General features: G+C 38.4%; 4 protein-coding genes across 11 annotated transcripts in view; 2 read left to right on the forward strand and 2 right to left on the reverse strand.

Annotated features, from left to right (window-relative positions):
* Positions 1 to 4,856: 4,856 nt before the first annotated feature.
* LOC127437776 (uncharacterized protein C11orf96 homolog) lies at positions 4,857 to 7,511 on the forward strand. The gene has a single exon (XM_051692946.1). The coding sequence runs from the start codon at positions 5,194 to 5,196 to the stop codon at positions 5,560 to 5,562; it is 369 nt and encodes a 122-aa protein (XP_051548906.1). The 5' UTR covers positions 4,857 to 5,193; the 3' UTR covers positions 5,563 to 7,511.
* Positions 7,512 to 14,610: 7,099 nt separating this feature from the next.
* LOC127437756 (treslin-like) lies at positions 14,611 to 33,290 on the forward strand. Of its 5 annotated transcripts, none has more exons than XM_051692899.1 (23): positions 14,611 to 15,719; positions 15,794 to 16,046; positions 16,138 to 16,367; positions 17,474 to 17,702; positions 17,849 to 17,993; positions 18,101 to 18,237; positions 18,404 to 18,595; positions 18,971 to 19,116; positions 19,768 to 19,868; positions 20,556 to 20,643; positions 20,806 to 20,888; positions 20,984 to 21,211; positions 21,297 to 21,384; positions 24,240 to 24,315; positions 24,417 to 24,554; positions 24,633 to 24,729; positions 24,889 to 24,947; positions 25,033 to 25,167; positions 27,689 to 27,820; positions 28,873 to 29,018; positions 29,138 to 31,175; positions 31,300 to 31,422; positions 31,923 to 33,290. In XM_051692899.1, the coding sequence occupies exons 1-23, from the start codon at positions 15,027 to 15,029 to the stop codon at positions 32,015 to 32,017; spliced, it is 5,652 nt and encodes a 1,883-aa protein (XP_051548859.1). In that variant the 5' UTR covers positions 14,611 to 15,026; the 3' UTR covers positions 32,018 to 33,290. The 5 variants fall into 5 exon arrangements, with proteins under 5 accessions (XP_051548859.1, XP_051548860.1, XP_051548861.1 ...); XM_051692900.1 differs by having other exon boundaries at positions 27,692 to 27,820; XM_051692901.1 differs by having other exon boundaries at positions 24,639 to 24,729.
* Positions 33,291 to 34,565: 1,275 nt separating this feature from the next.
* LOC127437765 (protein disulfide-isomerase A3-like) lies at positions 34,566 to 43,221 on the reverse strand. The gene is made up of 13 exons (XM_051692925.1): positions 42,901 to 43,221; positions 39,201 to 39,279; positions 38,966 to 39,083; positions 38,755 to 38,862; positions 38,474 to 38,603; positions 37,536 to 37,652; positions 37,188 to 37,313; positions 36,873 to 37,055; positions 35,741 to 35,849; positions 35,503 to 35,631; positions 35,343 to 35,422; positions 35,187 to 35,244; positions 34,566 to 35,047 (listed from the first exon to the last, which is right to left on the reverse strand). The coding sequence occupies exons 1-13, from the start codon at positions 43,032 to 43,034 to the stop codon at positions 34,943 to 34,945; spliced, it is 1,476 nt and encodes a 491-aa protein (XP_051548885.1). The 5' UTR covers positions 43,035 to 43,221; the 3' UTR covers positions 34,566 to 34,942.
* A 15,447-nt stretch (positions 43,222 to 58,668) lies between these two features.
* LOC127437767 (creatine kinase U-type, mitochondrial) overlaps positions 58,669 to 72,089 on the reverse strand; it is a 14,060-nt gene continuing 639 nt past the window's right edge. For 3 of the 4 annotated variants that reach the window (XM_051692927.1, XM_051692929.1, XM_051692928.1), the window contains 9 exons: positions 71,143 to 71,352; positions 67,614 to 67,812; positions 67,420 to 67,515; positions 65,910 to 66,131; positions 65,657 to 65,742; positions 61,848 to 61,971; positions 61,391 to 61,525; positions 59,632 to 59,757; positions 58,672 to 59,487 (listed from right to left, as the gene is read on the reverse strand). In XM_051692927.1, coding sequence (XP_051548887.1) covers positions 59,374 to 59,487; positions 59,632 to 59,757; positions 61,391 to 61,525; positions 61,848 to 61,971; positions 65,657 to 65,742; positions 65,910 to 66,131; positions 67,420 to 67,515; positions 67,614 to 67,812; positions 71,143 to 71,294 — 1,254 coding nt within the window. In that variant the 5' untranslated portion in view covers positions 71,295 to 71,352 and the 3' untranslated portion in view covers positions 58,672 to 59,373. Of the gene's footprint in view, positions 59,488 to 59,631; positions 59,758 to 61,390; positions 61,526 to 61,847; positions 61,972 to 65,656; positions 65,743 to 65,909; positions 66,132 to 67,419; positions 67,516 to 67,613; positions 67,813 to 71,142; positions 71,353 to 72,089 lie in introns of all 4 variants that reach the window. The other variant, XM_051692930.1, reaches the window with a different exon arrangement.

A 72,089-nucleotide genomic window follows, 5' to 3' on the forward strand; every position in this document is an offset into this window, starting at 1 on the left:
AGAACGGTTAAAATTTTTTTTATATGAGGCTGAAATATTAAAATTGTGTTTTCCAGGCCTGGACAAGTCATGGAAAATTTAATGTAGTGAATATACATACATTTTTCTAGTTATGCTCTGCTCTAAAATATTTCATTACCTAAATATTGCTCCTGGTTCGAGCTTGTGTAGAGTAGAACTTTCTCCCAAGCTGTGATGTCGGATTTGAGAGCGAATCCTTCTTTTGAGTCAGTTATTTTTAGTTAATTTGTCAAAATGGTTCACAAATCAGTCTCGATGATTATTAGTGAATCAGTCTGAAGTTATTTTAAAAATTGGTTTCAAAAAATCTCAAACGACTGGAAAAGTTATGGAAATTCATTGGTCGAAAAGGGCGAGAACCCTGAATACCATATGTCAGTCTTTCTTCATAGCTGTATTCCCGATGTGTCTCTTTATTGTTTGGACCTGCTATTGTTCACTTGAAGGTAATAGAATCTGAGGTTGATTAAGAGGGTAATTTTGTTATTTTTTCAAACGTGTCAAGTGACAGCAGCATATGTGGGGTACATGTGATTACACTTCCCTTCAGCACGTGGACATCCGTTCTGCATTTTGTTCTGCTTAGTCCAGAAACAAACCAATAATCAAATTGACAATGTGTCCCTGCAACACATGGTTCGCATAGCTGTCCTTGACGCCATCATACGATGTCACCTGACTGAGAATACCTTGCTAGTGGGTGGATAAACCTGCATGTCTGCAAGTGTCTGAGAGCAGGCCTCAATCTCCAAAAATAGATGAAAAGTTTCTTAGAGCACACCCCTCGTCGTTTGAAATATGGGAAGCAAGGACGAGTAGGAAGGTGACTTAAAGGGAGTTATGGCTTCCTCTTTGATTCCTCATGAGGGGTCATCCTCAGGGGCTTTAAAAAAAAACAGGAGCTGTCTTAGGGGCTTATGTCATAATGCCCATCCCTAGTTTCACACACTGTGCCAAAAATGACTCTTGGATGGCTCATTGGACATGCCTGACGTGGATCTTTGGAGGGTGACTCTAGATTTAATGACAAATCTGAATGACACAGGAAGAGAAAGAGAAAGAAAAAAAGTGAGAGTATGATGAAAACTACGCTCATTATAGTGATGGGATCATGTCATGGCACTTTGGGATGTGATTCTTGCAAAGTACATGTGACTACACCTCTAGTGGCCCACTTATGAAAGGCGTGTGTCATCATTAGAAGTGTCCCAATATACAGTATACTTACAGTAGGTTCCAAAAGTCTGAGACCACTTGTGAAAATGTTTTTCTAATTGAATACAAATTTTCAATACAAATTAACAGCATAATTATTGAAGTGAAATGTTGAATTGAAAAAATGAACATGAATGTAAGAACTACTTTTTTGTATGTCCTCCTTTTGCTTTAAGGACATGCACTTGAGCTGGCATGGACTTCACAAGTTTGTGTGAAAGCTGATGATCCATGTTATCCATGATTTGTGAATGTTCGAAAGAGCATCTTGTTTGCTTCAGTGGAAGCGAGGAAATCTGACCTTTTGATACAAAGGAGTTAACCTGGTCAGTGTCATGGATTTCTACTGTCTAGTATTAAATATGTTCAGGATTACCCAGCTGTCTACTAGGCCTTCAAATTCAAAATACCAGCAGCTGTTGCTGATCATGCAGGTATGGAAGATTAAGTCTGAAATCTCTTATATCTCTTTGACCAATATTATGTATCACTGTTTACTCAAAGTATATTACACTATTGTATATATGGTATTTAGTTATTGTTTCAAATGCATTATGTGACACTAGAGGATGTATTGTACATGCAAAGCTGTTTTGTCTCAGTTCTGTTAGGGTTAGAGTAAGTTTTAGGGTTTGAGTTAGGGTTAGGAGTATATTAATATAATCACTACTCAAAAGTTTCAGAAAATTGCCCAGACTGTTATTTGACATAACATAGATACTACATCTGCAAAGAAGTAAGTGACATAACGGTGTTTTGATCTCAGTACTCTTACAATTATGGTTAGGTTTAGGGCTTGGGTAAGGAATATATTGTATACTGTAAATGCAGTTACTACTCTGATGTATGTGAAAATTGGACGCACTGTGCCGTTCCTGTCACAGCCATTCAAAAAAGTTATTGCGTTTGCTCAGTGCATTACAATACCTCCACTGAAAGGAGCAGTTCAGACGTTCAGAAAGCATACACAGATTTTAGCTGAAAAAATATTTGATCTCCTGTGGCAGATTTTTCATGAGATCAGTCTGGACATTTGAAATAGTGGGCTAAAAATAGTCAGAAATGGTTTAGCTGAGACACTTGTATTAAAATGAATAGAAGAAATTGGAACGCCCAATATGACAAGTAGTCGTCTTGCCTTACAAGTAAGGAAAAAAAAAAAAAATCACTTTTTTGAAAGAGACATCACCTGTCAGTTAACTTGAGAATGTGCATGCACATTAGCTGGACCAGGCACTTTTTTCCTGCGTGATCTGAGCTAAAGAAGCACAATTTATGGTATAATTATTGTCTGATTTTACTGCTTATGTGAAATACTGTTATTTGATCATGATCTTGACGAACCGTTTTGGAGATTTCAATCTTTCCCCATTTGAGTAGATAGGAGCTATACTTTCATGCCGCTTGTATCCACAGAAAATAGCTGTCCAGCAGCATTCTCATATGGCCGCAGAGTGGACTGACTTGCCTTGAAAAGGACTTTGAAATGCAGAATCTTAAATATTCCTTTTTTATTTTATGTCCTAACTGTTGTTTGTAAAAATGTCCAGGATTAAATGGAAAAAGATTTTGAATGTGGTCTCTTAACCTTATCACATTTTATATACAGTTGTGCTCAAAAGTTTGCATACCCTGGCAGAAATTGTGAAAGTTTGGCATTGATTTTGAAAATATGACTGATCATGCAAAAAAAAACTGTCTTTTATTCAGTGATAGTGATCATATGAAGCCATTTATTATCACATAGTTGTTTGGCTCCTTTTTAAATCATAATGATAACAGAAATCACCCAAATGGCCCTGATCAAAAGTTTACATACCCTTGAATGTTTGGCCTTTTTACAGACATACAAGGTGACACACACAGGTTTAAATGGCAATTAAAAGCTAATATCCCACACCTGTGGCTTTTTAAATTGCAATTAGTGTCTGTGTATAAATAGTCAATGAGTTTTTTAGCTCTCATGTGGATGCACTGAGCAGGCTAGATACTGAGCCATGAGGAGCAGAAAAGAACTGTCAAAAGACCTGCGTAAGAAGGTAATGGAACTTTATGAAGATGGAAAAGGATATAAAAAGATATCCAAAGCCTTGAAAATGTCAGACAGTACTGTTCAATCACTTATTAAGAAGTGGAAAATTCAGGGATCTCTTGATACCAAGTCAAGGTCAATAGACCAAGAAAGATTTCAGCCACAACTGCCAGAAGAATTGTTCGAGATACAAAGAAAACCCCACAGGTAACCTCAGGAGAAATACAGGCTGCTCTGGAAAAAGACGCTGTGGTTGTTTCAAGAAGCACAATACGATGTTACTTGAACAAAAATGAGCTGCATGGTCGAGTTGCCAGAAAGAAGCCAATGCCACAAAAAAGCCCGGTTACAATATGCCCGACAACACCTTGACACGCCTCACAGCTTCTGGCACACTGTAATTTGGAGTGACGAGACCAAAATAGAGCTTTATGGTCACAACCATAAGCGCTATGTTTGGAGAGGGGTCAACAAGTATTGTGCTCCTTGAAACAACCACACCATCTTTTTCCAGTTTTTTTGCATGATCAGTCATATTTTCAAAATCAATGCCAAAATTTCACAATTTCTGCCAGGGTATGCAAACATTTGAGCACAACTGTGTACTATCATGACTATGTGTCTATTTAGTTTCTTTGGCCACAGATTTGTTCACACCTGATATATGTATATGTACATGGTGTACACCCCCTTACCCTTGGGTACAGGCATTCTTAATTTTAAGATGAACAATGTCACAAATATTGTACACCTGATTAATGACCTAGACATACAGTAGTGCAGAATCTTAAATATTTCTTAAATTGAACGTCTTTGTAAAGAGTTAGTGGGAAAGAAGGAGGCGAGAACCGGCTTGACAATATAAATAATAGTTTAATGATAAACTTAAAAACACACAAACATAACCACATACAGGGCAGCTGCCTGTAGTTCTGTCTCTCTCTCGAACTGCCGTCTCCGGTCGCCTTTATCCCTCACTCACCTCATCAGGCTGATTGGGGTCCGGGCGTGCATCATTCCGGCCCGGCCCCACCCTCCTCCGTGCTACAGTCTTTGTTTTAAATGTTGCAAAACCCAAAAACTTTGTTTCCAGGCCTGATTAAAAAATAATGATAATAACTAAAAATCTCAGATTTCAGTGTGATCTCAGACTTTTGAACCTTGCTCACGGTCCATAATAAATATATATATATATACTCTCATCACTATGTGTCTATTCGGCGTCTTTCACTGCACATTTGTTCACAGCTAATATGTGTTTATGTACATGGTTTACAATAGATGATCATCTAAGATCATCTTTTGTTTTTTTCTCTTGTTTATAACCTCTCACACTTGTTTATTTCTCCCTTGTAGATTTTTTTGATTCCCTCCCTTAATGCTGCATGTATCCCCTTCCCTCCAGCCCCTCCCACCTCTCTGTTTCCCAGCTCCCTCCCTGGCTGGCATTTATTTCAAGAATCTGATTTAGAGGGCCTGGTATGGCATCCGGAACCATGACCGTTCACAGTGGGTGGGTGGAGCCGGAGCGGCGTGGGGAGATGTTGAGGGAGTGAAGCACTATGTGAAGCACTATAAAAGCCTGAGCTGGTTTATCCCTGTCAGTGGCACACTGAGAAACAGCAGAGATACAAAGAGACAGCACAAACCATACTGCAATAAACAGGCGACGGAAGCAGTAAGTGGCACAAACAAAGTCTGAAGACGTCTTTTCGCCGCTGTTATCACCTGGACGTTGTCATCTGGAGCTGAATATAACATTTTCAGCTTTGCCATCAAATATTGACAAGAGGAAGCTCTTTTGAGCCAAGAACACAGAGAAAACTAGTTTAAAACCTTTTGTACAAAGTGATCTGGAGAATCGCAAGGCTCTCTTATCACAAACATCTCCGAAGACAAACGTCCTGCCCTTGCCATCCAGATCAATGGCTGCACGTCCAATGGAGACGGTGGGCTTCCCGGTTCTACCTGCACACATCCTGGCATCGGCTATGGAGGAGTTTCCCCAGCAGCTGCCTGTGCCCAAGTGTGTGGCCAGGGGCCGAAACCGTACACGGCGGCCCCGAGATGCCCGGTTCAAGACCCAGCCTGTGACTTTTGCAGAGATCGCAGAAGTGGAGGAGGAAGGGGCTTCACCTCTGGAGGAAGAAAGGGCAAGACGGTCCTTCCTGCAGTCGCTGGAGAGTCTAAGGAGAAGCACACAGACATTGCACAACGCGGGATCCACACAGAGCTGCCGTACCACGTCCACACAGGCTAGTCTGGACTCCAGTGACTCTGACTCGGCACAGTGAAAGACGACAGGAGGAGGGGGGACAAACTGACAGAGAGTGAGAATTTACATACGGAGGAAGGAAAGTCTAACAGCTGAAGAGACTGGAATGCAGTGTGTTCTTCATATATCTTCCTTGAAAAATTCCTGATTTACCTACCTGATTTATTTTTTAAAGAGATACTTCTCCTTAAAATTAAAATTGTTTAATCATTTACTTACACATTTACTCAGAAGTTGTTTCAAACTTGTATGTCTGTTTCAAAGAACACAAAAGGAGATGTTTGGTAGAATGTTAGGGACTGACGGACTCAGTCACCATTCACTTTTGGATCTCTTTTGAGACTGACTGAGGCAAATATTCTTCCAAACATCTCCTTTGTGTACCCCGGAAGAGAGAAACTCATATGGGTTTGGAACAGTAGTAGGGTGAGTATATAATGCCAGAAGTTTCATTATTGGATGGACTATCTCTTTAAACTAGTAATGTTATGCGTATAAATGCATTTTAAATGTGCAAATTCCAGTGACACTGCAGCTTTTGTTTAAGCTTCTTTTTAAAGGCAAAGCTTTAGTATGTTGGAAGATTTCAGAAACCACTTAAATTCCATGCAAATTCCTTGATTTATTTTTTTTTTTTTTCACATGAGGCTTGAGGACCTGATGTGAGGTTTAATAATGAACTTGTGAGACAGAAGAGGTACTATGTGCTATTCCATTGAGATCTTGTTTATATCCTTTGTGCCTGCTTAAAGATTGAACAGTCAAATGGGTTCTCCACTGCTGAGCAGGATGTAGACTGTCATACTTTGTTATAATTGATTTTTGAGCTGTTAAACAAACTGAAAGAGGCACAACAAGGGTACTGACAGAAAATGTATTGTATTATTACAGAAAATAATCAGTGTTCAGGCAATGGTGAACGTACTAATGAACTCAATGAGGAGCAAATTAAATAAATGTGTCTTATATTTATTCACAGATTATTTTGTTATAACATAGTGAAATTAGACATTTGTTCTGTTGATACTCTGGACTTGATAATGAAGTCACTGTCACTATAGAAGTCTTTATACTTATGAGAAAAGGAGCCTTTATACTTCAATTTGACTTTTATTATCTTTTATTAATTTGTTTCATACATTCTTTAATATACAAATAAACTTTATAGCGTTGCATTTGTCATTTAATTTGTTCCTTGACAAATTTATTGTGTTATTCAGAGGGTTAGGGGTCAGCAAACCAGTTTACCATTTATTATATAATGTGAAATGATACAAAAAGAATACAGCGATCAAAAGAGAGAGCTGTGTATGACTTTAAAATGAAATTGTGAAGTCACTATCAATGTATTAAACCAAAAGAAAATTAGTTTTTATAATTCGATTTGACTTTTATCTTTGTTAATTTGTTTCATTCTTTATTTATTGTACAAATAAACTTTATAGCATTGCGTTTGTCTCTTAATTTGCTCTTAATTTGACATACATCTCTTGTGTTGTTTAGATAGTGAGGCATTTACTGAAAACCAGTTTAATGAAACGTTTATTAAATAATGCAAAATTATAAAAAAAAATAATTGATTAAAGAGAGTTGTGTTGTGACTTTAAAATGAAATTGTAAAGTCACTATCACTGTATTTAAACTAATTAAATAAAATTAGCTTCGTTTCATTCTTTAATATACAAATAAACTTTATAGTGTTGAGTTTGTCCTTTAATTTGTTCCTTGATATAAATGTCTAGTTGCTTAGACAGTGAGCGGTCAGCAAACCAGTTCACAGAAACATTTATGAAATAATGCGAAATAATAAAAAAAAAAACAATTGCTAAAAGAGAGTTGTGTGTGACTTTAAAATTGAATTTTAAGGTAATTAACCCTAATTAAAAAAATTTGCATTTAAACTTTGATTTGACTCATTATTTTTGTTCATTTGTTTTCTTTAATTTACAAATAAACTTTATAGCTTTGCGTTTGTCCTTGAATTGTTTTCTTTGACAAATTTCTTGTGTTGTTTAGAGAGTTGAGGGGTCAGCAAACCAGTTTACTGAAATGTTTATGAAATAATATGAAATTATACAATAAATAATTGTTTAAAAAAAACTTTGTGTATGACTTTATACTGGAATTATAAAGTCACAATCACTTTAATTAAAAAAAATAAGCCTTTTTATTTCGTTTTATATATATATATATATATATATTTGTTTTTTTATTATTATTATTTTTTTTATTATTTTTTTTTTTTTTTCATTTTCTCCCCAATTTGGAATGCCCAATTCCCAATGCGCTCTAAGTTCTTGTGGTGGCGTAGCGACTCGCCTCAATCCAGGAGGCAGAGGACGAATCTCAGTTGCCTCCGCGTCTGAGACTGTCAATCCACGCATCTTATCACGTTGCTTGTTGAGCGCGTTACCGCGGAGACCTAGCGCGTGTGGAGGCTTCACGCTATACTCAGCGGCATCCACGCACAACTCACCACACACCCTACCGAGAGCGAGAACCACATTATAGTGACCACGAGGAGGTTAACCCAACGTGACTCTTCCTCCCTAGCAACCGGGCCAATTGGTTGCTTAGAAGACCTGACTGGAGTCACTCAGCACACCCTGGATTTGAACTTGTGACTCCAGGTGTGGCAGTCAGCGTCTTTGCTTGCTGAGCTACCCAGGCCCTCTCATTATATTATATTTAACCTTTATTATGTTTATTTGTTTCATACTTTCTTTAATAGGGATACCAATAAACTTCATAGCATTGCATACTTCCTTTAATTTGTTCTTAATTTGACAAATTGAATGTGTTTTTTAGGGTTCAACAAACCAGTTTAAGAAGCTTTTTTTAAATGGTTAAAAATAATATGAATGCTAAAAACAAAAGTATTTGTCAGTCAAATTATAGTAAAGTGAAAGCGCAAGGAGGTAAAACAAAAAACAACTGGCCTGTGACTTTCTTTACCTATTATAATAAACTCCAACTGTGACCCTTTAAAACAATGATTGTCCATATTCTCAGAAGATAGCATGCGTTTACAATGTGCTTTATCCACAACACAAAAACACATTTCCTAAGCTCCTATCTGGACGCCCACCTCAACATCTGATTTGTTTCCACTAGTAGACATCTAAAAATAGAAGCTCTCTAACTTGCCTTCTGATCTAGTTACATTAATGGAAAACATCTATCTCCAACTGACTGGGAATTCTGCATTGTTGTGAAAGATCAACACCAAAACCAAGTGTGTGAGAGTGTTTTAGGGAATACCCTTTGTTCCACTGAGTCTTTATAACCCTGAGTTAAAATAAGGATTCCTCATCCTTACATCTTTTTTATTATTTTTTTTATCCCCTTTCCTCCCCAATTTGGAATGCCCAATTCCCACTACTTAGTAGATCCTCATGGTGGTGCGGTTACTCACCTCAATCCGGGTGGCGGAGGACAATTCTCAGTTGCCTCCACGTCTGAGACCGTCAGACCGCACATCTTATCACGTGGCTCATTGTGCATGACACTGCGGAGACTCCCAGCATGTGGAGGCTCATGCTACTCTCCACGATCCACACACAAATTACCATGCGCCCCATTGAGAGCGAGAACCACTAATCGCAACCACAAGGAGGTTACCCCATGTAACTATACCCTCCCTAGCAACCGGGCCAATTTGGTTGTTTACGAGACCTGACTGGAGTCACTCAGCACACCCTGGATTTGAACTTGCCACTCCAGGGGTGGTAGTCAGCATCAATACTCGCTGAGCTACCCAGGCCCCCCCTCATCCTTACATCTTAAGCATCTTTATCAGTCACAGTTGCTGTTTTTCCTTTAGCTGATCATTAATTAAACTAACCATTTCTCACATTAAGGCAGTTGTTTACTGCTGGGCATGCAGTCCACTCATGTTTCCCAACACCTAAATGGATATATTCTTTCAAGAACCTTGAAATTTTCCTTGTTATCTCCCTTCTCTGCACCAAAGTCCTTCAGCAACCTACTTTGAATGTGGTTGCCGAGGCAATGGTGAGGTCAGTGAAGTATGATGTTTTGAACGATAACAAACTTTATGTTCCATTTTCACCAAACTGTCTTGTCTACAGCTCGTCCCATCCCCCAAAATTCATTTCAGAATGAATTTTATCTGTCTCCCTCCCTCACTCTCTTTCTGTCCCTATCTCTCTGTTTACATTTACATTTTGGCCTAGCTTTATCTAATCAATGCCAAAAACACAGCATCATAGATATGCATTCTTTCTGCGGCTTAAGGCACTAGCCCTTTTCAGACCTTTTTGCTACTTTATAAATGTAAAAGGATAAGTTTGATAGGGACACTGCAAATTTATCTGAATATATGGGAACATTGCCAAATGCATTTGTGTACCAAACGAAAACAGCCAATTAAAAACATAATGTTCCCAGCTGGCATTTGGACTGGTCCCACTGTTCTTGGTTATGCAACAAATTGTTCTTTAACTCTGATTGCTTGCCAAGAGACGATTTGATGAAAATCTTCCTAAAATGGCAATGTGTCATGGAAAAGGTACAGCTTTGTATTTACAGTGCATATTCTTTGTGTTTGTAACTGGCTATATTGTATATCCTCGCACATAATTTTTGAACTATAGTTCTATGAATCAAACACAAGGCTGTTTATTTCACTATTGACCTGGAAAAAAATAAATCAAGTGAGTGTGCTTGAAACGTGACTGAATCATTAGATGAAAACAGTGACTCATGTTTACAGGCCAGTGTTTATTAAATGGATCGGTAGTGACAGTTTACGCTGAGAAGCATGAAAGATTAAGTGCTCAGGAAAAAGAGGGATTTGTTGCTTTTCTTCAATTGGAAACGCGTAGATCCATTTTCATGACATGGCACTTCGACGACCACAAGCCAGATTTTAGGGAACGGTACAAATAAGTGGTCTTTTGTAACAACCCTGTGCACATTACAACATAAGAGGTAAAAAAAAAAATGTATAACGTTAATTAATACATATACAGTATATATATTATGTATAGCTTGTATACATGTACATATTAAATAGAAAAAAATCAGGCCATTGTTTTGCTCATTCACCTTACTATTGGTTTTCATTGTGCTACATTACTGATCTGAGAATGTTGCCTGTTCAGGGCTGTCTGGGTGCTGTCTGAAATGTCATTCATTTGCTGAATCCCTGACCTACATTCTCATATACGCCACAAAGCAGAACCCTCACAGGTTTGGGTCAGAACCAAGAGGCACATTGAAGCACCATGCTGCCCTCTTCCCCCAATTTCTACATCGCTCTGTCTTGATCTAATGAAATTAATCTTAAAATTTTCAAGAATATGCTGCAACTGTTTAATGAGCAGAGGGTTCTCCCACTCTCATTTCCTCAAAACATCGATGAGGGCAGTTGTCAAGGCATGATTGAGGAAAAGTTATTAATATATGTGTCAGGGGAAATCAAAAGATCAATACTGTTGCATTTCATTTTTACCATCTACATAAACAAAGCCATGCAAATTCTTTATTTAAAGTTGAAGTGTGGAATTTCACCATACTAGCATTGCCAAACGGACTTGAATAAATAATGGTTTTCAAATAAGTATCCCAAAAACTCCCCCAAATCTGCCATTGGTCGATAAACAGATAGTCCCGCTCCAAACTGAATCCATTGGTTAAGCCAACGCAGTCGGGTTTGTCATGATGCTCAAACAAACAAAGTGATGTTATGGTACCACAGAGCCACATTGTTTACATAGTTTACTTTGTCTCTGTATATTAAGTCTGGATAGGAAAATGTATTGAAAAAAAATTTTTTTTTAAATTACACACTTCAACTTTAAGATGGAGGATTTTGGGAGGGTTTCGATGCTGGGAATTTCTGACATCTGTGAGAAAACAAATTCAACTGAAAATGTTTATAAAAAAATGTATCTTTTGTCAGTGATTATGACTGAACTTATCTGAGCTAATGTAGTGCTGACATTTCTATTCTGTGTACTGACACAAGAAAGTATGTGTGTTCTCACTGGACGTCTTCATATGTACCAGAACGAACAGTCTATTCCTGCTAGGATATCAGATCTTTCCCTTTTTTCCTACCCTGTACCCTCTTAGTCATATACTTTTTGCAACAACATGGGGGAAATTTCGTGCAGTATGAAAATGATCAAATCTGGGGTGGCTGCATTTAAGGATAAACACAAAATAAAGGACCCTTAGAGAGCTGTTGATTGTTCTAACATGATGTAAAATAACTTCATAGGCATTCTGTATTTAAAGGAATATTCCGGGTTCAATAAAAGTTAAGTTCAATCGACAGCATTTGTGGCATAATGTTGATTACCACAAAAATGAATTTTGACTTGCCCCTCCTTTTCTTTAAAAAAAGCAAAAATCTGGGTTACAATGAGGCACTTACAATGGAAGTGAATGGGGGCCAATCCGTAAATGTTAAAATACTCACTGTTTCAAAAGTATAGCCACAAGACATAAACAGTATGCATGTAAACGTGATTTTAGTGTGATAAAATCACTTACTAACCTTTTCTGTGTAAAGTTATAGCCAATTTTACAAATTCATTGCCATGATGTTGTAATGTCATCAAACCCTAAAACCCTAAAATGACTTTAAAAATGACTAATTTAATTTTTTTTTACAGCTCATATAATACTTGAGTTTTTACAGAAGAATTAATGTAAGTGCTTTTATAAAATTGCCTTTGAACCCTCCAAAAATTGGCCCCATTCTCTTCCATTGTAAGTGCCTCACTGTAACCTTGATTTTTGCGTCTTTTTTTGTTTTTAATAAAATGGAGGGATGAGTCTAAATTAATTTTTGTGTTAATCAACATTATGCCACAAATGCTGTTGATTGAGCTTAACTTGTTTTGAACCTGGAATATTCCTTTAAGAATGGCTTACTAGCATGCTTCTTTTATTTCTGCCATGTCTATATGGCAAAAATAGTATTGTAGTCAAACTCAGTCAGGGTTCCCTAGGTGAAATTGCAAGGAATTTTAAAACTGTGATTTACAGGACTGGAAAAGTCATGTAAAAATACATTTTAAAAGGAATGGAAATTGGTAATCCTCTAGTGTTGCGGATGCAGTTGTAAAATATTTTACTGGCTAGAAATTGCTCATTGTGACTGCAATCTCTATAATACAATAATACAGTTATAATATGTTAAATAATAAAATTAATGAAGAAGAAGAAACGTAGCACCATCATTCCTTTGAATGTTGTGTTCTGAGCAACAACAACAAACATTTTTTTTTTTTTTTTTTTTTTTACTGGGCCAAAGAGATGGCACAACTTGTTCTGTTCTATGTTTTTCTACAACAGACCCAATGACTAATAGGCCTACCAGTCCATCTTTTGTGTTTTCCTAAATAAACACTTAAAATAATTATTAAAATAATTATAATTAAATAATTAAAATAAAATAATATATATATATAGCTATAAAGTCACTGTTAAAAAGAATATATATATATATATATATATATATATATATATATATATATATATATATATATATATATATATACAGAAGCCCTGAACCACACGTTGGAAAAAATTAATTACGGTGAAAAAAAAAAAATAAAAAAAAAATAAAAATTCTCTCTCCAAAAATTTTTTTTCTCTCTTTAAAATTTTTTTTTTCTCTCTTCAAAAAAATGCTTGCGGTACCAACCTTAGCCACCAGGTACCACTATCAGTAAACATGTAATGCTTATTACATGTAAACAAGTTGTCTATAGGTGATTCCTCACCCCTCAACAATTTGTTTGGGATGAGCATTTTACATCGGCGTAACTGTCTAGTTCATGTTTAGACCGACCAACAATATTTGGATATTTATTTGACATTCTTCATCTGGAACTCTTCACTTCTGCAGTAGACAGTGTGTTTCAAAAGCATAGACAACTTGTTATATTAAAATATATTAATATAATTAAATTCCACCATGAAAGTCTGCACATGACATCCCCGTTCAGTCGTGAGGATTTAATTTATAAATGTTCTTTTCGTTTAGAAATTAGATTACTTACAACAATATTAACATTACCAGATGTACCCCTAACACTTCAAAAGGACAGACATAATAATAATTTCCCCATGTTTCCCGTGTTCCTCAATACATTCCTTCGCTTCCACCATGTAACACTGAGCAAACGGCATAGACGTTTTAGAAAGACCAACACTTTCAAACAAAAAAAATAACTCCAGTTGTTACACGACAACGAATCCCATATCAAACATATGTAAACTGATTTTTGTCTTGATTAAGGTTTGCAAACCCTTAAATAAATAATGAATGTATTATATTAACAGAGAAAGCATTAAAAGCATAAGATTACATGTTTACTGATAGTGGCACCTGGTGGCCAAGTTTGGTACCGCATGCATTATTTTCAAGAGAGAAAAAAAAAAGTTTTTGAAAAGAGAGAAAAAAAAATGTTTTTGAAGAGAGAAAAAAAATGTTTTTGAAGAGAGAAAAAAAATTTTTTTGAAAAGAGAAAAAAAATTTTTTGAAGAGAGAAAAAATTTTTTTTTGTAATTTTTTTTTTTTTTTTTGTAATTTTTTTTTTTTTTTGAAGAGATAAAAAAAAAAAAAAATAAGACTGAGACACTATTTTTTTTTTTTTTACCGTAATTTGTTTTCTTCCACCTTGCGGTTCAGGGCTTCCATATATATATATATATATATATATATATATTCTTTTTAACAGTGACCTTAGTGAATTTCTATGCACTTTGCTACTCTCATTATAGCCTAAGCAACACAATTTTGTAGTACGCAGCAAACTGTTTATTTTAGCACTTTGACTCCTGTCCAGTAGATGCCAGTAACAAATAAACTACGCATGTAGTACGAGAAGAACTAAAGAGCAGCTCTTTTTATTGACATGACTGTGGGCCAATCACAGATCAAGATAGGAATTACGTATTTTTTATTTTTTTTTGCAACGACCTGTGGTCCTATCAAACGAAGAGAAACGAATGACGTTTTTAAAGTTCGTTTTCGGACGTTCGTTCGCTCCAGCCAATGGCATTTAACGAATTCTGAAGCGCGAAGACTTTAAGGCAGCGAGTGGAGCAATGGCTAACGGAAATGTTAACGTTTTAAAAAAAAAAAGAATAGCTTCAGTTTAAACATACATGTTGTTACAGTCCCACATCAAATGGCCTTTGGTCTTAACGGCATGTTTAAATGGATATAGTTCGTTTCGAACGGTTTAAGATTCAACAGCGAATGGAATCATGACTCGCACTGAGGAAAATAACGTAGGTCCGCACTGCGCGAGCTGCTCGTAAAATGGTGCGTAGCTAACGTTCGAATATGCTTTTATTGACATTTTAAACGATTTTAAAGGCATGGCGTCACGACTCTAATCTGTTTTCGCTCTCTACACGAGTTCTAAACGTCTTTACCTGTAACATTTGATCGCTGGTAACGATATTATTGTCTCTAACAGTCCTACAAGTGCAGTTATGGCCGCTCAGAATGTGTTTTTCGCCATCGATGTGGATTATCGACCTGCGGAAAACAGCAGCACGACCAGTGCCTTTCAAAGTCATCTTAAACATTGGGTACTAAGGATTTTGCTCCGTTTGGGAAATAAGTATGGTCTTGAAAAAGTCCGATGGGGATATACATGTTTCCATTCTAGGACCGTGAAAAGTGCCAATCTCGTTACCAGAGTCACTGATTTCAAGGAGCTCCACGAGAAGGCGTTCAGTGACTTTGAAGAAGAGCTTCTTGTCAAATTCAACCTGGAGGAAAAATCCCCCAGATGTCGCGAAAAGTCCTCCACGCAACACAAACTGAAACCCAGCCCAGCTAGTTGTGTCCAGAATGCTCTGAAAGAGATCCTCCTAGACTTCCAATGGGATAGACCTGATCTAACATCTCCTACCAAAGTGACTTTGAGACCCCGAAGGTCCAGTCGAAGTGGCAGAAATGTCCCCTTGCAGGACGATGACATACATTTTGACAAAAATATCCTTTTTGTTGTTTCTGAATGTCCATGCTCCAATAGAGACTTGGGGGACTATTTGTCTCTGCGGAGGGATGACCGTAGAAACCAAAGAGAAATACAGGAGCAGGTGCTGCCCAAAGGTCTCATAGATATGCTTATTCAACGAAAAGTTGTGCTGCATTGGGCTGATTCGGGCATATTGAAGGTAAGTGGTCGTCCTAGCACAAGAACTGATGCTTGTATTTGGGTGTTGTTCACTACAGTTTACTTTTTTAACAGGGTAACAGTGTGGTGGAGGACTACGCTGGCATGGATACAGTGGCAGAGCTTCTAGGGCAGGTTGGTGGACGGGTGGTGCCCATGCTGTCTCCTTGCTTGCCATTGAGGGACCAGCATCCTGGTGTAAACCCTGCACTGGCTTTTGGACTGGATGCTTTCCCTATAGACTCAGCCAATGGCTACATTCAGTCATCACAAAGGTTGCAACGACAAGCATTTCCTTCTTTGGATGGGTCTCTTTGCTGGATTGCAGGTAAATATTACGATTTAGTCAGTGGTGCATGCATATGTTTGTTTCTATGCTGGGTTAATGTTACGAGTGACTTCATGAATCCTTATTGTAGAAGGTGGAGACAAGCAGTCCTGTGGTGTGACGCTAGAGCCGGTCTCATTCAGGCAGAGATCCCTGCGTGCTCCTGTAGAAGTGACTCTGAGAGGTGTCCTGCAGGACTTGGACACCCTCTCCCTGTCACGTTCAGCCTCTGAGAGCTGGATTCTGCAGTGCCCAGATGCTGAGCTGGTTCAGGTGGCTTTTCAGCAGCTGAGGGAGCTGTCCACTGGTGGATCTTCCATGGTAAAGTTATTATAAGGAATTACTAGATTATTGATTCATTACACAAAAGAGACTAAATGTATTATGCTTTCAGAAAGGGATAGGGATTGCTCTAAAATCTGATTGAATAAGTCACATTTAAAGCTGTTGTAGAATAGGCCACTCATACTTAAGTCCATATTAAAGGGGTGGTCACACTACACTTTACACTCCATTCATTCCCATTCAATTGCATCCAAACGCAGGAGACCGGAAACGCAACATAATGCGAGAAATTTCGTACTACGCTGCGTATCGAAAGTTCAAGTTTTTGCGAAAGCAGTGCTTTCACAAAAAGCTTGCATTGTTGTTGTATTGTGCCAAGACTTTTTGCTTTATTTTCATTTTAAGTGCAAAGTTGTTGTTTTGTTTTCTTCCCTAAAGCCAGTCGCACACTGGACGGAAAGCGCCGCATCGCGGGTAAGACAAGGCACAGGTATCTCTCACAGGATGAGGTGGCAGTCAAAAGTTGTTAGTCTAGTTACCATACTCAGCAGTTACAAAGGTTTTGTCCTTCAAGAATGAACAAAGTAACTGCAGGTTAGTGTATGAAAGTGGTGCAACTGCGCAAACTGAACGATTAGAAATGGTGACGTTTATTATGCAATTTCTCTATATGTGGCCTTGAATAGGCTCCATTCAAGCTGTCAAACCTCAAAAAGATAACTGAATACTTGTAACTGAAAGTACATTGTGTTGGATAAATGAAAGATACAAACACAGTGTATCATCCAGTCTTGGCTAAAGTAAATAATCTATGTTGTCCGTTAATAATGATTTGTGTAGAATTGAATGAAAAACTATGTGAAAGGCGCTCCATGACGCTGCAGATTTTGAGCAGCCTCCAGTGGTGTTGCTGGGCCACTTGGCGTCTGTTGGCAGCGGTGTGTGTACATTCGTAGAAAACAATTGTTTCGAATTTTGGATCGCGCTTTGTCGTCCGCCAGACAAGTTTAGTGTGCGACCCCTTAAGATAGCAAGATGGTTTGTTACAGACAAACTAGTGAATGACAGGTAAATTGTGTTACTGTGAAGCACAAAAAAACTTGTAGTTTTAATACAGAATCTCTTGACTTGATTTTGCACAGCTTGCAGAAGTGAGTGAAGGAGGTGTGGTGTGTTCAGCGGTGCTGTCAGTGCTCTCCTCCTGCACAGCTCTAGTCACTGTCCTCCAGCCTCTGGTTACTCTGGGAGACGAGCACCTTCCTGCAAGCTTCATTTCCTCGGAAACCGCAGACATCTCCACTGACTTACCTGATGTCGTCAGCAGTGTTCTCAATGTCATGTATGACACCATGGAGAATGAGGATTGCTCAGGTGTTTATTTTATCTGAGATCTTGTGTGTTGTACAGTCTATGTATTATTTGGGACACTTGCTAGTGTTATCACAAATGATGTTATGTGCATTGTGCATAACAGAATTATTCCCCACTGTGAGTTAAAATATTCTTGTGGTTTCCAGAGGAAGTGATGCTGCCATTGGTTCCTGACTGGGCAAATCAAGAGCTTAAACAGGGGTCTTGTGCAAGAAGAAATGGGCTGGTAGAGGGGTGGTTCCCTCTGTCTGACCAATCAGGCATCAGCTGCCACTTAATGGAATCAATGAAGTATGTATTCATCTTAACTTCACTTTTTCACATCTATAATGGAATATATTGTTCTGTCTGGGCTGTTTCATCCCAATCTAAGACATATGTTTGTTTTACATGTACAGGTTGCTTAATGCAGCTCCTGAAGAAGAGGAACATGGAGAGGAATACTCAGACACTCAGCAGGAGCTGACCAGCTGTCTCTCAGAGCTCTATCAGAGCAGCGCAGCTGGCTCAAGTGGCAACCAGAGGTCCAAAAAACGTGAGTACAAATTCATATACAAAAGGGGTGGGACATGCATTGAATATTTATTCACAATTATTTTGTTGGTGATATCGTGAACAACAAAGTTATCTTAATGTGTGTTTTGTTTTATTTTATTTTTTTATTATTGGTATTTGTACTCTTATGTTGTCTTCGCTTTAAGGAGGAACCCAGCGCACACCAGTAAGACAGAAGATGAAGACCATGAGTCGCTCTCTACAGATGCTGAATTTTGCTCGCTTGAACGTGAAAGCTCAAAAGACTCAGGCAGATAGCAGCTCTGTGGGGTCTGCCAGAGGGGCTGATAAAGGGGACAAGAGATGCTCTGGGGATCGCACTAAGCCCGGTCTCATGCGTGAGTACTCTGTTTCTTCATACATTTCTTAATTACCTCAGACTTAGCCTAAAATTGTTCTATCAATGATCAGCAGTTTAATATAATTTCTAAAAAAAAAAAAAAAAATATGACTGCAGCTAACCATCATTTTGGTAATTGGGTATATTGATTATTGTGAGGATTATTCGAGAGATTTCATTTGAATATATGCAGAAGCTTTAAAAAAAATTATGATTACATTTTTGTTTTTAAATATGCACTTTTCACCTTTATTATATTTGAAAAGTATGATAATTGCAGAAAAAAGTTAAAACTGGACCCTAATCTGTTTAAAAAACTTTTGGTTGTATAAAGCATAATAATAGTAATAATGGATTCTTGGAATTTGAACAGATTTCAACAGTGAGGAGGAGCTGCTCTCCCATCTGGGACTCGCTTATCAGAAAGCTGTGGACAACAGATTAGTGTCCGTTCCCTCTCAGGTCCAGGATTTGGTCTATTTGGTGAAGGCATTCATCAAAACCAACACAGATGCTGAGGTAAGTAAAGGCCAAGTTATACTTCTGTTTTGAACCCTACGGCGTAGCCTGACATGCACTTCTTCAAAAATGTAACAAAGTTTGTGTCGACGTATGCCACAACAACTGTGATTGGTCCGCTTTGTTAGCAGAGACCATCCCCCAGCATGACAAAAAAATATCTGAGGTACGGTTGCATTTGCTCCAAGACTATTTTAAGATCTATGCATCGTATCCACTGATCAGTGATTGTGTTGCATTGTATTTGGACTCATTTCATTTTTTGGAGCATCTGCTGTTCTTATAGTCTGCTTAATTCACAAAGTTACAAGCGAAAACACGACAAAAGATATGTGTGTTTACAACTTAGCGTTATACTTTGATGAATAGTTATTTCAGAAATTAAGGCATTTTCTCTCAATACAATAGAATGTGGCTACTCGCAGAATGATGCAGACACAGCAACACAGAACTATAAATGCAAACCACCGCATTGGCCACAATGCTGAGCATACAGTGTAGGTTTGTCGCAGAAGTATGAGCTGGCATTAAGAGGAACATTTAATATTGTGTCAAATCCTAGTTGGGAAAAGGCTGAAATCATGTCATCATTTCAGAGAAGTGCAACTGAAAAATGTCCTTTTGACCATGCATTTAACAATATCTTGACAGGTTTCATTCTTGGATTTGGTGGAAAAGCATCTATTGAAAACCTGTCAGTCTATTCGTCAGCTGTATGGAGATTCTTCAGATGTTGAAAGTAAAATCAGGGAGTAAGTACACATCAAAAATGTCATGTTCTGTTCAGGTGACTGTTGTATAACATTACAGCATCTTTTATGATTACCCTGAATCATCTTTAGTTAATCAAGTTTAAAGACATTTTCCGGGTTCAATACAAGTTAAGCTCAATCGACAGCATTTGTGGCATAATGTTGATTACCACAAAAATTAATTTTGTTTCTTTAAAAAAAAGCAAAAATCTGGGATACAGAGAGGCACTTACAGTGGAAGTAAATGGGGCCAATCCGTAAACATTAAAATACTCACTGTTTCAAAAGTTTAGCCACAAGACATAATGTGTGTGTTAACATGATTTTAGTGTGGTAAAATCACTTACTAACCTTTTCTGTATAAAGTTATAACCAATTTTACAACTTCATTGCCATGATGATGTAATGTCATCAAACCCTAAAATGACTGTAAAAAAATTATGAATTAAACATCTTTACAGTTCATATAATACATGAGTTTTAACAAGATTAAAATTTTATAAAATTATAAGCTTCACATTTCTGCCTTTTAAAGGCATGGTTGACTGAAAAATGAAAATTCTCCACATTTACTGACCCCAAAACATTATGCCACAAATGCTGTTGATTCAGCTTAACTTGCATTGAACCGAGAATATTCCTTTTAAGTAAAGGTAATAATCTTATTAAATTTAAATTTCTCTACAGATGCCAGCTGCAAGCAGTTCTCAGACTTGAGTTGTGCAGAAAACCAGAACAACAAGAGGTGGAGGTTGTGGAACAGAGAGTGGAGGATGTAAGGAAACAATCAACCTTTAAAAATCTCTAACGTCATAACCTATAATGTAAACTATATCTTCACTTCACAATCATTGAGTTATCATGCAAAAATCTTGTCTGCTTTGTAGTTTAATTTGATATATATATATCTCCACCCCCCCCCCCACATTGGTTTAAGGTGGCTGATTTGTTCCGTATTATCTCTCGGGGGAAAGATGCTGTGTACTTATCCAGGTTCATGCAAGACGAAGTCCTCCCGGTGTAAGTAATTAAAAGTTCAAGAATATTCCTAAAAATGTGGTGTGTGAAACTGAGAATTTCTGAGATTTAATATTTTGGATATGAATATCTCCCAGGTACTTGAACAGCATTCCTAAGGTCCTGGCAGATGTCTACCACAGTCTAGGAACTCAGTTGCCTGATGCACTCATTGCTGTCCTGCCCCCTGACTACTTCAGTGATGAGTCTATGGCAAAGGACAGTGTGTCTGTGAGTCCCTCTCCTCTCTCTGCCACGCAGAGCCACGTCTCCAGTGTCGGAGATCACCTGGAGGAACTCCGCATTCGCTCTGCTAAGAAGAGGAGGTGATTGTTACTCAAAACAAGGTGCAGTTGTATCAAGTGCTTTGTATTGACAGAAGTGGACAAAACTTTTATCTCGCTTTTGTAGGCAGAACATGATCACACGCCACAAGAGCATGAGTGAGGCTCCTCAAGTGCTTCGACAGATAGAAATGCCAAGAAAGTCCACACGCCTGGTGAGCTTCTATTTTCCCCATCACTCCTCTTGCACTGCTGTGTTCTGGCAGTTTCTTGTAATGGAATTTCTTTACTTAAAAGTGTATTCCAATCTTTCTTTTATTTCAAAATGGATCATTTATTTTATACAAATACAGCCAAAAATATAATGTGCTTGGTTGCATGAAAAATATCTGTGGAGTTATGGCTCTGATATACTGTAACATGATTGTTTTTCATTCATACAAATTTTCATCAGTGATCTGAAATAGTTTTTCTATCAGATAGTTCTGAATGTGCCCAAATGAGGTGTTTACAAGGGTGGGAACCACACAAGCAATGTTCCCTCTGCACTTCTGATGTTACTCCCGCGCAGATGGAAAATACATCCGCGAAGATGGCGGTGTGTGGGAAAACCTAGAGATTTTCTTGATTCAGAGCTAAATGAATGCTCAGTATCTCGACTAGAGTCCATATGAATGTTCATTTTTTCCAGTTTTGGAGCTGAAGCTTTAAGTGAAACCTTGTGTGTAATGCACACAAAGGTGGGAATTCACATTATTTAGTCGTGGAACAACACAAACACATACTGCATTTACCTGAGGCACGAGTGCTATTGGTGAATGCGGAAATGTGGCTGTGCGCTTGAACGGTTAAATGTTCTTCATGGTCAATTCCCGTCCCGCAATTGCTTAACATAAATATTTGCTTGTGTCTTACTGAATGCAAACAGGTGCAACACACCAGTTGTCATAATATTGGATCTGTGCATTAGGCTTTGCAGTGCAAACACACTAGTGCAGGCTAATAGATCTACCACTATCTATTAAGTTGTTAATATTAATCAAACAACAATATTGAAAAGAAAGCCACTGACTGCCCTTTATTTATTTGTTATTATTAGCCTACTGTGTTCTTAGATTACTTAATACTTATGCTCCTTTTATTATTATGACTATTTACCTGAATAATTAAAAAACGCGTAGCAGTGTTTACTTAAGAAACACTAAGGCAGAATGCCATTGTTTTTATGTAATGTTTATATTTACATTAATATTTACATTTTTTAAACAAAGTAGTGCGTTCAATAGCATAATATTCATTTTTACCATTGAATTTAAATGTCAAGAATTGTGAAATTTCACTGGTATTGGTACCAACAAAAATTTTATATACACAGTACAGTGTTTCCCCTAGGATTTTATTCAGCAGCGGTGCTGTTGTGCGCAAGCCCGCAGCGCCAGACCTCTATTAACACGTGTTGGTTGAATAATAGCTTGAAATAGGGGTGTTAAACTCAATTTCAGCCTGGGCCACATCAGGGTTTATTTGTGCCCTCAAATGGCCCATTGAAAATGTGGCACCAGCACCTGCTTTGGTAGTAGCCATGCAGTTACCAATAATATTGCATGTTATGTGCATTGAAATGCACATTTGACAGTACCGCGTTGATTTTGAAGTTGGGTGCAGATGAAAATTATTATATTAATAACAGTAACATCTGTGGAAAAAAATAAACACCTAAGTTGAGTCTTTACATATTCCTTTCATCAGGCTCCTACTGATTAAACTACAGTCATCTCTTGGAATTTCTGAAGGCAAATAAAACAACTTTTCCTACAGTCAGAGAGAATTACAAGAGAACAGATTTTACACAGATGGAAAACTGATAGCTTGGTCCATAATTATAAAAATGCACCATAGTGCTTCCATAGTATCCGTAGTTTTAACAATGATATTTGTAATAGTTCATGGTAACCAGGTAAAACCATGCATGGCTCCTCATTGATTAGTAACCATGGTTTCTATATAAAGAACTATGGCATTTTTGTAATGAAATAACAGCAATCTAAATATATTTTGAAACTTTTTCTGCCACAACTACCATAGTTAATATAGTATAGTTAGTGTTACCTCCTGTAAATCCATGGTACATTTTTGTGAGCATTGTGATCTGTGAATTGAAATGCCTTCTAATTTGTTTTCTCCTGTTTTCTTTGTCAGTGCCATTTATAATGTGGGGGCTGTTTGTTTTAAACTAGTTTCATCACTGAGACATAAGAGTTTTGCAACCGACAATTCTGTACCTTATTCAAACGGGTTTCACAATCCCCGTCACACATCTCACTGGTTCACAAGCGCATTTAAAATAGTCTGTTGTTTGGTTGAGACCAGTCCGCGAATTACCGCACCTGCTCTGCCCTCGTGCTGCTTTTTTCATAATTGAGCCGTGTTGATAACTGATTTGTGTAGTGCTGTTTCATTCCATTTTTGAAGCAAGCAAAATGCACCCAAAACATACAGATGACAGGGGAAGGTTCATTTTTATTCACAGAAAGCGCTAACTGATTGTACAGTGAAATGTTGCAATCCCCTGCCATCCTACGGTTCAGAAATTAGCTCACAGGCCACTTGAAATTAAGCAAGTTTGACACGTGTGTTATGCGGTGACGTCACTGTGAGTATGTGCGTGTATTTGTGTTTGTGTGTGCGCGCGCGGTGGGGTCTCTTTTACAGTGTACAAAGCGCACAGCTTACTGGGGCTGGCAAGCGTTATGTTGCATCAAAAATATTAAATGAACTATGTGAAATCCCAACAGCGGCGCTCATAATTCAGCATGAGGAAACACTGTAGTATACTGTGTGTGTGTGTGTGTGTGTGTGTATGTATGTATGTATGTATGTATGTATATATATATATATATATATAGTTATACTGTATATGCTCAAGTGCCCAAAGGTTCTGGCCAACAGAAATAGGATTTGCTCAGCAAAAACAAAAGTTATAGGGAACATTGACAAAGAGCCCTGACAAAATTTGAACACAGCCCAGGAATGTTACATAATGCTAATGTACCTCTCTTTGGATCTACAGACAAAGCCAAAGCTGTGTGTTCCTGTAGAAAAACCTGCTGTGGAAGAACCACCACCTCAAAAGCATACAGTTCAAGGTAATTGGCTCATTTCATTTTAATCTTCATGCTGTCCTATTTTCAAGCTGCACGGAGAGTTGTTGTGATCTGATGTTGTACCTTGTCCTATTCATTCACAGAGGTAACAAAGGTTAGGAGAAATCTCTTCAACCAGGTAACCATATCTCCGTCAAAGAAGTCAAAAATGCCCAGAAGCCAGTCTGTTTCCGCGGTAGAAGGACTCAGGAAACGCAAGCGTTCACATGTGGAGGATGATGGTAAATTTTTTTTCAGAGAAAGATATTGATTAATGAAATGGCACTGTGTGTATGAACTTTTATTTTTAAATCTTTTAGTTTCAGAACAACACACTCTTCTGACAAAGAAAGTAACTGAGACACCACTTCATAAGCAAGTGTCCAATCGCTTACTTCACAGGCAAAGGACTGGCAGGTGAGTAAAGGACCATGATTTTTAAATTGTTACTGGTTTTGTCATTTATTAGTACTCTGCTTCAGGAAGATATTATAGTAGTATTAGACTATTAGAAAACATTTGTAAAATGTTCAAGAAGCATGAACTGAATCTTCCGTTGTTTCCATTGCCCTCCAGGAGATCTGGAGAATCTGATGTGTGCATTATTGAGGAGTCTCCTGTCAAACCAGTTGCTGGTTAGTGTGCAGGGTTTTTCCAAATCTCCAACATAGAATGATCACTTATGCATAGAAGTTGCTCTAATAAATCATTCCCTCTTAGACTTGAGGAGAAGCCCAAGAATTAAAAGCCTTACCAGGAGACATTCCAGTGTCTTCTATTCAAGCTCACAGCCACGTTCCCGAAACCTGGATCGTGCCCTGTCCTCCTCTCAGCTCTGCCACTCTGAGGGTAAAGGTAAGCTGGGACTAGTCCAAGTGTTTCAGTGATACAATAAAATGGAAATGATGTTGTTCAGTGGGGCCAACCTCAATGTTTTAGTTGGCTATAGGCTAAAAGTTTCCCTTACTACCTCTACTATACTGCCCTGTAGTGGTCGACCGATATATCGCCGAGGCCGATATTCTGACTTTTTTAATTATCGGCAGATAAATTTTCCCGGTTGGCTGATTTGTTTCTTGTTTCCTGCTTGCGTGTGAAGCGACTGAGACATGTAAATGACCAGTCACAGTTTGTTTTCTTGTTATGTGCCATCGTGTTACTACAATAATTGACTAATGTGCAACGGTCTCATTTAAACGGTCCACATATCAGGCAGACGCTTTTGAGCTCATAATGTTAAAGTGCTCGCCTACTTCATTCTCCCTCTCTCTCCTCAACGGTTCCCTGTAATTTTTTTAGCTGTCTTGTCTAATGATTAAAAAGGCAAATGTCAATAAAACTAATATCATATACTGTCTGCAAATATGCACATATCCTGTTTAAGTAGATGTAATAACCCAAACTCATACAACTTCAGCGGATCCAGCATCCTGTGGAGTGCTCATTTATTTAACTCTAAAGCATGTATTCTAACAGTCTCTCCTCTACAGTTCCCTGTTACCTTTAACTTTCTAATGATAAAAGGCAAATATCAATAAAACTTCTATTATATTGCAAATATGCAGATATCTCATTTAAACAGATGTACAGTTCAAGTCAGAGGTTTACATACACTTAGGTTGAAACTAATTTTTTAAGCACTTCACACATTTCATATTAGCAAACTATAGTTTTGGCAAGTCATTTAGGACATCTACTTTGTGTATGACATGAGTAATTTTTCCAACAGTTGTTTACAGACAGATTGTTTCACTTTTAATTGACTAAATCACAATTCCAGTGAGTCAGAAGTTTACAAACACTAAGTTAACTGTGCCTTTAAGCAGCTTGGAAAATTCCAGAAAATTATGACAAGCCTTTAGACAATTAGCTTCTGATAGGAGGTGTACTGAATTGAAGGTGTGCCTGTGGATGTATTTTAAGGCCTACCACTGAGTTTCAGTGCCTCTTTGCTTGACATCATGGCTGATATCTTTTGATTTTCCCAAGACCAAAAAATTTTGGACCTCCACAAGACTGGTTCATCCTTGAAATGAAATTTCCAAATGCCTGAAGGTACCACGTTCATCTGTACAAACAGTAGTACCCAAGTATAAACACCATGGGACCACGCAGCCATCATACTGCTTTAGGAGATGCATTCTGTCTCCTAGAGATTAAAGTAGTTTGGTGCGAAAAGTGCAAATCAATCCCAGAACAACAGCAAAGGACCTTGTGAAGATGCTGGAGGAAACAGGTAGACAAGTATCTATATCCACAGTAAAAAAAAAAAAAATCCTATATCAACATAATCTGAAAAGCTGCTCAGCAAGGAAAAAGCCACTGCTCCAAACTACTATTAAAAAAAATAAATAAATAAAAAAAAGCCAGACTACAGTTTGCAAGTGCACATGGGGTCAAAGATCTTACTTTTGGAGAAATGTCTTCTGGTCTAATGAAACAAAAATTTAACCGTTTGGCCATAATGACCATCGTTATGTTTGGAGGAAAAAGGGTGAGGCTTGCAAGCTGAAGATCACCATCCCAACTGTGAAGCATGGGGGTGACAGCATCTTGTTGTGGGGGTGCTTTGCTGCAAGAGGGACTGGTGCACTTCACAAAATAGATGGCATCATGAGGAAGGAAAATTATGTGAACATATTGAAGCAACATCACCAGACATCAGCCAGGAAGTTAAAGCTTGGTCGCAAATGGGTCTTCCAAATGGACAATGACCCCAAGCATACCTCCAAAATTGTGGCAAAATGGCTTAAGGACAACAAAGTCAAGGTATTGGAGTGGCCATCACAAAGCCCCGACCACAATCTGATAGACAATTTGTGGGCAGAACTGAAAAAGCATGTGGGAGCAAGGAGACCTGCAAACCTGACTCAGTTACACCAGTTCTGTAAAGAGGAATGGGCCAAAATTCCAGCAACTTATTGTGAGAAGCTTGTGGAAGGCTACCCAAAACATTTGACCCAAGCTAAACAATATAAAGGCAATGCTGCCAAATACTACCAAAGTGTATGCAAACTTCTGACCCACTGGGAATGTGATGAAAGAAATAAAAGCTGAAATAAATAATTCTCTCTACTTTATTCTGACATTTCACATTCTTAAAATAAAGTAGTGATCCTAACTGACCTAAGACAGGTAATGTTTTCTACGATTAAATGTCAGGAATTGTGAAAAACTGAATTTCAGTGTATTTGGCTAAGCTGTATGTAAACTTCTGACTTCAACTGTAATTCACGAAAACTCTGCGTTTTCTTCCCGTCAAGCGCTCCTATAATATCTTCCTCTGAAGTGCGTATTCCATCAGCCAGAATCAAAAACTTCAGGATCAAAAGTTCCTCTAATTCACATCATGACGGTCACTCTGTGTTACTCAAAGCAGGCGATCCAGGCCATATAAACTGTCAGGAGATTGCTGCTGCTCGCGCTGGATCTGCACGAGCATGTGAGTGCAACTTCAAGGCTGCGTCCGAAACCAGGAAAATGCTGCCTCAGGAGGCTGTATATGGAGGTAGGATGAAAATAAGGTGCTTTTCAAACTGTTCGGAGACCAGTTTCTTTAAGAGTTCCGCTCATTCAACAGCTGTCAGTTAAGCTATTAACTGATTAGGCATCAAGGTAGCAAGTCTGCTGCCTACGTTTTTGAATGCAGCCCAAAGTAAACACGCTTCACATGTGCTATAAGTAAATGTCCTATTAAATATGCTCTGTTTGTACAATTGGTTTGATTCGGTATTTTTTGAGTAAATGTGATTGCTAATGTGGACATGGCATCCATGGTTGCTGGACTACTGTGTGTACTGTTATTTCCTTCTTTCTAATATATTAACAATTTCTTCATGAGGGTAAACGCTGGCTACCACCCCTGGAGTTCGCTAGTTCGAAACCCAGGGCGTGCTGAGTGACTCCAGCCAGGCTTCCTAAGCAACCAAATTGGCCCGGTTGCTAGGAAGGGTAGAGTCACATGGGGTAACCTCCTCGTGGTCGCTATAATGTGGTTCGTTCTAGGTGGGGTGCGTGGTGAGTTGAGCGTAGATGGCGTGAAGCCTCCACACGCGCTATGTCTCCGTGGCAACGCGCTTAACAAGTCACGTGATTAGATGCGCGGGTTGACGGTCTCGGACGCGAAGGCAACTGGGATTCGTCCTCTGCCACCCGGATTGAGGCGAATCACTACGCGACCACGAGGACTTAAAAGCACATTGGGAGTTGTTAAACCAAATTAGGGAGAAAAGGGGAAAAATCCCCCCAAAAAATTTCTTCATGTGCCAATAAATTACTAAAATTTGATGACTAAACAAAAATCTGAAAAAACTGCTATCTACCATTTAAACAAAATATTGTGTGATTATATCGCCATTGTATGGGACTATCGACCACCCTGCTCTCTGGATATCCGCATCGGCCATTAAAAAAAAAACATATCGGTCCACCACTAATGCCCTGGCATTAGGCTCTACTATACTAGTATATTTCCACATGTGCAGTTTCAAATGCAAAAGACAGTTATACTTTTATGTGTGCTTTGAATGTTTTGAACTAGCCTTGTCTTCATTTTTGTAGGTGGATTCAATGTTAGTTCTGTTAGGTCTCCAGTTCGGCTTCTTTTTGGTGCCACCCAGTCCCCTGGTCGCCTACGGCACCCTACAGCATCCTCCTCAGGAGATCAAGGCAGCAAAGATTTGTCGCTTACATCTGCAGTTTTTGAGGTACAACACTGGTGCACTGTTAATTAAAAAGAACATGGAATGCTTTTAAACGAGTCAAATATTAAACTTGATAAGACCCAACCTTTTTTTTTATTTAATTTAATTTTATTTTTTTATAGAGTCCCAATAAAACACCACAGAAGTTGCATTCTGATGCATTTGGATCTGCAGTTGGGTGTAGAACCCCTCGTTCCCCAAGAACTCCAGGCCGGACAGCTGGAGAGAATGGGATGACCCTACGAGGGAGTCCATTTCGCTCACCAGCTGCTAAGAACCTTGTGGTAGAGACTCCCAAGAAAAGCCCACTTAAGGGGATACTTAAGACACCAATGAAAAACCTACTGGATTGTGCTTCTCCAAATGGTGCTTGGCTGCGGAGCCCAAACATAAAAACACCAAAGAAGAGTGTCACATGGTCTCCCTCTCCACGAAAACGTGTGTCAAACAATCCAATCAATTTGCCAGAGTCTCCTCTGTTTGCAAGAAGATATTCACCAAGGCTGATGAAACCCAGCAAGAGTTGCAACCCAGATGAAAGGACAAATGTTTTCAAAACACCCGACAAGATGTCCCAGAGGAAAAGCAGTGCGTCTCCTGAAACATTGCCCAGGAAACTTGAAATCCCTGAAAATCTTGTTCCAGAACAATCTGAGTCCAGTGTGAAATCAGGAAAGATAAGGAGAACATTGAGCTTACCTTGTAAGGTTAAGGAAGGCTCTGGTGACTTTGCCTCCAATGATGCATTGCATTCTAATTCTGGGCCATTTTATTTTTGCCCTTTACCATTAAAACCAAATATACAAACATCCATCAAAAGCCCTGTCCCATCACAAAGGATGTGCACTCGCTCTGGTAGAACACCTGTAAAAGACTCTTCTTCGCCTCTTAACTCTCAAGCAATTCTAGGTACTAGTCCTTCACCTATTAAAGGTCTGTCTTTGCCTACAGATAAATCATGTGTATCACAGTCCTCTGGTAGTCATAGATCAGGTATCAGCCTGAATCCTCAAGAGAGGGAGTCTCAAGGAAAAATTATTAAAGAGCAAAGTGAGACCAACCTGGAAAAAGCAGTGGAGACATCGTCTTCTGACTCTCAGCAGTTTGATTGCTCTGAATTTAGCACCACAGAGGACGAAAGCATTGATATATCTGAGGCTTCAGTGGTAAAGACACAGTTGACTGGTGGCATTAAGATGAACATTGCTTTCTCAAGGAAATCCTCTAGATCCTCTGAGGTTTTTACATTCAAGGGTAAACAAGCCACCCCAGCTGAAATGACGCCAAGTCGAAGCTACGGCTTCCGTCAAACTCCAGATCGGCGGCAAAGAGAGGCGGAAGCACGTCTTGGATACTCCTCAGGAACACCAAAGTTTTCCACCCCAAGAACAAGAAGAACTCCTGCTTGTGGAAATAAGTTTACCAATCCTCAACCCCTTACTTATGAAGTGGAGCTGGAGATGCAGGCCTCAGGTCTGCCTAAACTCAAGTTAAGAAGAACAGATTCTTTCAATGCAGGTGATGCTCCAAAGAGTGCAACCAAGGGCATGGCTTCACCTCTTGTGCTCCATAACATGTCAAACATTAAGGTACCACAGAGTGATAGCCCCCTTGTGCAGTGTTCTAGACATCGAGATCCTGGCTGCATATCTCCATCACTCTGCAATCATGGAACCCCTGCTAAAGGTACACCCAGGAAAGGTGTACAAACATTCATATGCCAATCAATCACTCCCACACGGTATCCTACAAATAACCTTTCCCCACTGGCCTCGGGTGAACTCACCCCCTTGACGCCATCTCCACAGAGCAGGGAACGGTCAACCCCAGAAAACCTCAATAGTTGGCCTCGTAAGAAAAGGGCACGGATCGAGACTTATGGGAACAAAGAGCAGGTCATCAAAGGAGTTCCTCTTTTTGAAAAGACTGGTATTTTGGATGACCCTGAGCTTGAGGGTGTTTTCAGTATGCAAGGGGTGGAAGAACTCAAGGAATCAGTGAGTGCCCCATTCAGTAAAAAGAAACTGAGTCTGAGATCAAGCCAGTTGGCAAGTCAGCAATCCTCACCAGAAGGCATGGACTGGACGGAGTCTGTTGTCCAAAAGTGTGATGTTAGAGACACTATGAAGTCTGAACAATTTGTGTGGCTGGGCGGAAAAGGTACAGTTGGCTAACGTGAAGCATGTGTGCAATTCATGGCATGTTCGCAGCTTTCAGCATTGCCTTATAACAAAACATGAGCAAATGCTTTTGTAAACATTATGGCTTGAATGTTCTTTTGCAGTGGACACCCCTCCAGGCCCTAAAGTAAAGAAACCTGTGTCGGCTAGTGGAATCTTCGCCCTCACGCAGTCACCTCTGTTATACAAAAAATCAACTGTAATCAATGAAGCAACGCAATGTGATGGTAAGACAATAAAGATCTACATGTTGAAGCTATGGACTTCAGTCAGAGTAGAGTAGATTATGCCTTATTTGACGAAAATTAGGCTGTGAGAGATGGGATAGTAAATTATCTTAATGTCTTGGGTAACGTTTACGTTTCAGGGTTTTTTGTCTACTGGAAATTTTTTGAATGGGATGTGCTTTGAGATGTAACGCCACACTGTTTTGATAGATTCATGCTATGGTCTGCAGTTTGTGTTGCTTATATGATGAACCTTTTCTTTCCGCAGACGATCCTGTTGTTTTCTTAAGTTGTTTATTTGCCTAATTCCATGTGTATTTAGAAATCCTTGTGGGAGCCTTGGTTAGTGCATGTGCTTCGACACATTTAGCCTTGGTGCTTATGACGACAAAAGTCAAAAACTGGCTTGTGACCTTTCTCAGAATATTTGTTTTTTATTATTATTTCTATTTGAAAATAATGATGAATGAGAATAATGTTGGTATTCTTTTTCACAACAGGATCAAAGTTGGAGCTGGATATCTCTCCTCTTTGCCAGCCAAGAAGGCGAAGGACACCAAGTAGGACATACAGCCGAAAGAAATTGCTAGACTAAGAAGTATCATCACGAAAAAGTACTTTTCTGTTGCCTTGTCCTGCTCTCTTGTTTTTATAAAATCACACTTTTACTGTCAACTGTTTTGAATGTTATGCTATGTCTTTATATCAACTGTTTTTAGTTTGCTTTGTATAATAATGCATTAAACAATATTGTATATTTTGTACTTTTCCTGTATTTTCAAATGTTACATTTACCATCAGGTGCAATGTAACACAGGAGTTTAACAGGTCTTATCTAAACATTGTGAAAATATGGTGGAAACATTTACTTTTGCCTTTTTTGCAATCTCAAAATAAGCTTTAATTGCATTTGTTTTAGTTTGTTAGTTTCAGTTCTTTATTTATTTGTGCTCATTGCTCTATGAAATTTTGTTTTTATATAATATGTTTTCTTAACAGTTTGGCAGCTGTCATGCAACAATGTGAAATAAATGTAAATGTTAAACAGATTATTTTAATAAAGAAACTGTTATTCTTAAGATACTACATACTAATCCTTTTATGAATTCATGTAAAAAAATTAAATAATTATTGAAATAAACAACCCACTCACTTGATAGCAGATAATGTTGGGTAAAAATGTTTTGTAAAGAACTGAAGTCAGTTTCATTCTCAGAATACCTGCTTGTACTGCAGTTGAAAGCCAATAGCAAAACCATTGATGGAATTTGCTTCGGTTGTTGGTTGTAATATTGCATGTATTTGTGATCTGAAATTTCGCCACCTTAAGTTTGTTTATTCATGTTGCTGATAAAAAGCTATTAAAGGAATATTCCGGGTTCAATGCAAGTTAAGCTCAATTGATGGCATGTTGTTGCTGTTTACCACAAAAATGTATTTTGATTCGTCCCTCCTTTTCTTTTAAAAAAAAAAAAATTCAAAATCAAGATTACATTTTAGGTACTTACAATGAAAGTGAATGTGGCCAATTTTTGGAGGGTTTAAAGGCAGAAATTTGAAACTTACATTTTATAAAAGCACTTGCTTTAATTCTTCTGTTAAAACTCATTATTTGAGCTGTAAAGTTTAAATTGTCATTTTTACAGCAATTTTAAGGTTTGTTGACATTACTTCCATTGTATGTGCCTCACTGTAATCCAGACTTTTGCTTTTTTAAAGAAAAGGAGGGGCAAGTCGAAATTAATTTTTGTGGTTGTCAGCATTATGCCATAAATGCTGTTGATTGAGCTTAACTTGCATGGAACCCAGAATATTCCTTTACATTTGTTTTTTTTTTTTGCTAATGTTAAAGGAAAAGTTCACCCAAAAATGAAAATTCTCTCATGATTTACTCACCCTCCTGGCATCTCCAATGTTTTTGACTTTCTTCTGTTGAACACAAATTAAGATTGTTAGAAGAACATCTCATCTCTGTAGGTCCATACAATGCAAGTGAATGGGTGCCAAAATTTTGATGCTCCAAAATCCACATAAAAGTAATCCATATGATTCCAGCGGTTAAATCCATGTGTTCAGACATATGATAGGTGTGGGTGAGAAACAGATCAATATGTAAGTCATTTTTTTATCATAAATTCTGCTCCCTGCCCATTTATGGGGCATCATGCATGAAGAATGTGAATCACCAAAAACAAAAGGACAAAGTGAAAGTGGAGATTGACTGAGCAGAGAGGATATTTTATAGTAAAAATGTATTTAAATACTGATCTGTTTCTCACCCACACATATATTTATTCAGAATATATTGATTTAACCACCAGTTGTTTGGAGTACTGTTGCCCTTTATGTGGATTTTGAAGCTTAAAAATTTTGGCACCCATTCACTTGCATTGTATGGACCTACAGAGCGGAGTTATTCTTCTAAAGATCTTCGTTTGTGTTCAGCAGATGAAAGAAAGTCATAGTCATCTGGGATGGCATGAGGATGAGTAAATGAGAATTTTCATTTTTGGGTGAACTATCCCTTTAATGACCTCTTAAATTCATGACTTGCAGCTTGTCTTCAGGTAGGTATAAACTGCTGTTTAAGACTACCACATGATTTGAAACTTGTTGGCAAGATAAAGTGTGAATACCCAAGTGCTTGATCATGAAATCTTACAGGCCTGTGAAATCCAAACACAAGTACTCTTTTATAGAACTTATGGTATTTTGTATAGAGCTTCACTGTGGTGCTGCTAGCCTATCATTGCATCTAGTGTACTAGTAGAGCACCTCATAATATGCCTTTAAGTTATTTCTAGGTCTAATTTTCTATGGTGTGGTCCATTTGGTTACAAACACCAGCAGCTCAAAATCCTTGAACAAATACATCTGCAAGGTGAGCCATTACTACTACCAGAATTAATGGCGTTCAAGACAAATACAGCAAAATGCTAGTCCATTATCTCATCAAAAACCGAAAAACACCTTTAGCCACTGGCTTATTACATGATGGTGCTATAAACGCACGTGCTGCGGATCCTTCCTACCTGCGTTGAGCTGGTTAAGAACTCTTGGGATGTTATGCACCCCAATAACACTTGTTAGCCACACTGTGTTTAGCTGCATAACTAGGTGTTGTTTCAAAGAAATTAGTACAATTATAGGTTTAGTGGGCCTTTTATTTCACAATCTTTCCAAATGTACAAAAAAAAAAGAAAAAAAAGACACGGTACAAAAAGGAAAAATTCCCCAAAATCCCCCACCCCTTTTCCATGAGAAAGAAATGTGGAATTGGTCTCAAAAGTGCATCTCTCCAAGGTACAGTTGAGGGAAAGAAATCTCAATTTGACAGAACCTGTACCTCTTCCACTTATCTAAAAATCACACATAGTCTGGCCACCACAACCTTCCACAATGTTCCCAGAGCAGCAGGCCCAAGAGAGGGCCGACATTGGGTCAGAGCACTCTGTTCACTAAAGATTGGAATATAATTTACATCTGCAAGATTTCCTCAGAGCTGATGGGCAGTCATTGTTTATAACTCAGACTTCTTTGATTTCTTCTCTTCCTCCTGAACCACCACGGGATTAGCGGCCTCTCTCTTAAGGTAGGAAATAAAGTCGCTGACTTCACGGCCTCCCTGAAAGTCAAACCAAAACCCTTGATTATCTTCACTTCTATTAGAACGCTGAAGTTGGTATGTCAGTGTAATAGAAGCAAATTCATGGTTTTTTTTTTTTTTTTTTTTACAAGGACATAAAACAGCCAGAAAGACAAACCTCATATTTCTTTGGACTCTGCTTCTGACCAGCTGGAGAGAAATATATTGTGGGGAATCTGAAAGCAAAAAGCCAGATTGAGAGTAAATCAAAATATCTGCAACAAATTAGAATGAGAATAAGACAAAGAAGTTCCACAGATGATGCACTACATACCCTCTAACTTCATATGGAGAGGGCACATCGTTAGCCGTGGCATCCATCTTTGCAATGACAATGTTTGGATTGTTGACGAGCTGTGAAATAAAGGTGGTCAGTATTTATGTTTTGGCAGCTTATCGTAAACACTCAAAACTAATCTCCTCTTAACTCTAACCTTCTCCCCCAGTTCTTTGTATTTAGGCTCCAGGCTCTTGCAGTGTCCACACCAGGGAGCGTAAAACTCAATGAGAACGTCTTTGCTGTCATCATTTACAATTGAGTCAAAGTTTTCAGCCACAAGGACCTAGAACATGATTGTGCATAGAGTAACTAGTAATGCAGGCTGTTCTCAAGTTAGAAATCTTTAAAGGAAGGTCATAGGAATCAAAACAAACAAAAATCCCCCGACGCACCTTCACAGGGCCGTCATTGTTCTCAGGGATGGGCTCGGATTTGAGGTAACGCTTCAGTTTTCCATCAAAATAATCCTGCAGGAACCTCTCCAAGGCCTTTCCATCACGACTGCAGAAACACAAAATGATTCACAAATAATAGTTTTTACCAGCCTAAACAAGGTCCTTGCACTAAATCTTGAAAGCAAGAAGAATAATCAGTTGTTCAACACGTTCATATACCCAAGCATGACATTTCTACAGGTAGCAGGAAAAAATAATAAAAGCTGATTTCAAATAGATCTTATTGATTGTCCTGCAATCATGATTTTACAATCAAGGCCGACATCTTTTCCCTTATAGGAATAGTTCACCCAAAAATTACAATTCTCTCATCATTTACTCACCCTCATGCCATCGCAGATGTGTATGACTTTCTTCTGCTGAACACAACGATTTTTAGAAGAATATCTCAGCTCTGTAGGTCCATACAATGCAAGAGAATGGTGGTCAGAACTTTTAAGCTTCAAAAAGCACATAAAGGCAGCATAAAAGTAACCCATAAGACACCAGTGGTTAAATCCAGGTCCTCTAAAGCAATCCAATAATTTTGGATGAGAACAGACCAAAATATAACTCCTTTTTCACTATAAATATTGACAGCAGTCTCCTTGGCGATAGTGACTTTAAGCTTGATTACACTTTCTAGCTCAATCTAGTACTCAGCTCATGCATCAAGCACTAGGAATTGTAATCGAGCTTGAAATCATGATCATACATAGAGACTGCAATGGCAAGATGTACAATGAAAAAGGAATTATATTTTGGTCTGCTCTCACTCAAAACCGATTAGTTCACTTCAGAAACCACTGATTCAACCACTGGAGCCTTATGAATTACTTTTATGCTGCCTTTGTGCTTTTTGGAGCTTCAAAGTTCTGGTCACCGTTCACTTGCATTGTATGGACCTACAGAGCTGAGAAATTCTTCTTAAAAAAATAAAAACAATTCATCCACATCTGGGATGGCATGAGGGAGAGCGAATAATGAGAATTTTCATTTCTGGGTGAACCATTACTTTAAGAATTGTTAAGAATCCAACAGGTACTATTATTAAAAGCGTATTTTCCATAAAACAAATCAGAGAACTCACGAGAAATCCTCCTTCATGACGTATTTGTCTCCATTGGCAGTTCTGATGCCAACAACAGGCAGCTCACCACTGCTGGCGTCCAGACCCAGCTCGGATACATCGTGGCTGAAGCTTTTCTTACTGGCCACAGCAAAGCTAAGCTTCTTGCCCTGATCCAGGAAGCTCTTAGCCACCTTCATCACCCTAAATATAGACACAAAAACGGTCAGAGCCTGATTTGGGAACAGTCTTTGCGACTTTTGCCGCCGTACATTTAAACTTGTTCTAGCCAGTGTTATGCAGGGAAGGACATCATTGACAAAAATTGTGTTTGACCTGTTCCTCCAATAGTTGGAACCCTTAGGGTTCTTGTCATAGTCCACATCGTAGTAGGCCACCAACAAATCTTTGCCTTTCAACTGGTCTTTGTTGTCATCAGTCATGTGGGGACAGATGCCAAAACTGTCAAATGGTTAAAAAAAAAAAAAAAAAAAAAAAAAAAAAAAAAAAAAAGGCCTTTTAACAGGTGTTCCAATCAACCAATTTAAAAAATATTAGATATTCAATCACCAAATATAATTAAAATGTATTATTATTAGACAAAACAATAGGCAGTAAATCCTAGCAACTGTGCGATTTCCTTGCGCATTTTAGCTTGGCAATAATAATAAAGTGCAAACTTACATGTTGTCCTGAATAAACTTCTTGATATTTGCACTTGTGAATTTGTCCTCAGTGAACTTCACACTGCCGTCTTCAAATTTGTTGCTGAGACGGGGTGGCCGGAACAATATAATGCCCCTGTAATATGAACAGTTTTTTTTTATTTTTTTTTTTTTATTATAACTAGAGGTGCAAAACAGGAAACAGTCTTCTGGTGATTAAAGGGATAGTTCACCCAAAAATGAAAATTCTCTCATTATTTACTCACCCTCATGCCATCCCAGATGTGTATTACTTACTTTCTTCTGCAGAACACAAATGAAGATTTTTAGAAGAATATTTCAGCTCTGTAGGTCCACACAATGCAAGTGAATGGTGACCAGAACTTTGAAGCTCCAAAAAAACACTAAGGCAGCATAAAAGTAATCAATTTGACTCCAGTGGTTAAATCCATGACTTCAGAAGAAATATGATTGGTGTGGGTGAGAAACAGATCAATATTTAGTCCTTTTTTACTACAAATCTCCACTTTCACTTTTTTTTGTGATTCACATTCTTCATGCATATCACCTCCTCCTGGGCAGGGAGGAGAATTTATAGTAAAAAAGGACTAAATATTGATCTGCTTCTCACCCACACCGATCATATTGCTACAGAAGACATGGATTTAACCACTGGAGTCGTATGGATTACTTTTATGCTGCATTTATGTGGTTTTTGGAGGTTCAAAGTTCTGGCCACCATTCACTTACATTGTATGGACCTACAAAGTTGTGATTTTCTTCTAAAAATCTTAATATGTGTTATGCAGAAGAAAGAAAGTCATACACATTTGGGATGACATGAGGGTGAGTAAAAGATTAGATCATTTTTGGGTGAACTATCCCTTTAAGTTCTCTCAATGTCTGCAACAGCAAAAGTTAAACTAAAACCACCAGGACTTGAAAAATGACACTTACTCTCCATCAACGTCATGTTTCTTCAGTAAGTCCTCTACATTAGTGTGGGCAAAACGGTAGGACTCTCTGAAAGCACTGGCAGCCTTGAGGAACTCTCCCTGGGCAGCACTTCCTCCATCAGCAAAGAATCCTGGAGACAAGAAGAATGATTTGATGCGATACAACGGCTAGTACCTTTTTACACATCTGAAGTTGATGAGTTTATCCAGAGTATTGATGCACAAATCCAACTATTACAGTTTAGGCCTGATCTGAGGCAGATGTTTAATGCCACCTCTCACCCACAACACTGGCATCACGGTCCCCGATGTACTTCTCAAATTCAGCCTCACTTTTGAGCTCCACAGAGGCTGGGCCTGCCTGCTTTTTCAAATGGCTAACAATCCCATCTAATGGAGTAATGAAGAAAGAATTTAACAGTCTGGTGAAGAAACTAGATATGAGACCACTTGAGGCATGGTAAGAGAAGATAGTGTTCTTGAAGAAACATGCCTGCTGTCCTAGGACCATCGTAGCTACCAGATTCCTCCCCATCCCTGAAAATCTTCAGGGTTGGGTAGCCGCTCACACCATACTTGCCGCACACATTGGAATTAGCAGTACAGTCCACCTAGAAGAATTGGAGACAAAAATTACCCACAATTCTCAACCTGACCCAAGCCCACATCATTTCAAAACAGGCATTAGAAGGGCATTCCTATCAATATGCAGGGTTGAATAACAATACCTTCACAAGTGGGACGATGCCTTTCAGACGTGTGGCAGCTGCCTCATACTCTGGTGCAAGATGTTTGCAATGTCCACACCTAAAAGTGAACGAGACACATGGGGTTTTATTCTATTGCAAAGCTACCTCACAAATTCATGATAGACTGGTAATCTTTTGAATAGCTTTAAATTTGTTATCAAGTATTTCAAGACCACAACCAGCCCATGGCCTCTTTAATAACAGGACTTTAGTAAACTTTTTTTTTTTTTTAGTAAAACTTGGTAAGAGGGTGTAAGATATCTTACTTAGTCACACTATACCTTCTTAAAAGGAATAATCCGGGTTCAATACAAGTTAAGATGAATCGACAGCATTTGTGGCAAAATACTGTTTACCACAAAACTTTGTCTCACCCCTCATTTATTATATACACACACACACACACACACACACACACACACACACACACACAGTGCATCCGGAAAGTATTCACAACGCTTCACTTTTTCCACATTTTATGTTACAGCCTTATTCCAAAATGGATTAAATTCATTATTTTCCTCAAAATTCCACAAACAATACCCCATAATGACAACGTGAAAGAAGTTTGTTTGAAATCTTTGCAAAATTTAAAAAAGAAAAAAAAAAAATATATATATATATATATATATATATATATATTTTATCACATGTACATAAGTATTCACAGCCTTTGCTCAATATTTTGTTGAAGCACCTTTGGCACCAATTACAGCCTCAAGTCTTTTTATTTTTGGCACACCTATTTTTGGGCAGTTTCTCCCATTCTTCTTTGCAGGACCTCTCAAGCTCCATCAGGTTGGATGGGGAGCGTCGGTGCACAGCCATTTTCAGATCTCTCCAGAGATGTTCAATCTGGTTCAAGTCTGAGCTCTGGCTGGGCCACTCAAGGACATTCACAGAGTTGTCCCGTAGCCACTCCTTTGTTATCTTGGCTGTGTGCTTAGGGTCGTTGTCCTGTTGGAAGATGAACCTTCACCCCAGTCTGAGGTCCAGAGCGCTCTGGAGCAGGTTTTCATCAAGGATGTCTCTGTACATTGCTGCATTCATCTTTCTCTCGATCCTGACTAGTCTCCCAGTTCCTGCTGCTGAAAAACATCCCCACAGCATGATGCTGCCACCACCATGCTTCACTGTAGGGATGGTATTGGCCAGGTGATGAGCGGTGCCTGGTTTCCACCAGACATGACGCTTGCCATTCAGGCCAAAGAGTTCAATCTTTGTTTCATCAGACCAGAGAATTTTGTTTCTCATGGTCTGAGAGTCCTTCAGGTGCCTTTTGGCAAATTCCAGGCAGGCTGTCATGTGCCTTTTACTGAGGAGTGGCTTCCGTCTGGCCACTCTACCATACAGGCCTGATTGGTGGAGTGCTGCAGAGATGGTTGTTCTTCTGGAAGTTTCTCCTCTCTCCACAGAGAAATGCTGGAGCTCTGTCAGAGTGACCATCGGGTTCTTGGTCACCTCCCTGACTAAGGCCCTTCTCCCCCGATCACTCAGTTTGGCTGAGCGGCCAGCTCTAGGAAGAGTCCTGGTGGTTCCAAACTTCTTCCATTTACGGATGATGGAGGCCACTGTGCTCATTGGGACCTTCAATGCTGCAGAAATTTTTCTGTACCCTTCCCCAGATCTGTGCCTCGATACAATCCTGTCTCGGCGGTCTACAGACAATTCCTTGGACTTCATGGCTTGGTTTGTGCTCTGACGTGCACTGTTAACTGTGGGACCTTATATAGACAGGTGTGTGCCTTTCCAAATCATGTCCAATCAACTGAATTTACCACAGGTGGACTCCAATCAAGTTGTAGAAACAGCTCAAGGATGATCAGTGGAAACAGGATGCACCTGAACTCAATTTTGAGTGTCATGGCAAAGGCTGTGAATACTTATGTACATGTGTTTTGTTTTTTTCGTTTTTTTTTTTTAATAAATTTGCAAAGATTTCAAACAAACTTCTTTCACGTTGTCATTATGGGGTATTGTTTGTAGAATTTTGAGGAAAATAATGAATTTAATCCATTTTGGAATAAGGCTGAAACATAACAAAATGTGGAAAAAGTGAAGCGCTGTGAATACTTTCCAGATGTGCTGTATATAGCTGTAATATATATATATATATATATATATATATATATATATATACACATACATACATATATATATATATATATACACACACAAGATTTCAGTAAGGCACAATGGAAGTGAATGGGGCTGGTCCATAAATGTAAAAACACTCATGGTATCAAAAGTACAGCCACAAGACGTAAATGATATACGCATGGCAAGTTATAATAATAAATAAAAAACACACACATATATATATTTTAACTGTATTTGTGTTAAAAATGCTAAAAGTTTCCAGGTAACCCTGTACCAAATCCTTTAAAATATTGATTTTACTGTGATAAAATCAGTGTTACAGCATACCAGATACCTGGGTTTTTTAGTCAAGACAACGAAATTATACTAATCGATAACATTTTACACAGTTATGGTTAGTAAGTGAATTTATAACACTAAAATCATGTCATCATGTATAGTGTTTCTGTATTTTAATGTTTATGGACTGGCCCCATTCGCTTCTCTTGTAAGTGCCAACGATTTTATTTAAACAAGGGACGAGTCGAAATTATTTTTAGTAATCAACATTGTTCCACAGATGCTGTCGATTGAGTTTAACTTGTATTTAATCCTGAACATTCCTTTAAAATACAATCAGGGCTTGATTTAGTAGACTTAATTCAATTTAAGATCACTTCCTAACAGTCACTTTATACCTACTTAACACGTTCTGAAGTTCAATTCAGATTAGTCTGCGAACCTGAACTACGTAATCCCGCGTTATCCAATCACATACGGACAGCGAAACTTCACTGACCAATCAAAAGGTTACAACGGAGGGCGGCCGCGCCTCCAAACATCCTTGTAACCGCCCACATCTGCAACCAGACGTAACTGCTCTCTGACAAAACTAAACCTAAAATAACACACATAGCACATATACATCCGAACCATCATACTTTTAAATTAAAAGTCGTAAATCTGCAAACGGATGAGATAGAACCATTTCACATAGAAGATTGAAAGCAACAACAAAAAATGTAAACGGGACACCCAAGCAGTCCACTAACTAAGCAAGTTTGCTTTTAAAATGGACATTAGAAGCTTAATGCAGAATGCAGACTATTAAATAAACTTAAATTGAACAAATGTAAGGCCAAATGACTTTTAAACATCTCGTAGCAACACAGGAAATTACAATTAACAAACAGGACGTAATAGTCATTAAACGCCCCCAACTAGAGAGCAGCATGGATTCATTCTGATCCCAGGGAGCATGTAAAAATTCCTTACCACTCCAAAAACATTCCCAGGTTTCTTGTAAATATCTTACGAACTTGTAGACTTCAAAAGTACCTAGTGAAGCAGCTCGTTACTTTCTCTTTAGCAAGCTATCATTGCAGTAGACTCAAGCACTATGCATGCAATTTCCAAACCCTGATCTTAATGGGTGGGTTTGGTATCTTGCAAGAGGTTAAGTAATATATTAATTATCACTTAAAACAACTAAAATGGTATGATTAGATTACATTAGCTAAATGCACAGTTCTACGTCCCAATGCACTTCGATAGAAACACTCAGCTCCCCATTTCAGAGCCATATTCGTATTACTCTCACCATGGTGCGAAGAATTCAACCAGGGCGAGCCCGTGATTTCCGATTCTGCTGTCAAAATCGTCATCTGTGTACTCGAGCACATCACTTGCCCGCGCGGCCACGGCGAAAGCGGCGACAAACAGCAACCTCAACATGATTTCAAACCCGGGAGACTTCAGTGCAAAACTGAGGGGAAATGGTTGATGTTCTGGTAGCCCTGGATTTATCGCTTCTTTTGAGGTGGTGCCGTACGAGGAGTATGCCAGTCAAGGCCCGGTGGATCTGCTGGCACCGTGCACTCAACGAAAGAGAAAGTGCACACAGGACGGATGTGCAAACCCGGAGCTCACCCAAGTACAAAAGTGTGGCATCTTACCATTGGATTTCAGCAGCGTCATGCTGTCGCAATCAGCCAATCAGAGCTTGGGAAATACAGACTTCCGGGTGGGAAAATCATCCTGTTACAAGGAGAAATAGTTGCCTCTAAAAAGACGATATTGTGTCACCAATAAAATTCGTGGGGTGTCATTTAAGATTATTTACAGATTTACACTGTTTAACAGGTAATTGCAAGACTTGGAAAGACACTGATTTAAAATGTGTTTTTGTAACATTGAAATTGAAAGCGCTGTACACCTTTTCTTTGACTGTATCTATACAAACCTGTTCTGGTGTGATTTGGAATATTTTATCAGGGTGAATGCTAATATTGTTATACATTTAAGGAATATTCCGGGTGCAATACACGTTAAACTCAGTCGACAGCTTTTGTGTCATAATGTTGATAGACTATATAGAATATACATTTAAAGGAATATTCCGGGTTCAATACAAGTTAAACTCAGTCGACAGCTTTTGTGTCATAATGTTGATTACCACAAAAATTATTTTGACTTGCCCCTTCTTTTCTTTAAAAAAAAAAAAAAAAAAAGAAAAAATCTGGGTTACAGTGAGGCACTTACAATGGAAGTGAATGGGGCCAATTTTTGAACGTTAAAATACTAACTTTTTCCAAAGTGTAGCCACAAGACAAGAACAATATGTATGTTAACAGGATTTTAGTGTGCTAAAATCACTTAATAACCTTTTCTGTGAAAAGTTATAGCCAATTTGTTGTTATTGTTGCCATGACAATATAATGTTAATCAAACCCTTAAATTATGATTTATACAACTTTACAGCTCAAATAGTATACAAGTTTTAACAGACAAATTAATATAAGTGCTTTTATAAAATTATAAGCTTATTTTTTCTGCCTTTAAACCCTACAAAAATTGTCCCCATTCACTTTCATTGTAAGTGCCTCACTGTAACCTCGATTTTAGCCTTTTTTTAGAGAAATTTATTTTTGTGGTAATCAACATTATGCCACAAATGCTTTTGATTGAACTTAACTTGTATTGAACCCGGAATATTCCTTTAAGGAAAAGGGATGGTTTATTTTCTTTTGATAGCAATATTGAACATTATGGAAGCCGGTTTCCACCACAATTAAATAAAAAATGTGATTCTGTAAGTCATAATAATTATATACTAAGTCATTATGGGATGCTATCTTATAATATTGAAAACATTTCTTATAGTAATTAGTATCTCACAATTAGGGCCCAAGCACTGAAAGTTAGGAGGCCCTATTGTTCTTCTAAGGATTATTATTATTAGTGCCCAAGCACTAAAATTGTGGAGGTGGGCGTGTGGGGGTGGGGGTGGGGGTGGAGGGGGGGGGGGGGGGGGTGACATGTAAGCGGGGATCTGTAGCATCCCCATTTTCACCTACAGTCACCAAATTTGGTACATATATAGTTCTCACCAAGCCGTACAACTTTTATAATTATAGTCATTAGCTCTGCCCAACAGGAAGTCGGACATTCTGGATTTTCTGAAAACTGCAAGCTCTGAACTTTTAAATACTCCTAGCAGATTCAGGTGATTGGTAGGGATGGGTGATACCACTTTATTTCTTTTTGATACAATATCAAGTACTTTTAGGCCAATATCGCCGATATCGATACCAGTACTGATACCTCTATTAAATTGAATTTTTACGAATTCTTTGGATAAAATAATCATTTTATTATTACTTAGATTTTTTATATATTTATGGGCCTAAATAGAAAATTATTAGGCTGCTTTGTTTACCCTTTATAAATTGGTTAGAATAAGCCACATATAAAACCTCAAAATTAACCATAGATATTATTATATGGTTACTATTACTAAAACTAAGATACCATGGATACAACAATAATGCTGTAGTAAAATCATAGTTAATTGGATCAAAACCTTGGTTACAGCCAAAAAAAACATGGTTACTACAGTCGTGGTTACTAGTCATGGTTAATACAATATTTTTTTTTACAGTAAATCCATGGTAAGTTTTCATAAGAGTATCATTTATTATCAAGGATTAAAGACCATTATCAATGTTTTAACAACTCTGAATTTAAAAAAAACTGTAAAAAATTGTCAGACACATCTAGGTTTGTCATTACTTAATGTGAATAACTCCAGATGCTGTTTTTCTGTCATTACCTCAGGAAAGCACTGCTCCCTCTTTGAATGAGCGCTGTGACTAAAAGGGTGAGCACTGTCTGTGACTGCTAGTGTATTTTAGTTTTTCTGTGCGTCAAGATGAGCGGAAGAAAAAATAGTTCCGGTGCCATGCAACAATTCGCTCATATAATTCTTTTATTTCCACTTGAAGCTTATGAGATGCATTAATATTCATGCAATCGAAATAATAAGATCACTTGTTAAAAAAAAACTTCAGAATCAATATTTTTATGTGAGGATCGATATTCTTGATACTTTAGTATCGATCTGCCCATCCCTAGTGATTGGCACCAAATTTGTGCAACATCATGCCGAGACATTTTAGATGCTAAATGGGGAACGGGTTTTTGATATTTTGAACGGTGTCACCATGGCAAAGCAATACATTTTGGCAAAAAATGTGAAAGAGGAAGTGCCATATATCTTCTGTGTGCATTGTGTGATTTTGATGAAAATTCAGCTGTATGTTTGGTAGTGGGGGCTGATCACATGGATGCAGCTATTATGGGTCACAGTCATAGCGCTACCAAATGGCAACAGGAAGTTTGGCACTTTTAACAGACTTTGAAGTAGCTCCCTTATGTTTACATGAATTGCTTCAAAATTCTTTAGAATAATGTCAAGACACTACTGATGTAAAATTGTCAAGGGATATTTGATATCTTAAATATTGTTGCCATGGCAACACATTAATTGTTATTATTCCTTTCTTCCTATATTTGGGTGTTTTTGAGGCACTTGGCATGCTTAAAATTTCATGAAATTTTGCACACACATCAGAGTCATTGGCCCTTAGGGCTGGGCAAAATTTCATGCATCGTTGTGTATGGAGGGCTCTGTAGTGCCCCCTTTGAAATGGGCATGTAAGACGGCCTCTGTAGCACCCCCATTTTCACCTACAGTCAACAAATTTGGTGCCTATATAGTTCTCATCAAGCTGGACAACTTTGATAATTATTGTTATTAGCTCCACCCGACAGGAAGTTGGCCATTTTGGATATTTTTAATATTGCAGTCTCTGAACTTTTAGATACTCCTCCTAGAGGATTCATGAGACTGTCACCACATTTAGAAAACATTATGCCAAGACATTGAAGATGCTAAATTGTGGATAGATTTTTGATATATTGAACGGTGTTGCCATGGCGAAGCATTAAATTAATTAAATGTGTGTGGATGGGACCTGCAGAATGTTGTCTCGGTGTGTGACGTGTGATGCTATGGCTGGGGAGGTGGTGCCAGGGCCATCTATGTCTGCTCCGCATCAAGATGATGCAAGAGAGAGAATTCCCATCCTCGAAGTTCCCTGAGGGGGATTTCCCTCTAGAGTAGTCATGTGATGAGTCCCTCAAACACACGTATGACCAAGTGAGAGTCATCGATGGTCAAAAGTTCCAGCCTGACGTCGCACTCACATACCCATATTTTTCAATTATTAAAGATCAGTTGTATCGAGTGATGCAGGACACTCAAACAAATGAAATTACAACCCAGTTATTAGTACAGAAGAGCCATCGGCAAACCCTCTTCCATGCGGCTCACCATAATCCAATGGCTGACCATTTAGGTCACGAGAAAACGCTTAACCGAATAATGGCCCATTTCTTTGGCCGGGCATTCACGGGAACATTCGCAAGTGGTGTGCAGCGTGCTGTGAATGTCAGTTGGTGAATCCACTGGCCACCCCAAATGCACCATTGCACCCTCTACCGCTAATCAAGGTCCCCTTCGAAAGAATTGGCATGGACATGTCGGGCCATCGCTTTGTATTAGTTCTGGTGGACTATACAATGCAATATCCAGAAGCAGTGCCCATACGCAACATCTCAGCACGTAGTATTGCAGAGGCACTCTTCAGAATTATCTCCCGAGTGGGGATTCCAAAAGAAATCATCACTGTTCAAGGCACTACATTTATGTCACGAACACTACACAAACTGTACAAATTGTTAGGTATTAAACTGATTCACACCAGTGTACCCCAAACAGATGGGTTGGTGGAACGATTTAATAAACCCTTAAAAAATATGATTTGTAAGTGCAAGAGGTCCCACAAGCCTCCACAAGGTTTTCCCCATTCAAACTGCTGTATGAGCGTCGGCCGCGTGGCATGCTCAACGTGATGCAGGAAGCTTGGGAGGAGGGACTTCAATACGTTCTTGATCTTAGAGCAAAACTCCACACTTTGGGTCAATTAACACAGGAGAATTTGCTCCAAGCTCAGGAACGTCAAAGCCGACTGTATGACAGGGGCACTCGACTACAGGAATTCGCACCGGGAGATAGAGTGCTGCATTACTGCCCACCTCAAGCTCTAAATTACTTGCCAAGTGGCAAGGGCCCTTTGAGGTCACACGGCGAGTCGGAGATCTCGATTATGAGGTTAGGCGAACGGACAGGGGCGGGGCACATCAAATTTACCACTTCAACCACCTAAAATCATGGAGGGAGGCAGTCCCTGTGGCCTTGGCGACGGTAGTTCCGGAGAGGACAGAGCTTGGGCCGGAAGTGGTTCTCCAACCAAATTCATTCACCCCGGTCCCGTGTGGAGACAACCCCTTGCCATCGCAGCTCACAGAGGTGGCCAAGTAGCAAGCGGAATTCGCGGACGTGTTAGAACACCATATCGAGACCACCCCTATCAAACCCCATGGTTTGTAGCCACCCCTATCGCCTTTCTTAACACGAGAAAAGGGTTTTTCAGAATGAATTGGAGGCAATGCTCGAGATGGGAGTAATAGAAGAGTCGCACAGCGTTTGGGCCAGCCCGGTGGTTCTGGTACCTAAGAGCAATGGGCCAGTCCGGTTCTGTGCAGACTATCGCAAAGTGAACGTGGTGTCCAAATTTAACGTGTACCCAATACCTCGTATTGACCAGTTGCTCAATCGGTTGGGCACGGCTCAGTTTTATTTGACACTGGACTTAACAAAAGGTTATTGGCAGATCCCTTTGACTCCAATCTCCTGAGAAAAAATGGCTTTTTCCACACCGTTCGGCTTACACCAGTTTGTGACTCTCCGGTTTGTTCGGGGCCCCACTGCCACATTTCAGCATCTCATTGACAAAATTCTCAGACCAAATACAGCATATGCCGCCGAGTATTTAGATGATATTATCATTTATAGTAATGAATGGCGCGGCACATGCAACATCTGAGATCTGTCCTTAGGTTGTTGCGACGGGCAGGACTCATGGCCAACCTGAAGAAGTGTACAATTGGGCGGGTGGAAGTTCAGTATCTGGGGTTCCACTTGGGTACGGGCAGGTGAGACCCCAGGTTAACAAAACCGCAGTGATCACGGCCTGCCCAAACACCAAAAAGAAGGTAAGACAGTTTCTGGGGCTGGCTGGCTACTACCGAAGTTTTGTGCCTAGTTACTCTGACATCACCAGCCTTTTGACTGATCTTACGGGGGCCCCCGATCTGGTCCAGTGGACAGAGTCATGCCACAGGCTTTTACTAAAAGTAAAATCTGCGCTTTGTGGGGGGCTACTTTTACATGCTCCTAATTTCTCTATCCCCTTTACTTTGCAGACAGATGCATCCGACAGGGGGCTGGGGGCAGTGCTCTCGCAGGAGATGGGGGGGGGGGGGCGGTCAGTACTGTTCATAAGTCGCAAGCTCTCTTTGATGGAGACAAAGTACAGTACCATCGAGAAGGTAGTCTTTCGATCAAGTGGGCTGTCCTCACCCTCCACTACTACCTGCTGGGGTGGGCCTTCACCTTCTGCTCAGATCATGCCCCATTCCAATGGCTCCATCGCATGGAAGATACCAACGCGCGGATCACCCGTTGGTACCTGGCACTTCAGCTGTTTAAATTTGATGTGATCCAAAGACCGGGGGCGCAGATGGGTGTGGCTGACTTTCTCTCCAGAAATTGTTGGGGGGGGGGGGGGGTTGGCAGTCCGGATGTTGCCCTGATCTGAGTCGGGCGGTGGGGATATGTGGGGATGGGGGCGTGGTCGTGTATCTGTCTGCGGGAGAGGGAGAGCGGTAAGGCTAATCACTTGGACTGTCATTATCTTTAACACCTGTCTCTCGTTATAGTGATGGCGGAGGGAGACCTGAAAAGGCCAACAGTCAGTCGGCAGAAAGAGAGAGAGTCGGCTGTGAGTGTGACTATTAATATTGAAGTGAACTCTCATTGACTTGCTTGTGTGTTTATTTGGCCACAAAGAGCCCTTTTTGTTTATGTTCTTTCTGACGGTAAAGGAGTAATAAAAATACTCACGTTGACTGTTTCCACTGCCTCCTGACTCTGAAAATATGAACTCTTTTACACAAATGTATTGAGAGTAAATCTGAAAACTCACTGTGCCTACCACCCTCAAACTGGAGGAGCAGTGGAAAAAGCGAATCAGACTGCAAAAAAAATTGTGCAAAGCAATGGCAATGAGAGCTCGAGAGGGAGCTTGGACAGCCCTCAGTCCACATAAAATTTTCACAGGTTGTCAATGTGAGGGGGAATCAAATCTCCTCCCCAGGAGAGTTTGGCGGAGGTAGATGAGCAGATGAAGAATTATATGTTGTCTCTAAATAAAACTATCAAAGCTATTCATTCACAGGTTAAAGCCGCATGAACAGTCCCAGGTTCTGAGTTACTACATTTGTATGAACCAGGGCAGTGATTCGAGGTTATGGACCTCTGAAGCAAGGCGTGGCACAGTCCAAGGTGGTTGGGCCCGTACGAGGTCATCCTGACGTCAAACACAGCAAAGTTAATTTAACGTGATACCTGGATTCACATGTCCCATTGTAAGCCTCATCAAGCCCCACAGATTCAAGAAAGACTGTAAGCCTGCCAGTACAGGATAAGTACTTGGTGAAGATGGAGTGCTGGAGGGGTCTGTGAGGTCAATGAGATGATCAGCATACATTAGAATGGATGTGGGCCAGCAGATGGTTCAAGTTCACCACTGGAATTGTTGTTTTCATTTGTGTGTTGCTATTGGCCTTTATTAGATCTAACTGTTGTTCTCATTCAGAGTAAAAGAGAAGTGCCTGTTCATTACGACCACTTATCTAACACCAAACAACATCACTATGAGCTAAATTTGTTTTGTTTTCTAAATTGTAGGCCTACTGCTAAGAAGTATGAGCCTAACAAAAATGTTTATGTATGTGCACACATGTTCTTCTCTATGTCAGACATTGAGTGTTTGAGAAGTAGTCTAGATTCTGGAAAGCCTTCCTAATCCATAATCTAGTAACTGATTCAATGAATCTGATTAATAGAATCCAGTAGAAGTGTTCCGGTATGCAAATGATACTAATTGGCTTCGACAATTTAAAATCAGAAGTAGGCTATCTTTGATGACCCCAGAAAACAAAATGGTTTCGGATGGGGTCTTAGTAGCAGAGGGGGCGTGTGCATACAATTTTTGGAAGAATGTTGCACTTTTATTCTGGCATACGACATTGACGGAAGCAACATTTCTAAAGGTAATGGAAGACATGATTAGGATGTGGGATGAATTGATGCAGGAAGAACAGGCTATCATAGATATTAATTATCATAAATAATGGGATTTGGTGATAAATGTCTTTCAAATATATTTTTATGTATTTGGACCATTACTGAAACTACTGTTGTCAGTATTGCTAAGCATTCTTCTTGCAGGAATTATGTCTGCAGTGAAATCTATATGTCCATGTATTACAAAATAATTAGTGAAATGATGGTGTGACATAAGAGGAAAATAAGAAAGATGTAAGAGGTAGGTTGTAAACAGGTACAACCCATGTTACGAGGTCTGTAACTGATATTGATTATCGTGAGAGGTACGATCAGAGGGGGGAACTGTGATGGATTTTCTGGGGTGACAAGCATGAGAGTCTGGGTAACGAGCATGAGAGAGTCATAACATTGTAAAGAAGTGTTTTTAGAGATGTATTTAGATTTGTGGGAGAGAGGATGTCTGGAACACGATGTACAGTATCATGGGATTTTTCTACTGAAAAGAGATCTCTCTGGCCGTTTACTAATAAAAGAGACAAAGAGAACCTGGAGTCTGGTTGAGTTATTATGCTGCAGCATAAGTCTAGATATGAGATAGGTATTATGGTAAAATCGCTAGCGTGGAATAGCAGGATACAAGATTCTTTGGTCTGTGTGAGTATCGACTGTGGAGCAGGATGCTGCCAACTTCACAGTGGACTCTTGAGTCGTAACTGCTGGGCAACTGTGAAACCAACATTAGCATAGGGACTTAGATACTTACCTAGGTCAGAAAGATTACATAACTCATAATAATGACTTAGTATCTCATAATTATGACTTAGTATATTATAATAATGACTTAGTATCTCATAATTATGATTAGTATCTCATAATAATGACTTAGTATCTCATAATTATGATTAGTATCTCATAATAATTTATTTGTATCTTGTAATCCACCTTGGTCACTAGCAGATTAGCAGATAATTCCCCCTCCAATGACTCCAGATAATCGATCCATTTCTCAACATCCCCCTCTCTTGTGACCACATCAGTAAATTTTGCCTCCATGGCAGTGATTGATTGATCACTTTATCATTATAACATGTATAATGTTTAGGTCTTGTAACTATACTTTTTGAAACAGTGTCTATTTTAATGTTTATGGCCTGGCCCTATTCACTTCCATTGTAAAAGCCTTATTGTAACTGCAAATGTAGCTTCTTACTGTTTTTTTTAAATAAACAAGAGACGAGTCAAAATTATTTTTTGTGGTAGTCAACATAATGCTACAAATGTTGTCGTTTACGTAAAATACTGTACTGAACCCCAAACATTCCTTTAAGTATTGTTCATTGTAAGTTAACTGTTATCAACTGCACTGCTTAATGTTTACATGTACAACCTTATTGTAAATAGTATTACCAATTTTTTTCCCATGCTCCTCACAAATTAATCTATGTGACATTTAATATCTCTTAAAAGTTTTTACAAAAGTTGCACACTAAAGCTTTTAGTAATTTTCCATTTAGTACTGCTTATTTAATGTACAGTATCCCTTTCTGTTAGCCTATTCTCTCTGAGATTCTCTCAGAGACCTTCAAAGGTGCAGTCCCATCTCAAAATTTGTTAAAACTACTCATGCAGTTTCACGTCCTCCGGTGTTTGAAAATCATTTTCAAATTCCGAGAGATGCGTCATATTTTGCTTCCAATCTTCAGTGCATGCAAGGTTCGTAGTTATCCATTTTAAAGCTAGTACTGTGTAAAGAATACAATGTTTCTATAGTACTAACAATGTTGACTACATTTAACAGGCCACTATATACATAATGGCGCACCTGTTGATAATCTTTTACATTTTTGCTGCATTTGGAGTCCGTTTGTTCAGAGATTACACCACATCCACCATTCCAGGTCTTCTCTACAAAGATCATTTCAAGTGAGATCATTTCTGTTATATATTTTTCATAATGTTTGCCATTTAGGTCTTAAAGAACTTTTATGTGGCTTTATTGAAACAAAGGTTTAAACTGACTGATAATTAAATGATTTGTTTTATTGGGTATGGGTTTTGGTGTTAATGGATATGCTCATCCTCTTTCTCAGAGATATCCCCAGTTCCTTCATCACGCTCTTCAGCAATTTTACCATTGATCACTAGCGTTGATTACTAGAAGATACTCGCAGAGTTCCAGAGCTGAACCATAACATCTGTGAATTTTTTATTATTTTCTGGCTTCTGTTAGCAGCCATCATGTCTAGCAATACTTCTGTGGGTATTGTAGGTAAGTATTTTTATAATATAAAATGAAACCTTGAATCAATGCATCCAGACTTAAAATGATAAATATTGTATTCATAGCAAAAATATATTGTATACTCTTCGATTTGAGCATATATTGTGCAAATATTGCACATTAAAATAATATTTGCACATGAAAACTATTTGCACTAAGACACCTACCATTCTACCTGTATATAACATATATTTACTTATATATTCGGCATTTCTTTCTTCTTTATTTTTTTTTCAGCTGTTAATTTCTAAATGTTTACTTTCTAAATTTCATTTTCTCTTATAAGTAACTCTTGCTAAGCATTGGGTGAGAAGAATTAAATTGGAGTGTAACCTGTTACCCTGTGATCATGACAATAAATAACTTGACTGGTACTTAAATTTGATGTTTTTCCTTTATGAACGCAGTGAATTGCTTCCAGGATATGCAAAATAACCTCTCCCAAGAGTTGCACCAATATATGCATGCATGTAATGCTGAGTTGTTAAACATGTTAAAGGAATAGATCACCCCAAAATGAAAATGCTCTCACCATGTAATCACCCTCATGGAGTCCCAGATGTGTATTACTTTCTTTCTTCTGAAGAACAAAAATTAAGAATATCTCAGCTCTGTTGGTCATCGCAATGCAAGTGAATGGTGTCCAGACTCCATTAGTTAAATCCATGTTTTCAGAAGAGATATGATAGGTGTGGATGAGAAGCAGATCAATATTTAAGTCCTTTTTTACTATAAATCTCCACCTTTGACCAGCCCCAACCAGAGCCCTATCCCAAATGGCACACTTGATGTGGACTTGCGGTCTCATGACCTTCATTTGTGTGTTCCTGCGAAGTCTATGAGACCGTAGGGTGTCCCATCTGACATTTTAGAGCTCAGAGGGGTGCTCACGAGCGCCCCCTTGGCACCCACAATACGCCCTTCAGCTGAGCCCGCATCAGTGCGAGCTCCACAGAGGACTACTGCCCAACAGCAGACGAGGCAATATCAATTGCGGATTAAATATTGATTTCAGTAATCGTTTTTTCTTATTGTCAATGACAGATCACTTGCATATCTTGTGTATATAGTATCACTTCTTAGTCTGATGTGTATAACTGGTTCAAAACTTTGTTTTATTCAGTTTTCCCAAGATGGAATTACTCCTAATCAGTTTTTATTGAATAGTTTTTTTCTTGAGAAAGTAACCTACCACTAAACCTTTGTTAACGTTGTTCAAATAGGATTTTAGAGTTATAGAGTCTCTAAAATTTCAAGACAGGAGAGAAAACTTTCTTGCACATTGCTGCATCTGGTAAGATTGCTTATATTTATTGATAAAGCAACATTCAGTCAGTAAGAGTAATATATCAGTAACAGTGATATATGTATATACCTGAAGAAGTGTGACTGTGTGTATAAATATAATGAATTTTGCGATCTGCCTTTATGTCCATTTGGACCTTCAAATTTCTGGTCACCATTCACTTTGTATTGACCTACAGAGCTGAGATATTCTTCTAAAAATCTTCATTTGTGCTCAGGAGAAGAAAGAAAGTCATACACATCTGGAATGGCATGGGGGTGAGTAAATGATGAGAGAATTTCAATTTTTGGGTGAACCATTCCTTTAAAGTGTCCGTCTTGTTTTCCTATTTTCAGGTGAATGAGCCAATCAAAGCTGTTGAAGGATCTTCAACTTTTCAAAGATATTGTAGGACCCTCAACTATCCATGAGCCTGAAACAATTAGCTCAGATTACATGCAAAGCATGGGTGAGGAGCTAGATTGGGATCAGGGTGTGGATGAGTTTATTCTGGCGATTGAGCACCTGGAGGAGTATGAGACAGTGTACTGGCCTGAAGACTGTCACCTCAGATGCTTCGAGCTGCAAGAAAAGCTCCAGCACAAACTAGAGGAAAGGCTACAGCTCCAGAATAGAGCAGGTAGGTGTGGCAAATTAGGTTTTTAATTGCAAGCATTTTCATGTCCAATGCATGGCCTTTGTCATAATATGCTTCAAAAGGGTATATTATGGTATTGTTTAAAAAAAAATAATAATAATAATAAAACTTTTTTATCTGTTCTGAAACAGTTCGGGCTTTCCTTAACCTGCATGACTGTTAAGAAAAGAGGAAAACTAAGAAGACAATTGCAACCACAAACCAGTTTTAAGGAAATAAAATCAGCAAACCTACTTTGTTTTCCATTATTAACACAAGAGGGAGCACTTATACAGTGAAAGATGTGTTTTCTTTTTGCACATCACTCTTCGCTCACTTTAGCACTGAAAAAATACTATATGTATAAGTTAAAGGAGCAATATGTCATATATGTACTGTACTAAAGCATTAAATTATCACAATATGTTATCAGAGATTTAGGGAACATGCCAAGTTGAAATACTGGCTTCTCCAAAAACAATGCTACAGCCAGTACAGGTGCATCTCAATAAATTAGAATGTCGTGGAAAAGTTCATTTATTTCAGTAATTCAACTCAAATTGTGAAACTCGTGTATTAAATAAATTCAATGCACACAGACTGAAGTATTTTAAGTCTTTGGTTCTTTTAATTGTGATGATTTTGGCTCACATTTAACAAAAACCCACCAATTCACTATCTCAAAATTAGAATACATCATAAGACCAATAAAAAAAACATTTTTAGTGAATTGTTGGCCTTCTGGAAAGTATGTTCATTTACTGTATATGTACTCAATACTTGGTAGGGGCTCCTTTTGCTTTAATTACTGCCTCAATTCGGCGTGGCATGGAGGTGATCAGTTTGTGGCACTGCTGAGGTGGTATGGAAGCCCAGGTTTCTTTGACAGTGGCCTTCAGCTCATCTGCATTATTTGGTCTCTTGTTTCTCATTTTCCTCTTGACAATACCCCATAGATTCTCTATGGGGTTCAGGTCTGGTGAGTTTGCTGGCCAGTCAAGCACACCAACACCATGGTCATTTAACCAACTTCTGGTGCTTTTGGCAGTGTGGGCAGGTGCCAAATCCTGCTGGAAAATGAAATCAGCATCTTTAAAAAGCTGGTCAGCAGAAGGAAGCATGAAGTGCTCCAAAATGTCTTGGTAAACGGGTGCAGTGACTTTGGTTTTCAAAAAACACAATGGACCAACACCAGCAGATGACGTTGCACCCCAAATCATCACAGACTGTGGAAACTTAACACTGGACTTCAAGCAACTTGGGCTATGAGCTTCTCCACCCTTCCTCCAGACTCTAGGACCTTGGTTTCCAAATGAAATACAAAACTTGCTCTCATCTGAAAAGAGGACTTTGGACCACTGGGCAACAGTCCAGTTCTTCTTCTCCTTAGCCCAGGTAAGACACCTCTGACGTTGTCGGTGGTTCAGGAGTGGCTTAACAAGAGGAATACGACAACTGTAGCCAAATTCCTTGACACGTCTGTGTGTGGTGGCTCTTGATGCCTTGACCCCAGCCTCAGTCCATTCCTTGTGAAGTTCACCCAAATTCTTGAATCGATTTTGCTTGACAATCATAAGGCTGCGGTTCTCTCGGTTGGTTGTGCATCTTTTTCTTCCACACTTTTTCCTTCCACTCAACTTTCTGTTAACATGCTTGGATACAGCACTCTGTGAACAGCCAGCTTCTTTGGCAATGAATGTTTGTGGCTTACCCTCCTTGTGAAGGGTGTCAATGATTGTCTTCTGGACAACTGTCAGATCAGCAGTCTTCCCCATGATTGTGTAGCCTAGTGAACCAAACTGAGAGACCATTTTGAAGGCTCAGGAAACCTTTGCAGGTGTTTTGAGTTGATTAGCTGATTGGCATGTCACCATATTATAATTTTTTGAGATAGTAAATTGGTGGGTTTTTGTTAAATGTGAGCCAAAATCATCACAATTAAAAGAACCAAAGACTTAAACTACTTCAGTCTGTGTGCACTGAATTTATTTAATACATGAGTTTCACAATTTGAGTTGAATTACTGAAATAAATGAACTTTTCCACGACATTCTAATTTATTGAGATGCACCTGTATATTCTACTTTGAAAAGTCCGTTCAGGGCCGGAATATCTGTTTGTGTTTTGGCCTGTGTGATTCCGCCCACTACGCATTTCCCAATAGTATTTCGACACCCCGGGTTGCCAGACTTGTAACAAGTTAGCGGGAAACAGTGCGATGCAGCCATGGAAGCCAGAGATACATCTAGCTAACATTGACAGAGTTATATATAAAAAATCCACGAGACGGTTTATAATTGGCTAACAACAAAAACATTGCAAACATATACATTAGCTGATCAGCTTGCAGTGTAAGGCTCGTCGCTTGCCATTGTCAGTTTGCTCGTTCCTGTTGCGTGTCCTCAACCTGGCAACCCGCGTGAGCTTCCAGACTGGGGAGGAGGGGACGGGGGGCGGGGGAGACAACTCTCTCCAATATCTTGAATTTGCACTGCAGTACCCATTTTAAACGCTTGATGTCAATGTTACATATTGCTCCTTTCAGAACTGTCTACAATGCTCTTGAAGTATGTTAAATAACAAGAAGCATTTCTGCTTCTGAGAAAGATTTTACTTTAAGCTGAAAGAGAGACATCTGATATCAGATGAACAGCAATTGAACGTTATCCTTCCCTTGTTTAAAAAGGAATGTTCCGGGTTCAATACAAGATAAGCTCAATCGCCTGCATTTGTGGCAGAATGTTGATTAAAAAAATTAAATTAAATTAAAAAAACTGTCCCTCCTTTTCTTAAAAAAAAAAAAAAAAAAAGCACAAATACAGTGAGGCACTTACAATGGAAGTGAATGGGGCCAATTTTTGGAGGATTTAAAGGCAGAAATGTGAAGCTTATAATTTTATAAAAGCACTTAATTGTTCTGTTAAAACTTGTGTATTATTTGAGCTGTAAAGTTGTCTAAATCATCATTTCTAGAGTAATTTTAGGGTTTGTTGACATGACATCGCCATGGCAATGAAACTGTAAAATTTTAGATAACTTTACACAGAAAAGGTTAGTAATTTTATGACACTAAAATCATGTTTACACGTATATTGTTTACATCCTGTGGCTATACTTTAGAAAAAGTTAGTATTTTAACGTTCAAAAATTGGCCCCCATTCACTTCCATTGTAAGTGCCTCACTGTAACCTCCATTTGTGCTTTTTTTTATTTATTTTTTTTAAGAAATGTTTATTTTTATTTTATTTTATTTTTTTAATCAACATTCTGCCACAAATGCAGTCGATTGAGCTTAGCTTGTATTGAACCCGGAACATTCCTTTTTAAACGAGTGAAGGATAATGTTCAATTGCTGTTCAACTGATATCAGATGTCTCTCTTTCAGATTTGTGCTTTTTTTTTTTTTTTTTTTTTTTTTAAGAAAAGGAGGGACGAGTCAAAATAAATTTGAGTGGTAATCAATATTATGCCACAAATGGTGTCAATTGAGCTGAACTTTTATGGAACTCGGAACATTCCTTTAACATTTAATATTTTATTGGCAGGTATCCCTGCTGATTTGTGTAATATCAGGGTCAGGATTGGCTATTTTCAACAATGTAAACTGAATGTCATCCATCCATTCATCAATGGTCATTGATCAGGATATGAGCTTTCTAACATAATGGTACATGGAAGCTGTTTTTTAACAGTGTTACTGTCACCTTTGACAAGACTCATGCTGAGTCTACTGAAAACAATGACAGAGTGGGAAAAGATAAAAAAAAAAAAAAAGCTTGTCATGTGGCAGATACCTTAATACTTTTAAATATGATGAACTTTTGCTAGTTAACCTGAATAACACCAGCTTAAACATGCATTATTTCAGTGGACTATGGAGTTTGGGCTTTCATGTACAACCACAGTAAAATACACAATAAAAACACACTGCAGTGAAAGTCCTTCAATAAGCATTTATATCGTCATCATCTTTTTCAAAAACATCTGTTTAATTCTCTTAAACCTGAGGCAATCTTGACAATGGTTATAATAGCATTATTGCAACACAATCAAGTAAATTACAATGTGACAAATCATTAGTGCCACATTAACACAATCATGAAGTATGATACATTCACTCCTGTTTTTATACTGGAGTGCAGTATGACTGATGTAACACACAGAGGCATGCTGTATGGAACGGTATAAGCAGAATATTGAAGGAAAAATGACAGACAGGAGGAAGGGAGGAGCCAGGAGAAGGAGGAGCAAAGAAGGGGCGAGGTTACTGCCAGTCTATTTAAACTGGCTGATGGGTGTGGGGATTTTGATGTCTTGGCCTTTCTCCAATTTCTTCTCACACTCAATAAGGTAGGTCACTCCGTCAATCACAGTCTGCACTAGTTGGACCTGAGCACACAACAGACAAGAGGTTTACAGTTATTATAAAGTAAGGTAATAACTACATATTTTTCTATGTTAAATGCTCATAATGAAGTTATCATGTGCTGCAACAGACTTCTTTCTTGTGTTCTGCAGTTTCATGCCACTGACCTCTGATTGGCCCAGCCTGTCTAGATTGGAAATGTCAAAAGTGCTTCCAACAGCTGCTGTGTCCACTCCCCCGGTCCCTCTCTTCTGGAGCCGCAGGTGGTCCAGGATTTTAGGGAAACGAGGATCCTGCAAAAGAAAAGATATATACAGTAAAAATGCAAGACATGACATGTTCATGTGAACTATGGATTAACTAATAAATTTAATCCACAACAGACATGATATACAGTATAAATGTTAACTTAGAATAGTATCAAAATATGCAGAAGGGGTGATTTATTCTTCAGCGGAATAGACAATACCCTACAAATGCAAAAACACAGTAACTAAGGCAACACTGAACCTGAGAAAAATGGCTTTTTTGATTACTCCATTTTCTCTAAATCTGAGCATAGTTGAGCCAAATCTGTCAGTCACATAGTCTAAAACAGGGTTTTTTTTATGTTAAGGACCCCCAAATATGACAATCCATTATTGTGGGACACCCATTCAAAAAATATAAAAGTATCTAAATATTTTCATGAATAACGACCCATGTATTCTCTGTATAAATAATAGCATGAAATTATACAGAAAATAATAAAAATATTTTATGACAAAACTAATTATTTAATCTGGAAAATATGAACTTTGTATTAGGTTCACAGCATATCTTTTTTTTTTTTTTTTTTTTTGTCAGTGTCAGTTAATTTATGGCACTTTTTCAAAATTGAAAATTCTCTCATTTACTCACTCTCATGCCATCCCAGATGTGTATGACTTTCTTTTTCTGCAGAACACATATTAAGATTTTTAGAAGAAGATCTCAGCTCTGTATGTCCATGCAATGGAAGTGAATGGTGACTAGAACTTTGAAGCTCCAAAAAAGCACATAAACGCAGCATAAAAGTAATCCATAAGACTCCAGTGGATTAATCCATGTCGTTAGATGCGATATGATGTGAGAAACAGATCAATGTTTAAGTCCTTTTTTACTATAAATTTCCACTTTCACATTCTTCTTTTGATTTTTGGTGATTCGCATTCTTCGTGCATATCACCACCTTCTGGTAAAGCTGGTAAAAGTTGGACATTTATAGTAAAAAAGGACTTAAATGTTGATCTGTTTCTCACCCACACCTATCATATTGCTTCTGAAGACACAGATTTAACTACTGGAGTCTGATGAATTACTTTTATTCTGCCTTTATGTGCTTTTAGAGCTTCAAAGTTCTGGCCACCATTCACTTGCATTGTATGGACCTACAGAATTGGGATATTCTTCAAAAAATCTTTGTTTGTTTTCTGCTGATGAGATGAGAGGATTTTAAATTTTTAGGTGAACAATTCCTTTAATAGAACTAATCAGTGTGCAGGCTAAAGACAACAGTAGCGATTAAAAACATCTTAGAAAAACACAACACACAAACTATTCTTGAACATCTGTTGTGAGAAAGGACAGATGGCCACTTAGAAATACTGTTTGGTAGATGCAGATTTGGTTTGCAGTCCTTACTGTTCAAATACATTTTGTAAAATATTATCTTCCCTCAAATTTTCTGCAGACCCCCTAGCTCCCCATTGCGGCCCCATGGGAGACCCCAGATTCCAGTTTGAAAACCCTTGGTCTAAAAGACCAGATTTCACTGCTCAATTTTGTCTCAATTTTGACTAAATTTGTAGTCACTGCATTTTGCATTTGCATTGGAGCACAGAATATAAACATTTCCGCTAGGTCATATTTTAGAGAGAGTTCGTCATTAATTTCTGGAGAGAGCACCTTGCTGAGACGAGGAAGGTTAACATGGACACCGGCTCGTAGGCCTGTGCCCAGGTTTGATGGGCAGGTGAGGATGTAACCCAGATGCTCGTTCCACATGAATTCCCAACCTTTCTCCTGTATCAGTCTCTCAACCTGAGGGACACAATAAGTTCTTGTGAGAATGATCCATGAGTGATCTGTTCAACTAAAAAGCATAATCAAAAATATATTTACAATTTCCCCTTTAGAATCAGCAACTAACACAAACTAAGACAATGGCGCACACACATAATTACACACAGATGCAAGTCTGGTAAGATGATGTGTTTACAACTGTATGTCCACAAAAGGGCATTTCTCACAGCTGCAATAAACACAGCTGCAGTGTCTCTCACAGAGCACTGTTGGATAAATAATGAAGGCTTGTGCAGCTTTGGCACTGACCAAGAGACAATATGCAAGTGTGTGAGCTCACCTCTTGAAGGCCCTTGCAGAAACGCTCAAAGACCCTCTTCATGTTGCCCCCCTTCTCCATTGAGATCACACGAGTGTGGTCTTCCTCATTGATCCACACCAAGAAGGTTTTCTCGTTGTTATGCCTGCCATTGAAAGACATCAGTTTATTCAATATCATCTGCAGCAATATTGAGGCCATTATCTTTGGCCTGTAAACATATCCATGTGACCAGGAGTACATATAACCATATACTGTATATAGTATTTGCAACCAATAGAGGCGACACACAAAGAGAGGGGTGCCGAATCAAACCATAAAGGGTATAAGTCAGGCATTACCCATGTCATTAGTGCTTTGCTAGCTCAAAAACACCAGAGTATTAAAGAGGTATTTTCCAAATCAAGTTTGACTGGAGACAGCAGGAAGAAGAGAATGAATATTGCAGGAGATGTTAGCAAGCTTTAGGCACACTGCGTGATTAATATCGGACCCGAGCGTAAGGCTTGAGACTATCTGGGGCTATAACGCTACCCTGGCAGAGAGCATTGTCAGCCATAAAACCACTTAACCCTTACAGCCAAGAGAACACTACCATAATGAGAAAAACAGCAGCTGTCAAAGGTGCTGTAAGCGATTTTTTTATTAAATGGCAAGAAAAAAATGCCCCTATTACCTGACAGATATCACTGAATTAGGTGTTCTGAAATATCACACCATCTCCGTGACAGCCCTAGGCTCTGTACAGAGTTTTTAAGATCAAATTTAAGACTTTTTAAGACCTTTTTCAAGACCTGAACAAATAAAATCAATACCATATCCTATACCAAAACAAACCCACACAATCTCAAAATAAATCATGTATTACAGACACTTACTTAAACAGGCAGGGGCACACATTCAACATGGCCTTAACATTGCTTATCAGTAAAACAAGGTAGGATATATGCAAGTTTAAAATACTCAAGACATGTTTTCCACATATATATCACATTAAAATTGTTTAATGTATCGTTATATATATAAATACAAATTAGAGGTCGAACGATATTGGATTTTGCTGATACAATGATGTGTTGAAAGACAGGCAATTAATCTGACAATAGTATATTGCATATATTAAAGGAATATTCCAGGTTCAACACAAGTTAAGCTCAATCAAAAGCATCTGTGGTATAATAGATTCCCACACACACACAAAAAAAAAAAAAAAATTAGACTCGTCCCTTCTTTACGTAAAAAAAAGTCAAAAATCGAGTTACAGTGAGGCACTTAAAATGGAAAGTGAATGGGGCCAATTTTTGGAGAGTTTAAAAGCAGAAATGTTAAGATTATAATTTTATAAAAGCACTTACATTAATTCTTCTGTTTAAACTCGTGTTATTTGAGCTGTAAGTTTGTTTAATTTGTCATTTTTACAGTCATTTTAGGGTTTTAGGGTTTGTTGACATTAAGGAAGTTGTAAAATTGGCTATATCTTTACACAGAACATACATATTGTTCATGTCTTGTGGCAATACTTTTGAAAAATGAATATTTAAATGTTCAAACATTGGCCCCATTCACTTCCATTGTAAGTGCCTCACTGTAACCCAGATTTTTTGTTTTTTTAAAGAAAAGAAGGGGCAAGTCAAAATAATTTTTGTGGTAATCAACATTATGACACAAAAGCTGTCGACTGAGTTTAACTTGTATTGAACCCGGAATATTCCTTTAAATGTATATTTTATATTGTCTTTCATCCTGTGATGGGGAGGGCCAGACAGAGGCTACAAGAGTCCAAATTGAATTAAATTCCAGATGCAGTTTATGGTAAATACCAATAAGCAGGAAAAAAGATTTGATTTATAGCGTGAGACTTTTAACTTTAAAGACTGAAATACACCGGGGACTCTTATTTTGAAATGTTTGCGCTTCACTGCTTCCAGCTGCTCATTCAAACAGATAAGGGATATAAAATGTGCACTCCTACAATAATCTACAATGTATTACATTATAAACAATTAAAAGTAAACACTGTCATATTTTATCAACACTATATCATTATCAACAGTTAATGCTTGTCATATATTTCCGATATGGCCTAATGATTACGAACTGCTTTGCAACAGCTGGAAACACTGACAAGCCCCTACGTGCTCGGACAAAATATAACAGTGCCACGTTTTCACTTTGAAGAACGCAGCGCATGCATTTATTTTATTAAATCTAAATTTAAGTTTGATAATCAGATTAGGTCATATTACGATTCCCATCTTTCTACCCCCAAATTTAAGACCTCTTTAAATGATAATTCAGACTTTTGTTGTATCATTTAAAATATTTAAGACTTTTTATGACCTTAAATTTTTGAAATCTGAATTTAGCACAGCTTTTTAAGATTTTTTAAGGATCCTCGGGAACCCTGGTAAACTGCAAACAAAAATGTGACTGCAGGCCAGTCCGTGTACCTTCGGATAATTTGTTTTCTTGTTTTTGTCTTCAGAATGGAATGACCAATAAACCGACTGTTTACTTATTTTAATCTAGAAAGAAATGATTACAACTGAGAGAACACTTTTCTTTTTCTTTTTTTTTCTTTCATATAAGAACTAGAAAAACAGGAACTCTATTTCTTGTTTTTTCATTCAAGCGCTTAAAATAAGTGTACAATCTCATTATTTGATTTGCACAAGTGGATGGATGTGACGCCCATTTCTACTGATTGGTTAAACCTGCAATGTCATCTGTCCTTCCTCATTCCTTTTCTTCAGAATAAAAGCCTTTTCACACGGGACATGGCGAGTGCTAAATCACTGCAAGTTTATCACATTGAGGACAGCTGTGTGGTTTCAGGTGTGCACGTTGCCATGGCAACAGTCAGAAAGGACTTTATTTTGCCCGACATGTCTATATGTATACCTTTTTAAAAGGAAATATCGGTGGGGGTGTAAATTTGTGTCCATATACAGTATGTTTATGTGTTAAACAGAACAGAATGAACCTCCCTATTTTAATGGCTACAAAAAGTTTTCATTTTATTTTTAGGATACAACATCTAACCATGAACTGATTGAATAAAATGAAACCCTTATCCATTATGCAGTTGTCTCTCTTTAACATCTGGACTATATGATCTGCATACAGACACGATGTTACCTTCACTATATGCGTTCAACCATTATGCAATAAAATATTATTTATGGACAGCAAATGTGTTTAAAACGTAATGGGAATTAAGTAAAATAATTGTTGTACGTAGCCTATGTAAAGCTTTTCTTGCACTTAGGTTGGATTGTTGCGGATCAGTCAGTGTCTATCAACCTTGCGTATGTCACCTGTCTATGGTGCTTAAAGTAATTCAGTTTCACCTGGTGCTTTGAGTAAATACATGACGTTTTCAAGGGGGTGGGGGTGTTGCACAAGTTGCGTTCAGTGTTTCTTGTCTTTGTTTAAACGTGACATTTCGTGACATTTCGAGCATTTATCTCACAAAAATGAGAAAACGAATTATCCGAAGGTACACGGACCCAGGCCACAGTCCTAGTTTCTTACATCAATACTGCAGAAGTACCACAGGAAATATCTGACAATGGGAGGCCTTGGAGTCAAAAAGGTTGAGAACCACTGATCAAGTGCATGCTTACATAGAAAGAAAAAAAAAAAAACAGTGCTGACTGATGCAAAAATGCATTCGGAATGATAATCTACCAACTTAGAGTGTGGTAGATGGAGTGGATCATTCAGCTGCATAAGCAACTGATTCCTATTTACAACTATCGCAACTGTACAATGTACAGTATCTTTGGAGGGCAGGTGGTCGCTTCCTTCTTACTGAAAGTTATGCTCACCAGATGCCTCTCGCGTCGGGCCAGTCACGAGCCATGCCTGCACATGTCAGCAGGGGCGACACAGGTTTATCGAACAGGAAATGATCCTGCATAGTAAAACAAAAATAAATAGTGCATTACTTAGTCAAATCTGATATACGCATTTCACAGTGTGAATAAAGATTATAGGGTTGAGTGAACAACAGCTAATGCTGTCTCGATTGAATTGTTGACAGGGTTCAGCAATCATTACATAGATAGCGTATATACCCACATCAATAAGCTGCTGCTGCTCCTGTTCAGTCATTAGAGTGAGACTGTAGTATTTGCCAGCCAAATCACCCTGTAGGCCTCCCACAGCATCAACCACAACTCTCTCCACCTCTCTGCGCTCAGCACGGGTGCAGGCTGGGGGCAGGCTCAGGCCCCGGATACTCCTGCCTGTCCTGACTCTTGACGACAGCACGTACTTCTCATCGAACAAGCCACCACGTATCTGATGGGACGAAAGATGGCCAAGACTTAACACAATGGAAATAACCTGAAACTTTAACATTCCTGTTTGTAACTTGCCATACCATTTAAAAGAAATGCAAATCTATCTATTTGGTTCCCCCCAATCTGTAACTAATATTTGGTTACAGCCTTGATTCTGTCACCAAAAAGTGTATAAAATGACAAACATGACTCTAAATTACTATTGTTGAAGATGCAAATATATCGGGTAGTTACCGCAACATATACACAGTAAAAAAATACACATAATAAAAATGTTGTATTTTAGATGTAAAAAGAATGATTTTACCATATAATTAACGGTCAAAATATATATATGTTTAACAAAATTTGTTAAAATTACAGTAAAAAAAACAATAATCGGGCATTCCCAGAAGTCCTTGTGTGCACTGTAAAAAAAAAATCTGTTAAAGGAATATAATATTGATTATCACAAAATGTATTTTTGACTTGCCCCTCCTTTTCTGAAAAAAAAAAAAAAAGCAAAAGTCTGGGTTCTAGTGAGGCACTTACAATGGAAATGAATGGTGTCAATCCTTAAATGTTAAAATACTCACTTTTTCAAAAGTTTTGCCACAAGACAAGAACAATATGCATGTAAACAGGATTTTAGTGTGATAAAATCACTTACTAACCTTTTCTACATAAAGTTATAGCCAATTTTACAACTTGGTTGCCATGACGATGTAATGTCAACAAACCCTAAAACCTTAAAGTGACTTTAAAAATGACAATTTAAACAACTTTACAACTCAAATAATACATGAGTTTTAACAGAAGATTTAATGTAAGTTCTTTTATAAAATTATAAACATTTAAAATTATAAACCCTATATAAATTAGCCCCATGTAAGTGCCTCTCTGTAACTTTGATTTTTGCTTTTTTAAAGAAAAGGACGAACGAAACTAAATTAATTTTAGTGGTAATCAACATTATCCCACAAATGCTGTCGATTGAGGTTGACTTCTATTGAACCCGGAATATTCCTTTAAATTTACGGTAAAATACCGGCGGTTGCCAGAAATTTACCGGCTTTACGGGATACAGTTTTGATGCTTGTACTGTATATTATCAAATGATATACTAATATTAATTTAATATACTGACCTTCTTGAACTATAAAAGACTGTTTTTCACTTAAAAATGTATTGTTAATCACCATAGTAACCACAAAAGGCCACATGATGACTTAAAGTTCATCAAGAGTGACCCTTCCAAGAGCAATTATTAATACATATGTTGAGACAACTAAAACATTCCCTCTTACCTTACTGGCATCCAGGTCAGTGGGGTGCTTCATAGTGCAGGGGTCATAACCATTGTGCCTTTCTTTGATGACTGGGTTAAAGAGGTCAGCAAAGACCTGCATGAAACAGGTTTGGTGAGCTGTAGTCCTCCATAAAAATTGCCTTCTCTTAATACGCCTGACTATCTGTCTCTAATAATATCCGCTCATATTACCTCATATGACTCTTCATCCCCTGCCACCATGCCGACTGTCTTTATAAAGGGATGGCCTGGATTGTCCACACCTGTTTGGATGGCTTGGTCCAAAGTGTACCCATTCGGAGTGGCTTTATCACACAGCTTGGCGTATACGGCAGGTGACATGTGACTGGCCATACAATTGTTGTGCTTCCGCAAATCTGGATATTCAGCGCTGTTGGGTAATATGAAAGAGCCAGAGCGAATGCAAACAATTTGATAATTTTTAGAAAAGATTTCATTTTACAAAATTCCGGACAACGGCTGTGTCTCAACATCTAGTGAGTTACCAACTTAGACAACATTTCTGTTCATAACTGCCGCACTCTGAACATGTCAAAACCAACTGACGGGCCTTTTACACCAGTAGTTTTTCTATGTAAGCATGTGCTATATATACGTTTTTGACAGTTGCGGCACGTGTCACTATTTTTACATATTATTTTATCTCTATTTTATCTCACACAGAAGCCCTGCGGATTTTAGGTGCCATGTCTGTTTAAAAAGAATTTCAACTTTTAAAAATGCATCTCGAGACATCTGCGTTCTACTCTTTTTGTGACGCTACGTAGGTTTTTTTTTTTTTTTTTGCCCAGAACCGCGTTCCGTGTGATTGGCCCCTAACAAGACAGTATTTTGGGCATCATAGACTTTGAACATTAGGGCCATCTTTCATTTTCGATGGGAATGAAAACGAGGCGGTAAGGAAGGGGTGAGGAATCTTTTTTCCATTAAGGGCCATTCGAGTATTTACTAAATTATTCACAGGCCATACAGTTGCTTGCAATTTCTGATTGTGGGTTGAAATTAACAAACGCATTCCGTTACGTACTCACGCACCAAGAAAAAACACTAAAAGGTCTGTCTATTTTACAATACTTTGCGTTGTTATCATTTAAATATATTTTATAACATTATTTTAATTGTTTTTTGTTTTTGTTTTTCCAGTTAACTGAATCAAGGCCATTTTTTTTTTTATTTTTTATTTATTTTTTTTTTTGCTTTTTAAATATTTCTCAAATGGCCCTATGGGCCAGGTAAAATGATTTCGGAGGCCTTATACTATGGCCCTTAGGCCTGACGTTCCCCACCCCTGCTGTAAGGGATAAAATAGCCCTCTCTTCAATGACATGCACTGTATAAAGCTATCAAAAAGCTCTTAGATCATATAATTTTCCACAACTCTTGTTGTCTGGGGTTTTTTTGTCTTCTGAAATTTCTTGGTAAGATATTTTTCAATGTTTCTTCAGCGGAACAATCCAAAATAACTTCAAACAACTGTACAACCTGTTGAAAAGACTGTACGTCTGTCCCTAACAGCCTCGTTGTCATTCCAGTCAAAAATCAAAGATGGCGCTGATTTGAACAAGGTTCACTAGGTTTTGAGACACGGCCAATGTTCAACCAGTACAGGTGCATTTTAAACGCAAAATAATTGCATAATCAACACATGCATACATATCTGAGTCAAATTAATAACATTTATCGCCTACCCATTCCTCACTTTGTACAACCCTAATTCCGAAAAAGTTGGGACAGTGTGAAAAGTGCTAATAAAAACAATAAGGAGTGATTTGTAAATTATATTCACCCTTTGCTATATTGAAAGCACTACAACTACACCTTATATGAGGTTTTACCTTGTGAATTTCATTGTTTTTTTGTTTTTTTAAATGTACAGTAATTTTAAATCAGATGATTGCAACACGCTCCAAAAAAGTTGGGACAGTCGAGTGTTTGCCAATGTGAAACATCACCATTTCTTATAATAAGACTTATTAAGCATTTAGGCACTGAAGACACAAGTTTGTTAAGTTTAGAAAGTGGAATTTTCCCCCAGTCATCCATTATGTAGGTCTTTAGCTGCACAATTGTACGGGGTCTTCATTGTCGTATTGTGCGCTTCATAATGTGCCACACATTCTCAGTTGGAGACAGGTCAGGACTGCAGGCCAGCAAATCTAGCACCCACACTCTCTGCTTACACCATGTACTTGAAATCTGGGCAGTATTTGGTTTGAAGTTGTCCTGCTGGAAAATGCAGGGACGTCCCTGGAAAAGATGGTGCTGGATGGCAGTATATGTTGCTCCAAAATTTGTACATATCTGTCTGCATTCATGGTGTTCTCACAGATGTGCGAGTTACCCATGCCATGGGCACTGACACACCTCTGGCCCATACAGACACTGGCTTTTGGACCTGACGCCGATAACAGCTTGGATGGTCCTTTTCCTCTTTGGCCCGGAGAACACGATGGCTGTGTTTCTCAAAAACTATTGGAAATGTGGACTTGTTGGACCAAAAAACACGGTTCCACTGTTCTACTTTCCATCTAAGATGAGACCGAGCCCAGAGAAGTTGGCAGCGCTTCTGGACAGTGTTGATGTAGGGCTTCTGCTTTGCATAGCAAAGTCTTAACTTGCATCTGTGGATGAAGCGGCGAGAGGTGTTGACTAACAAAGATTACTAAAGTAATCCCAAGCCCATGTTCGTGATATCTATTACAGATGAATGATGTTTTTAAGACATTGATGTCTGAGGGATCAGAGATCACACACATTCAGAAGTGGTTTTTGTCTTGCCCTTTACGCACTGAGATTTGACCAGATTCCTTGAATCTTTTAGGGTGAAATGCCCCAAATCCTTCCAGTTTGTCTTTGGGGAACATTGTTATCAAAGTGATGGATTATTTGCTGAAGCATCTGTTGGCAAATTGACAAGTCTTGAATGATCTTTGCTCTAGAAGGACTAGGCTGTTTTTGGAGGCTCCCTATATACTATGACACGATTGCCTCACCTGTTTAACATCTCCTGTTTCACATCCCCTTGTTATTTCAACTCATCAAATTGATATTAGTCTTAAATTGCCCCGTCTCAACTTTTTTGGAGCGTGTTGCAATCATCTGATTTGAAATTACTGTACATTTTCAAAAAAAAAAATATATATATAATAATAATAATTCACAAGGAAAAACATCATATAAGGTGTAGTTGTAGTGCGTTCAGTACAGCAAAGGGTGAATATTATTTACAAATCACTCCTTTTTGTTTTTATTAGTATTTTTCATACTGTCCCAACTTTTTCGGAATTGGGGTTGTATATGCAAAGAGTGAAAATTAAAAGGATTTATATACGAGTATCATTATAGGCTACTGTATTTAACAGACATTATAGGTCTAGATGAGAAAATGTGTTGATGTGGTATTGTTGCGAACACAGCATACGGTAACAGCATTCTGCATTAATTCACAATGCTTTTTTGTATAATATAATATAATATAATATAATACAAAATGTAATTTTTATTTATTCCCACACGACCAGGGGCGGTGGATTTTGTAACACTGTGTCTAACTGGATCAGCCCTGAGTCTGTCAATAACCCAGAATCAATAAACATGCCTACTTAGGCATTTGTGTGACATTCCATTCCATTTTACATTGTTGGAATATCAGCCAACGCGATGCAATTAGCTTTACCGTTTGCACAGAGAACCCAGTTACCTGGGAGGATAGATTCTCCGGACGTTCGCTCCTGCACTGACATGCTGCTCTCTATTCAGGAAGAATCCCACGGTCAAAGACCCCGCACCAAACAACGACAAGATGCCCACCTTCCTTTTACTGGATAAAATCCTTGTAAAGCTGCTTGCCATTTTTCAAAGCCCACAAAAGCCAAACAGCTTAGACGAGATCTCTCCAAATGATGTCGATCTTGAAGAATGGACAGACAGAAAGACAGACACAGGGATTATAGGCAGAAGTTGGAGGATGCAGGGGAATGCTGCGGATATAGATGCCCTTCTGCCAACAGAACGGCCGCCCGATCACCCTCCCCTCCGAGAGGCGCTTACACGGAAACACACACTATAATGATTCAGAAATCTGAGTGAGATCCGTGCACTATTTTCCACCCCTCTAAAAAAAATCCACCCCTCTTTAGGATTGTAGATTACCTCCATTTACCCATACACTAAATATTATTTCATTAAGATCTCCAAGGTTATGCATTTTAACAATTAGGCTAATTATTTTACTAGGGTGCCAAAAGGCAATAATAAATGTGTTGTTAAAAATGAAGCTCTTCTGGCTGTTCTTTTGGACCATGTACGTAACTTTGAAGCCTATTGGTTCAGCGAGTTGATTTTTACCTGTAAAGTGAAAAACCACACGGCACGCCCGTCTGAGACACGCGCATGCGCACTAGAGATTAAAAAGATGCGAATGCCTTGTATAAATTATATGGTTATTTAGATATGGACAGAGGTCATTTAAGAGGGTGAGATACTATGAGGTTAACTTGAACACACTCAATCTCAAATTCAGTCAAAGTTGGCCTATGATTGAAAATTAAGTTAAATTAAGATTGTTTTAATGTACACTATGTTTCTAACTATTCTAAAATACAATGTGTTTGCTTGCCTCCAACATTACATACTGGAATTAGCACA

Source organism: Myxocyprinus asiaticus, chromosome 48 (assembly GCF_019703515.2).
Source record: "Myxocyprinus asiaticus isolate MX2 ecotype Aquarium Trade chromosome 48, UBuf_Myxa_2, whole genome shotgun sequence".
Lineage (NCBI taxonomy): Eukaryota > Metazoa > Chordata > Actinopteri > Cypriniformes > Catostomidae > Myxocyprinus > Myxocyprinus asiaticus.

Coding starts and splice junctions, on each gene's coding strand:
- LOC127437776 (XM_051692946.1), top strand. CDS start 5,194: ATGGCTGCACGTCCAATGGAGACGGTGGGCTTCCCGGTTCTACCTGCA.
- LOC127437756 (XM_051692899.1), top strand. CDS start 15,027: ATGGCCGCTCAGAATGTGTTTTTCGCCATCGATGTGGATTATCGACCT. Junction 20,644..20,805: donor TGGAACAGAGAGTGGAGGAT/GTAAGGAAACAA, acceptor CATTGGTTTAAG/GTGGCTGATTTGTTCCGTAT. Junction 24,730..24,888: donor CACAGGCAAAGGACTGGCAG/GTGAGTAAAGGA, acceptor ATTGCCCTCCAG/GAGATCTGGAGAATCTGATG.
- LOC127437765 (XM_051692925.1), bottom strand. CDS start 43,034: ATGTTGAGGTTGCTGTTTGTCGCCGCTTTCGCCGTGGCCGCGCGGGCA. Junction 38,863..38,965: donor CGATGGTCCTAGGACAGCAG/GCATGTTTCTTC, acceptor TTACTCCATTAG/ATGGGATTGTTAGCCATTTG. Junction 35,245..35,342: donor TCTCCATATGAAGTTAGAGG/GTATGTAGTGCA, acceptor TTTTGCTTTCAG/ATTCCCCACAATATATTTCT.